Raw genomic sequence first — 62,771 nt, 5'->3', positions numbered from 1 at the left:
TCTTTGTTTCTTATTAGTATTTCAAACTATTGCTTTCTTGAACATTTTCAAATAAGTAAAATATATATATATATATATATATATATATATATATATAATGTGTTTATTAAAACTAGCATATAATGTGTTTATTGAAACTAGCTTATAAGCAATAATTAAGAGAGAAAAGGTTAAAAGTTAACGAACCTTTTTTTTTAAAGCGTTCGATGAGATTGGCCACTAAATATAAAAGAACGTAGTTAATTATTTGATTACATACATATATAAATTTTATAATTGGAGTTAATTGTCATAAAAATTGTGAGAAGCTATTCATGTCAATTACTACTACAAGAGAATTTGAAAAACAAACAATTCATTCAGAATTCGAATAAGGTTAAATACGTTTTGCTCGACTATAAACAAAAATAAATATATTACACGTGTTCCTTAAAAAAGTTATATTTTAGGTCTCTATTAATAATGATAATAAAACAATTTAATGTGGATGCCATTTTAAAGGTAGATGGTATATTGAAAGTCATTTTTGATTAAACGTATAATCGATATTAGATCTAAAAATCGTTATTCACACAAATTTTTCACTTATAAAATTATATGTTAGAAAGTTCTTATTGAAATTTTAGAAGCATGAAAATAATTTGAATTTTTTTTTAAAAAAAAATATTTATCATTTTAGTATATAGTATTGCACTAACACTCATTTCAAACCTCTATATTAGTTAAACTGCGAAATGAAAAAAAAATATAAATACAATATTGTAACTATACGGGTCAATTAAACTGAAATGTGAAATTTTATAATGATGTTTAATATAAAAAAAAACTGTAACAGTGAAGTTCATCGAATTATAAGATTGCGCTCATAATATTGATGTTATATGGTTCCTTCACATTATAATGTTGATGTATTTTTATAACATTCTTATACTTTTTACTCCTTATTTATTTTATTTTTCATTCTTTCAAATATTAATTTTCATTTTCCATCTTCTTATATTTCTTCCTACGCCCATTACGTGTTTGGGTCGGACTGGACAGAAAAAAAATAGTTAAATTTCACAGTGGATCAAATTTTGCAATCAACTTGGACTGAACTTGTGTTGGGCCAAACTGCCCCACTAACCAAGTTATCTAACCTAAAAAGTAAGGCAATTTTTTCATACACCATATCATTTTGTTGTATATGCACCCAACATAACATTTTAAACCCAATTTTGCCTTTGTCTTTTTTGTTTTGAAAAAAATTACAAAGGATTGAGTGCTTGGTGTGCGTTTAGCTGTAGAGGAGTTGGTGCTGGTGTAGTGGTTGTTGTGATGGTGGAGGGAAGCTTTCATTTTTACTCTCACTACTCTCCATGTAAATTGTTATGAGATAAGACAAAAAAAAAAACGTACGTGTCACTTTCTGGATGTCAACATTCGGAACCATCCATAACCCTTGCACTTACAGATTTTCACATCCAGAAAACCTACGATATCCATATCAGAGGCAAAAAATTAACTATAACGTTCCAGCTTCGGCTATGCAGATTCAGAATAGGAAAAACATTTATGGATATAGATATCCAAAAGTCACTAAATTTGAGAAAACTTACTGCACTCGCAATTTTCGCAACAACAGCTCTTCTCTTCTTCCGCGAACGACAACTGTTCTCCTCCTCCGTGAACGACGGTTCTTCTCCTCCTCTCTATCGTCGTGCCTTGCAAACGTGTGTTGGGTGTCGTCGTGCCTTAGGTAGTTGGGTGCATAAGGTTGGTGTAGGGAATGCATTGTTGTAGAAGGAACCTAGGTTTTATTTCATTAAGGATACAATAGACATTTCAGATAACTTATTAAGGACACACAAGACATTTCACATAGTATTGTTGGGTGTAAGTAAAAAATTATATGGTGCAGAGAGATTCTGCCAAAAAGTAAAGGACTTTATGGTTTACTATGCACATCCCCACGTCTTACTTAGCACCACCTTCTATCTTATAAATGAACTCAGTCTCTTCACCCAACTTTCTCTCTCTTGCTCTCTCATCACTCATTCATTTCGATTATCAATCTCTACCAGAATCCTAACCGGAATGACAAATACACTCATATTCGTGGATAATATGTGAACTACTCTTAATGTTGATGAGAAATAGCAAGATTATAAGGCATGAGTATAAGTGGTTATAAACTTGCAAATTAATTCGTAAATTCTGTTTAAATTTACACTTTTGCTCTTTTTTTTTACAAGTTAATTCGAAAGTAAACTCGTTTTCGGATCAAACTTGGTAAACTCAATATCAACTTGTGAGTCTAAAACCGAGTTGGTCAGTTTAGAGGAGGTTTTGAAATTCAAAATGACATCATTTCCTCTGTGGCATTAAACAAATTCACTTGTTTCATTCTTTTCCTTGATTGTTGCTTGCATTAGGGTTTGTGTTCGTTCTTGGTCGTTGACTATTGGTTCATGTTTGTGTTTGTGGTCATCGTTAATCTTTTTGTTAGTTGTTGTCTTTGTTCATTACGTCGTCGTTGCATGGTGGTGCGTGATTTTCTCTGTTTGATTGTCGTCTTTGTGTTGTCGTTATGTGGTGATGCACGTTATATGTAGTTGTCATCTACCGTGTAGTGATTGTGCTTTGTCATGTGGAGATCATTTGATTTGGTTGTGCAATGCAAATGTATTTTTAAATTTTTTAATTTAAAATGAGAACTAGGGTATGCAGGCGATTGAATTAAGGTTTTTGAACATGTTTTTTTTTTCATTATAAAATATTCTATTTTTAAATTCATGTGTTTTTAAGGTATGTATAGGAGTGGACAAATTTCACTTAGGGTAATTCAATTGCATCCTCATTTATTAAAAGTAGAAGTAAAAATTTAGTTATTTTAGTATTGTGGACTTGTTTGTTTCAACTGCTTTGCTTAATTATATTATTTAAATATTGAATTAGTATGTTACTTGCATATATTATACCTTTTTTATATGAAGTAAACTCTTACAAGTTTACGAATTGAGTTTATGGAACTCCTATGAGTATGATAACCTTAAGTATAATCAATATTTGACTTTTTTAAATTGGGTATAAGGACAAAAGATGAGTATATAATTATCCACTTCATTCTCATCCACATACTCATCCGCTTTTAAATCGGTAAAATATCTTTAGTTTATTTGGTACTCTATTTTGAAATTTATGGAATTATAGTGTGTCCATTGGTACTCTATCTTGACAATAAAATGTTTTCATTGCTTTTGTTTTAATTTGATGCGAAAGAGATTATTTAATAAATATTTGAGTGAGTATAAGTACAAATATACTACTACCTCATCACAAATATATTATTACCTCATCGAGATTGGAATTAGACATTTTGTAGATATCACCTAATAGGAACATATGAGTTTTTACTTTGAGGATACGTATATTCCAGCTCACACATGCACCGTTGACATCCCTAATCCTTATCGCATAAGTTGCAGGCCCATAGCGAGGAACACAAAAACATGTTGGATTTGAAGAATAAAGTCAAATCTTAAAGAAGTTGTTTTGATTATGATGTTTGAAGAAAATGATGTTGTTATAACTTTTATTACATGTATTCATGAGTTTTCACACAAGATAATCACAAAAATTCCAATTTAGTACTATACAACCTAATCTTAACATTAACCTTAAGTTTGTTTTAAACGATTAAGATTTTATGTAATGAATTACTCTATTCTTGATATATTTTCAAAACAGGATAATTGATTATCAGTTTTGATAATGGATTAAAATAGAGGAAAAAAAAGGTTTTAACTAATATTTGAGAATAATCGATTAATATGGTCTAACATTTTTTCACAAGGAATGAAAAGCAAAATAATCAATTAACTAGTTAAGTAATCGATTAAAACAACAAGTATTTTTCACTTATATTCACCTTTTTCTAAGAATAATCGATTAAATATGTCAAAATTATTTTTTAATCCATGTTTCAAAAACTTTATGAAAAGAACCTTTGATTCACTCTACAATACAACTCATTATACTTTACAAAACACAATTAGAAAAGTTTAGAAAGTTCAATCTAAATTGTTTTCATTTACTTCAGGAGTACATCAAAAAAAATTTCTAGAATCCTTTCAACCCTCTCTTAATTTTGTCAAAGAATTATAAAGATTGTGTATTGATATCGAATTTCTCTTGTGACTGCTTATGTTGTGCATCTAATAACATCTTTTCATCATTGTGTTACTTGGTTAATCCAATTTGTTGCATTTTGATTGTTCAATAGTTAAATTGTTGCTCTATTACAATGTTATATGTTTGTTTTTTCCTCTTAGTCAGATCCCGAGTTGGACATATTCTTCTTAATTGTATTTAAGGGTTGATTTGTTTGTGTGTCATATCTTATACATGTTTCACATGTGTTGAGTACTTGTAATATATACATAAAAATAGTAAATTTCGACTTTTATAAGGTTGAATAACTAAAATTGAATGTAGGATCAATTGTAATATAGACTAGTGTATTTATGTAATATTTCTCGTTCTTTCTTTATCTTTTTCATATTATTGTTGTATTAATTTATGTGTGTGCAATCTTTATCAATCTTTATTTTATAATTAATTGATCATATTTTACTATTAAAAAGAAAATTATAAATATAATAAGTTACATGACAACTAAAAATAAACAATAGATACTAAGATGTATAACAATAAAGTTTTAATGTTAATAGTAAAAGTGTCCCTCTTCTTTGTTTGATGATTGTCTTTCATGAAAACTAAAGTTCTCTTGATCATTATTAAAGTTCAAACTCGATGTCTCGTGTAAATTTCAACGCATGTGATACGGCCAAAAGCTGTGAACGCTTACTCTAGCGGTGGAAAAGAAAAATTGAAATACTAGAAGAAAATAATGAAGTTCAAGAAGCCCGTTTTATTTTATGTCACCTTCTATTCTTTTTGAAATTGATTATATATTTCGTGAGATTTCAAATTGATCTTCAAGAAATTTGAAATTCAAACACTACCAACTACTGAAAAAAAATCTGCCAAAAGAAACTGAAAAGAAAAAAAGTATCTGTAATTAAACGAGGAAAAAAAAGGCACTTTTATTCTCTAAGCTAAACTTGTCAATTAACCAAATAATAAACACTTGTTGGATATAAAAGTACACATTTTACCGAACTAGGGTCTTTTCAAGTCTGCTAACTGAAACATAAATTCTCACCTAATATGTACAAAAATAGCTCTAGAAAATACTTATACCCTTTTGGAAGGCTTAAGCTATAATCCAAGAAAGGGATGAAAAAGGAAGGAAAGTAAATGCACTACTCCTTTTTGCTTTGGATTTAGGGTTTATACACTTTGTACTTTTTTCATTATAAAGTTAAGGGGAATCTTCTCACTGAACTTTCTCACCCTCAAACTCTTTTGGGGGATTAAAAAGGTAACAAAATGTTAACAAATAATGTTAACACTCCTGGAATCAGAAAATCATAGATGAAATTAGGGATGTTGAACTTTAATAAAAAGGTTAAGACATTAAATTCATGTCAAATTGTGATTTAATTTGAACTGAAAATTTACTTCTGAAAGGAAATTCCAAACACTCCTTCATTATCAGGGATGGCACTAAAAATTTGGTGAGTCATAATAAATTTCAACGAATAAGGAAAAAACGTGCTCAAGAATACAAGTTTCCCAAAAGGTTTGGATTAGAATAAACAACACATACCAACCAAAAATCATCTCCAAATGCGAAGTTCATGAAAGCGATATGTGGACATCTCAACCGTATCCAAGGCATTAATGATGAACATTATACCAAAATATATGAGAAAACAGAATCATCCATGGAGAAGAGAAGATAAACAAAAAGGAAGAGTTCTGATAATATAGGAAATCTTGACATATTTCTAACAGTTACAATTAAATATTGATACAAGCTTGTGATAAATTGTCAATATATATGTCCTTCAAAAGCATAAAAATTTAGATCTATGAATAATTTAGCCTCTACTTACTCTGGCTACTTGGTTTACAATTCATAATAACAACCAGCACTAAACACATTTAAAGTTCTTCAATGATATATAGTTTCCTCCAGAGATGGAAGAATTTCCTTACGGATATCACCAGCAATATCAATATTAAACCTCACAAAGTGCTGGCCCTTAGAAACGCAGCCAAAACTTTTCAGTGACGAAATCAAGGTTATAACTGTGATTTCCAAGCATCATGGTTAATGCTTCCACAGGAAAAAAAAACTCTACAGGAATTATAAGCTTATAAAATGATCAGCAGATTCCTAATTTCACACTGACGGAAAGCAAGTGGGAAAAACAAACCTTGATGCACATAATCATCCACCAAAAACCCAGAGTATAGAAATTCACTTTTCAGGATCCATGACTGATCATTTCTATTTACAAATTTGATGAGGCAATGACCCACAGCAGAAAACTCTTGACAACCCTGCTGCAATCTTACCATTTACCTGCAGTAATTTGTCAGATAGTCCACAAAAGGTATAAAAACTAGATGCCTAGACTAATCCAGAACTTCCTCTTAGCTAAACATCCACTGTCCAGTTAATGTTATTAGTGTTTCCTTCATGCGATTTTTGTAGCTGAGCGACTTTAGCATGGTATGCAGCTGCTGCCACAGCAGTCTTCACCCTCTGACCTTTAGGAAGCTCACAGGCTTCACTCATGGAAGCAAACCTTAGCTCAGATGGAGGAATGAAACAGTCCAAGGAGAGGCCAGGGACATTGAACGCAACCTCCTCAATTGTCCAAGCTTCTTCCATCCTGGTTTTAGTGTGGCTCATAGCAGTTTCCCCAAACCTGAAAAGCGTCACTACAGAACGACCCGAGTGAGCAATCATTATCCCCTCAACAGGCCTGTAATCATCGAGAAAGGAATTTATTGTGGTCTCCCAATATACTGCATCACCACCGTTATTCTGAATGCGGGTCAAATGGGAGTCCTCCAAGTGTACAAGAAGTCCCGTTTTCTGGCTAAAGTACCCAAACAAAACATGCCTTATGATCTCCGCTGGACCCTCACTCCTGGCTTTTAATGTTGAGGGGTCTGCACAGAGCTTGAGTATGAAACAGTCCTCTTCATTTATCTTCTTCTCCCCAATGCATCTTGCATTGATAAACATGCTTGCAGTCGTTCGTGGGTCAAGGCCCTGCACACACAAAAGTAGTCAGAAATGTAAATAACCCAGGTCCCGTTAAATAAATTTTTCCATAAACACTTGTACAATCAACTTATGCAGTTAAGTTTTTTGTACAAGTTAGATGAGAGAACTCCTATAAAATTAGGTCTATATATCATTTTAGCATACGGAAGAAACTCAATTCATTTTCCTTCCCATGTTCTTCTCCTACAAGTACCTAAATATAAATTTATCAAAGCAGTACCCTGATATAGCACAATTACAGCCTCACCTGAAGGGCGCGTCGCAAAGGCCGAACAGGCCCTTTGGCAGCGTGTGCACCGAGCCAGGGCGTGTGCCGCCACACTAGTCTCCCATTGCAACCGGCATGAACCTTGCTGCCACCAAGAGCAAGCTCAACATACCACATGTCCGGGTTCATCTGCCACAAGACAAACCCACCGGACTCGGCAGCCTTGGAGGAGTTCCGGCTGCGCGTGACCTTGTTCGCTGTCTCAAACTCAGAGGCTATCATCCTCACCTTCCCCATGGCATAAGCATTGTTAATCGAATTCTGCAGCTTCTGCCCCCCAGAAGCAGCAATGTACTGCTGCAATATGTACTGAGCAGACGATGTTTCCTGCAACAAAACCAACTTATCTAAGAAACCACCACAAGACAAGATCAACAGTTATGTTATCCTCCTTCACTTTATACACACATTTTCCATTCAATTTTCCAAATGTGACCCAACAGAATGCTTAACATGATACAACATTTACTGATCTTAGAATCCAGAACAAAAGAACCGACAAAAATTAAGGTTATGGAAACAAGTGATAAACCTAAGACTATTTGATCTGGGAATATAACAAAAAGAGAAAAGTTAAATTGAGTGAAAAGAGGAACTAACAATGGGGATGTCTTTGATGCTGAGGTGAGGGAAGGGGTCCGTGGTGCACACGTGCACGGGGGCGAGTGGAGCACCCAACACGCCAAGCAGCAACCTCAGATCGGACTTTTTGCACGAGGAAGAGGACGAGGAGGAGGAGGAAACAGAGGGTGCTCTCGCCAGTGGTCCTTTCATCCACTGGCCCCACCTTCCCTCCCCGCGCGTGGAGTCGTGCCCGTCGGTTCCGTCTGGTCCCTCCTTCAGCGGCGAGAGCGCCTCCGTGGGCCTCAGGCTGCCCGATCTCGCGATGAAGAGCTCCGGCGGCGGCGCGTGGTGCTTCCGTCTCCGCCGCAGCAGCGAGGACATCGGCGATGAGCTCCTGGCCGGGCTCTTGGCGCGTGACCGCGCCGGCGACAGGCCGCGAACCACCTCGTCTTTGAGCGCGGAGAAGAACCCTTGCTTCCGCTCCATTTTTACGACTTTGCCACGCAAGTGAAGTGAGTGTGTTTGTTTGCTCTGGAATGGTGAAGGGAGCGCACACTAAGCAAGTGATTAGAGTTTAGCAGAAGAATCGTTTGTTAAAATGCCAGAGAGAGAGAAAGAGAAAGAAAAAATGAGAGAGGTGTCTCATAAGCAACGGATTCGGACAATGTTGCCGCGAGACAAGTAAACTGTGGTCTACACACTGTTCAGCTAGATTGCTTCTCACAACACCACAATTTCACCTACTTCAACTCTCTCTCACCCTATTTTCTTTTCTTTTTAAAAAAATTAATTTAGCCCTTTTTAATTATATCTTATTCAATCTGGATAAACAATTAATACATTAACAAATATATTAAAGAAAAAAGAAAAAAAAAAGGTTGAGATGATTTGAAGTATTTGGATGATGAAATTGATTTTGAGAGGCCATGATCATTAATTAAAGGAGCTAAGTTAAGGAACATTTTAAGTTCTATTATAACTAATATATTATTACGTATTTTCCTTCATGATATGAGTTAATAGTTAGTAATGTAATAATACTCACTTAATAGAGAAGATAAACAAAATAAGGTAAGAGTTAGAGAACAAACTCAACACATTTTGAATATTATCAAAAGACAAACTCAAACTATGATATGTTATTCCAAAACATAAATAAAGTTTTTTTCTTTTAAATATATATTTTTCTACGAACATTTAACTTCAAGTGAATTTTTTTAAATTACATCATTAATTAACAGTACAAAACTTTGCAATAATGTATGCTTATTAGTTAATTTAGTGAGAAGTTGATTGAGTTTAATAATTGATGTAGCTGTATTGAATATAACAGTCTTCCCTGACATGAATAGAATTGTGTCCTTAAAACTTAAAAAATATGTATTGAATTAATTTATATTATATTAATTCACTTTAAATTTAACTTAATCTTTTAAAATTGTTTATATGGTAAAATTTTATATAATATTTTTGTCGATTTCAAATTTTTTTTTCTTGAAAATATAAAATAAATGAATTGGTATGCGTTTTCTGATTGTGTGATGGTGGTGAGGGATTGCAGTGAGCATGGGAAGAGGACAGCGACAAAACGACGAAAACTGAGTCAGTGGTCATCTTCATCCTCGCTTCACCAATCATACGGTGAATCGTTTCAGACAAATTTTTACATTTTTTTACATTTTTTTTTACAACTATGAAATGTAATAATTTTATTTAAAAAAAAATTATGATTTGATGGTCAAACATGGTGCAATGCGCCGTTAGCAATGGTCAAAGCTAAACGAAGGAAATTTTTTATTTGAGTCCATGAAGGAAAATAGAAGGAGCATAATCATTTTTTGAATACTTTAATGAATGCAGATCCATGATGAGATCAGAGACATCTTCAAAACATCACCAACCACGCCATGCGCTACAAAATGCCTCTACACAACATTGCATCTATCCATTAATATTTCTTTTATTTTATTCTTTTAAATATTATATATAACTTAAATACTAAAAATGGTATAGCAAAAATATATGGTAAGTGAACGAGAGTAAACATCAGTATTGTTTGTTTTTGGAATGAGTGCTCTATCAAAGTTTTGTCTTAAAAAAATACCTCAATAGATTAAGGAATGAGAGTATATAAATTATCATTGACCTCAACTTTTAAGCGATGTGAGACTATATTGACATACGGAACAACTCCTAAAACATTTAAGATAAAACACACTTATATGAGAGTTAACATGATTAAACGTTTTTTACTATAAATATTATATGTTTTTTACGTAACAATTATAATTTAGAACTAATCACAATTCTTCATCTTAACTATAAATTATAAAATAAATCAATTAGATAGATAATATGATGGAGATCTCAAATCGACTAAAGATGAGGACCTTTCATTGTATATAAGTGGGTGCAATCCTCACCTCATTGAGCCGGTTTTATGAGGTTGGGTTAGGCTTAAAGTCCACTTTATAACATAATACATAAAAAAAAAATATCTATAATTTATTGTCTTAAAATACTAGGTTAGACGGTATGATAAGATATATGATTTAAATATTTTTCATTACTTTTAACTCTCTCGTGTAAAAACATAATTTAAAGATGCTCCATTTTTGTCCATTGAAGGTTGATCGAAGTGAAATAAGCATGATTCACCAACTATTTGGGAATTTTATAGTTGATAGGTATAGGTAGGTGGTGGAGGTGTGGATAGAAAACTAAAATGGAAGTTAAGTTAAATTTCCTTATGAAACCTTTTTCTTTCAATCATAGTAACTGGGCATTGAAAACATAGGACCATTTCAGTATTTATAATTAGCAAGTTGCAATCACTGGAAAATGGAAATTAAATAATGAAGGAGGTAGCCTAGGTAGGTGCCAATTCTTATACGACAACAACTTCCTGTAAGGTCAATTCCATTTTTATCAATAAGAGATCAATTATTTTTATGGCATTAGATGTAGATAGATGCGTGAGTAAGAAAGAATATGGATACAATACTATGAGAAAGTTAATATTATTTTTATTTTAAATTATTTTTAATATAAAGGTCAAGAGATTGTTGACATAATAAAAATCAAATTAAAATAGATTGATAATAAAATAAGAAAACATGGTATAATCAAATTAAAATAGATTGATAATAGAATAAGAAAACATGGTATAAAAGTCCAATAAATATGTTCAAAATAATTGTAAGTTACGAAGAGTAAAAGTCCAATTAATTCAAAAACCTAATAAGTGAAGTAAAGTAATTTTATCTGATAATTAAACAAACTGATTATAATTTTATCATCGGAGTCTCTTGCAGGTACACATACTCACCCAAGAGTTTGTTCCTGAGTCCAAAAGTCGAGAGTTGAATACCAAACAATATATTCCGCAATCGAGAATCAGTCAAAACTCAAAACAGTAGACCTTGTAACCGAAAGCTCAAAAGAGTAGTGAGAGTCTCAGATACCGAGAAAAGGAGAAAAATACTAATGGTTTCTGAGATTTTGTAAATACACAAATATTTACCCTTATTTTATCTTTTCTTATTCTAGCATTTATTTTATTTTTTCTTATTTTAGTCTTTATTTTTACATTCTCATATTTTTTTGTTTATTTTTTCTAATAGAATATAGATGGATAATTTGAGGATTGAAAAATGAAATATGGTTGGGAGTAAGGTGGTGTGGGGTCATTGAGGAACCCTAGTTCTAGATGGAGTGACTTTTGTTTTGACCAACCAAATTTGCATCTTTCCAAAGAGACATGCACTTCACACCACCCACTACAACCATGTTTTTGCTTTTTCCCAAACACTACTTCTCTTAATCACGTCGCTCATCACGGAGATTCCTACTTCTACTATTATTTCCCATTGTCATTATCTAACAAAGAGGATTCTATATTACAACTACAACCTACTACTATGAATTCGATTTCATGTTTTGCTTCTCCTTTTCATACCATCATCTTTCTCTCTTGTATAATGACTCATTCATTTTTATTTTTATTTTTATTACTGATTTGATATCTGATTTATATAAAAGTGTATGTATATATTTATTACTCATTTCATATCTGATTTGATTTAAAAAGTCTAATATATATGGATACGAGTTCCTATAATTCTTGTATATATAATTTCATCATTTCTATACTAAATAAAAAAAAAATTATACTTTTGTTGCTTCTCTTTTTGTTTTTTAAACTCATTTTTTATTGACTCTTTTCTTCATTTCAGGAACCTTCATGTTGGAGCAAACCTCAACCTTATGAGCTGATTTTATGAGGTTGAGTTAGGCTTAAAATTCACTTCGTAATATGGTATCAGAGTCATTTCGAGTCTATCCTAACGAGTGTTTGTTGGGTTTATCAGGTCACCCACTATCGGACCGTTATCAGACCACCCATAACATATGTCTCCACGCACGAGTTGGTAGCCTCGGCGTGAGGGTGTGTTGGAAATCCCACATCGACTAGAGATTAGAGCCTTTAATTGTATATAAGTAAGTGCAAATCTCAACCCTATGAGCCGGTTTTATGAGGTTGAATTAAGCTTAAAGTTCACTTCGTAATACTCCACCACATCAACTTCCAACATTCTAGCTCCAGTTCCCTCTTCCTTTTAAATTGCTGTCCAAAGGTAAATTTTTAAATTTGTAAAGTGTTATTGAGTTGTTGGATTCAGTTTGTTTTTATTCATGAATATTCCTTTTTACGATTGTTGGTGTATGATTTGGTTTGGTTTAGAAAAATTTGTGAGAATTTATGTGAGTTACATGGTAATGAAGTTTGGTTTGGGGAATTAAGCTTCTGAATTAGTTTCTGAATACAAACTTTGTAACTAGTATCTAACGGATTAATATAGAGTAATTTAGAAAAAAATTAATTAATAATTAAAATTTTAATAATTAATAGTTAAATATCAATTTAAAAATAACTTTTATTTAATAACTTTTTTTAGTATTTACTTATACCATAATGTTTACTTATACTCTCATTCTTAAGAATGAGACTATGTGAATGAGAAAACTACTGCAAATGTTTTGAGTTAAGGCCTTGATATTAATGATTGATTACACAGTATATTGAGATTTGATAATTTGATAACTATAGTTTCCATTTTCATCATTAGAGCACGCACATCCTTTAGGTCATCGTCACCTTCATTAATCCAATAGTTTAGTTATTTAATGAAAAAAAATATTCATATCTTTTGTCAAACTCTTAATTGAAAAGAGCCTAAATGATATTGAGTCTTATACACACCTTTTTTTCTTTAATCTTCTCAACACACTTTTTTTCCCGAAATAATATTATATAGTTTAACAATGTTAACAAACCTTCAAATAGTATTTATTCTCCACACAAAAACACTATAGTAAAAGAATATTTTGAGAAATTCTAACCTAAAATGTTGAGTTGAAGAATGAGGGTTTACCTAACAATGAGTTAAAAACTAACCAAAGTTGTGTGGTGAATTCAATATGCAAAAAAGAAAATGATAGAATTGCATGATAAAGAATAATGAAAATTTGCATGATGTACATGGTTTGATTGATTTGACAGTCTGACAAAGATATAGTTTTCCATCTTTCTTCTTTTTGGATTCAGGACCTGTTCTTCCAACCCATTGCAGATGGACATGCTTCTTATGGAAGTAACCTCACCTCTAAAAAAAGGAATAAAACAAAATCTACTTCAATGATGAAGCTGCCAAATCACAAAAGGGATAAAAAAAAAACTTTGAATTAAGATATAGAAGAATTAGAGAGACTTGTGATGGTGTCTTTTGGATTCTCATCAAATATGGTTGGACATCCATGGTGGAAGCAACATATATTTGTTTTTATGTTAAAGAGAATGTGATTATGGGATATATGTAAATATCCCATGCTCAACCAAATAATTTAAGGAACATGTTTCACAAAAATATATTTCGAGATTTTGGTAAGTTAAAAAAAAAATGTATTTACAATTTAATGTATTAAGAAATATTAATAATTTTTTTAGTATTTAAAATAATATCTAATTTAATTAATATAATAACTAATTATTTTTATTTTTAAAAATAGTCTCTATTTAATATTTTTTTATTTTTGAATTATGTAAACTTTAGATTATAATAATGTTTAACTATTTTTTCTTATCATTCTATGGAAATCAATCAAATGACATACTAATTATTATATCATTCAACAACCTTATCTTAAAAGCAATCTTAATTTATTCAACATTTGAATTATAAATATATATATATATATATATATATATATATATATATTATGAATTGTGTGTATAGTATTTTGTAAAAGGAATAATAATGATAATAAAATGTTCGGATGATTTATATTTTGAAAATACATACTTATAAAATAATTTTGGATCAATGGCATAGTCTATATAAAATAAATTTTTAATTTAATTATGAATTTTGAAAATAAAATTTTGAATTAAAAGTTATTAAATAGTGTAAAATAGGCATGTACCATTTGATCTCTTCCGTACCGAAGTAATTATATATACATATATAATTTTATCATATGAGAAAATAGATAATCAAAAGATATTAAGTACATTGGGATTTTTCTTTCCTTTTTTCAGTGTAAGGATATAATTGCAGAATGTATTATAATCATTATTTTGGAATATTCATTTTAGAATACTCTGAAAAGTATTTTTGGAATATATATTTTCTTATAAAATATTCTTTCTGGATCTATTTTTTTTTCTTAACCATTTAAAATGCAAAAAAAAATAAACATAAATATGTTTCGGAATATACCTTTTAGAAAATAATACTTTTCAGAAAATATTTTTAATAACACATTTTTTCTTATAAATATTGCAATGGAGTGTCTTCTTTTTTCAAAAGGGGCTATAAAATGTTTTTATGTATAACATTTAAAAGGAGATAAAAAATTTGGGTCTCAAGTAACAAAAAAGAAAGTGCGTATAAAAAAAGGAAGTGTAAATAGCAACTAAGCTTTTAAGTTAGTCACAAAGTTATTGATCCAATAAATTTCATTCTGTAAGATCGATCAAGAAGGCCCAAGCCCACTCTATAAGATCTTTACTTGTTAATATGAAAGATTGGTGCATGTTATTCTCATTCTTTTTTTCGCTTTCCATTTTTTTTTATAAAATTAAATTTGAATCTTGGCTCTTTTTTTCAGTAAAAAACTTAATTAAACCGAAATAAATTTCCATATTGTTATTTTTATTGTAAAAACTAATATAACTAAAACTTGTTTTCGTTGAATTAAATTTGTATATACAAAACAAAAGTTTCAGTTATGTATTCATACATTTTATGCTTAGCAAAAAAATGCACTCATACAATCATCCTCGTAAACCAGTCTATGACATAAGTTAATATTGTAAAAAATATTTAGCATTATTTAAAATTTCTTCCTAATGTCCACCTTTCTAACTACTACTCTTTTTTTTATGTCTTTTCAAACAAGTAAAAAAAAAAAACAATACATCACTCAAAATAAGAAAACTAGTCAATCTGATTTTACCTCTTATTTACGATTAAGTTTTTAGTTGTCCGTCTTATAATTTATCTCACATATGTTATAATGTAAATGAATAAATTTATTTAAAGATATAGTGCAATTTGTTTTATTAACTATTAAAATGATTTTATTTTAGAAAACCTAAAGTAAATTGTGTGTTTATTTACAACTATGGTTTCTATTATTTTTCAAATTAACTGAAGTTACATTATGTAATAAGATTTTATTTTTAAAATGGCATGACATTTTATCACAATGATATATTTAATCAATTTTTCACTCACACCAAACTTTCGAGCAACTTGTACTAGGTTGTAATTAAGATCTAATCTTAACTATTTTTGTATTTAGCATCATTCAATGACATCCATCCAACTCACGTTATGTTTATGATATTCAACATTCAACATTCAAATTTGGATACAAGGAAAAAGGATATTAAGACTAAGTCAAGGACACATGCAATTTAATCACACAGATTTGATTGCCATGATCATAACATAAGAAAAAAAACTAATTATACATATGTTTATTCAAATTATTTACTAAGATACTCTTTTGCTTATCTCCATGTACACATATGAGATACTGATATTTGGAGTATATTTCAATTGTTTAAAATATTGAAGCTAAATCCACGAGCTCAACACTCAAAGTCTCATCGACCCAAAAACAATATTTAAGTATTTATTAGTCTAATAGCATAAAGAATGCAATTTGTCTTACCATGCTTGAGATCAAGTCATCCGATGTTGTGAATTCGAGCTGAGCAAGTAGTCAATTTCTTCCTCAACGGATTCTCAAACTTTAATAGTAAAAAACGAGTAGATATTCACTTAAAAAAAAACTTTTTGACGTTTAAGCTAGTAAGAATATAAGAAAATATAAATGAAATAATAATAATCCTAGAGATTGTATTTATATATTTACATTTTACTATAAGTAACGGTCGTTTCAGTATTAATTATAAGATCGAACTTCATGGATACGTGGAGGTGGTTACTTTCTCTGTATAAGCAAGATTTACGAATAGCTGCATGTTATTAGTGAATAATAATATCTCCGTATTTATAAGATCGAATAGTGTATGATTAAATATATTTTTTTTTATGTTGTTTAGCTTTATTCATGAGGTCAAAGAGTTTATAAATTAGATTTTTTTCACTATTATTTTTTTAAAATTTTTATTTACGTAAGTGTTGGATAGTCTTTTACAAATATATTTTTTGAAAATTATCCTTCTTTCACTAAGAAAATGAGATAAACATACTTTATATGCTCATTTAATATTTTAAAATTTATTAAAATTCTAAATCCATGAGTTAAGATAAGTTAACATTTACATATTTATTTCACAATACCCGTAGTGTAAGTTTTACCAAATAAGGTTTTTTTACCAAGATGAGTTTTTTTTTTTTTTTTTTTTTACTAAAATGGGGTCCGTTTAAAAAAAATTACAAATTTAGGCAAGTCGTGCCAATTCGGCACGACTTCATATGCAGAAATCGTTTCAATTAGGCACGACTTCTGCCGTGTCATACTAAAGTCGTGCCAACTTGGCACAACTTCTGCCCCGTCATATTGAAGTCGTGCCAAGTTGACACAACTTCTGCCACGTCATATATATATATATATATATATATATATATATTTAATTTTATTATTTATATATTGGATAGTAAGTTATGTAATGTTAAAAATTAATTTGATACATAATTTTCTAAGAGTGTTAGTTTTAAGGAACAAAAAATTGGATAATAATGTATGGATCATGTTTGACGGTAATGTAATACAATAACTTGATTATTTGATTAATTAAAAAATGAAGAAAATTGTTATTGAATTTGGAAATAAATAGATAAATGAAAAATTATTATATTTGGAAAATAAATAGAGAATTATTGTTGTGAATTTGCAAAATAAATAGCTTGAGAAGTAATGATTTTACAGAACACGTAATGATGAGAAAAAAATTAATTTTTAACATTATATAACTTACTACCCAATATATAAACAATAAAATTAAAAATAAAATTAAAAATTATGACGTAGCAGAAGTCGTGCCAAGTTGACACAACTTCAGTATGACAGGGCAGAAATCGTACCAAGTTGGCACGACTTTAGTATGACATGGCAGAAGTCGTGCGTAAAGAAGTCGTCCCAATTAGGCACGACTTGCCTAAATTTGTAATTTTTTTTAAACGGACCCATTTTAGTAAAAAAAAAAAAAATAACCCCATCATTGTAAAAAAACACCAAATAAACAACAAAAATATCTTATGCATGACAAAGATTGAGTAGTTTAAGTACGGTATTTAAGGCAGAGATTGAACTTAGGAACCACCAAATATTTAATGAAGGAAAGCAAACAAAAGTTGCTTTATTTTCTGTTATATATGTTTTTTGAAAAGAACAGAAAGGAAGAGTCCAATTCATAAGTGGTGGTGAACTAAAACTAGAACTACAGAGAGAAAGAGAGAGACATTGAAGTGACAAATTTTGTACTAAATACTCTAATAATGAAGAAGGTGGTTTTGGTGATGGAGGCATATGAGAAGGTAAAATGAATTGGACAATTGGCACCGACACATCATGTGAAGCATCTTATTTAATACCAAACACACTGTTCAAGCAAAGCAACCATCGTATCCTTTGGTGGATCCATCCTCTCTTTTGCAGATCTAGAGACTTCACAAACACCAAAATTGTACCCATGCCATTCCATGTCCCACCACTTTCGCTATTTCTAGTTATTATTGAATGCGGTAATTGATCCTATCGATGTTATCTTTCAGATTTGAGGTTAGAATAGTAACGTTATTTGTTGAAAAAACTTTTCAGTTAGGGAGAATCCACTCCTCTTAGACCTCTATTAGAGCTTGTTCTAGTATGTCAATATAGTCTCACATCGTTTAGGAGTCGAAACTAAGAGTAATTTATATACTTCTTCTTCCTCGAACTCATCAAGGTGCCTTTTAAGAAAAAAAAATTGTGACAAAACACTGACCAAAGCGGTCAATACGCTAGCAATGCTATATAAACCTCTAGTTTGTCTCATCAACCAATACAATTAACTAGACTAAGAAATCACTATTACTAGTTTAATACTATTACAATCACAAAAATTATGTATATAGAATGATACAACTAAGTTCAATAATTTTTTTTTTATCTTTTAAATTGGTTTTATAAAATTGAATTAGGTTGAAATTTTTTTAATTATAAAATCTAAAATATAAAATTAGAGAATTTATCAAATAATCAATTGATGATAAATAGGCTAGTTGACAATTGAAAAAAAAAGTTTGATCCAATGATTTGTTTTTATCATGCCAACAAAATATTTGTGAGTATAAAAGTTATCTTTGTTAACAATTATAAAGAGAAATATTAGAAAAATGTTTATTAATAGGTGAGAGACTAATAATATAAAAAAAGTTGATGTTATCTTCAACTTAAAAATCTCAATTAACATATGTATATGGAATTTTTGTGTGTATATATTGTTTAACTTGCTAATTTCTATACATAAGATGAAACTTAAACTTATATTTGAAATTATAACCATTTTTGCATTAAGCATATGGATATCATTTTTCAGAATTGTTAAAGTTATATAGTTTGAATTGGAATTTCATATTGTATAAAAATAATAAATTGAATAATATTGTTTTGAGGTTTCGAGTTAAAGTTGTCTGAAATTCTCTTCTGTTGTTAAATTATAATTTATTAGTTTGTTAGTGAATATTTTTCTAGTGTTTCTTCCCCAAATTCTCCACTTAAATGGTCCAATTAATCTCATGATCTCAATTTTAAATTATGTATTGAATTTTATTTTATTTTTGCTTGCCAATGACTTGATAACATGTTAGGTTGGTTTGAGACATGAAATTTTATAGGTTGACCATCAATATAATACGGGTGCGGGTTAAATTGGTGGGCCAATTAAGATATTTGGTGGTTCATAAGACAATTCTAATACGATTTTTTTTGTTTACTTATATAGTGTATAAAATAAGATATTTACATTTACAAAATATGATATATGCATTTACAGAAGTATTTTACTTATTTTTTTAATTATAATTTTAACTTCTGTTTATTAGTAAGCTACCCTCTTTAATAACGTTGTGGTATTGTTGATTTTAGACATAAATTTAATTAATCTTGAATAAAAACCATTTGTATATGTAACATGAGGGAAAAACTAAAGTGTGTGCCCTACATTGAGAAAGGAGATTTTAGGGTAAGAACAAAAAGTGAATAGAGATCTACTGTGAATCTTAACTAGATATACTTTAGAGAAAATTGTTATGTGAATACATTATGAATTTATCTATTAAAAGAGAATCACTAATATTATTTTAGAAAAAAATAGTTTTTATTATTAATATATAGTTTTAAATTGGTATCTATTTAGTTAGAAGATTTTAACTATCAATTTGAATATTTTTTAGGATATTTTTTAGGTATCTAAAATCTTGATAACTAATTAGACAGTAGAGATTATTTATTAATAATAAAAACTAATTTAAGATATATATCAATAATTTTTTTAGTTTTTAAAATAGTATTTAATTTAATTAATATAGTAATTAATTATTATTTTTTTCTAAAATTAGTTTTTATTTAATATTTTTTAGTGTATAATATATACTATTTTTTTATAATTTATTAATTAATGTGTAGTTTTAATTTTTTATAGTAAATAAAAGTAATAAAAATAATTTGTTGTTGGATTATTTTTGTTTAATTACTATTTATTGAATTCAAACTTTATATATGAAAAATGCATTAAATATTTGGAAAATCTGTTTTATGTTTATTAAAATTAGTAAAATTGGTATTACTCAATATTCAAATACATATTGAACTCTTTAATTTGATGTCAATAAAAGAACTATATTGATTTGGTCTCATTCAATGAACTGGACGAGCTAGTAAGATACAAGCTTTAAAGCTACTCATCTTACCTGCTTTTTTTTATGAAATATATCTAAATTTATGTAAAATAAAAATTACTCAATCATGTGATATTTGAACATAATTATTGTCTTTTATGAAAAGGATTGAGTGTAAAAATTAAAGTAATAAAAATATTAAAACGCCTAAAATCAACGAGTTAATCTTTCTTTTGATCAATGGGTGGAAAGTGATGAATAGGAAAAAAAAGGTGAAAAATATATTATTTGAATGAAAAGGAAATCATTAGAAAAAAATCAGTGAAGAGTCTGTGTGCAGTGTGATCAAGAAGAATCATTGCCTCGAAAAAAAGAATATTTACACGTAAATTTAACCACTTATCAGTAAGAAAAAATATAAAAGAAAAATCTACCAATCAAGTTGACTTTCCCATTAAATATAAGAGTTTAAGTGTGAAAAGTTTGGCAACTGAAATCCACAAACTTTTCATATAAATTAACCAATGCAAAATGATCTCTTCTCCTTATACAACACTGCACCATTTGATAAAAAAAAGAAGAGACTTAAAATAGAGGCATTTGGCAGTAGGACACTGATATTTTTACACACCAAAACATTATACTTTGTTTGTTTTCGTGATCTTTTATCTTGGGAAAGATAATACATGATCGCAGATTCTGTTTTGTTTACCATACTTTTTATATCCACGTTACATTTAATTACACTTTTCGGCTTTTTCTCTGTAATACAATATCATATTTGTGTATTTGTTAATTTTGTTATCTTTCTCCAATTTACATGACAAACATAAATTTTATAAAATTGAATTAGAACATAGTATGAAAATTATTTAAAATTTATTATAATAAAAATTTGTTAAACTTATGAAAGTTATCATACCGCTATCAAATGATTTATAAATATATGTTGAAGATACAAACCTTATTTTATAAAATTAAATTAAAGTCCAATTCTTAAAAAATATCAATCACTCATTATCCTAAAATTATTTAACCAAAAAGGAGTAGTGTAACATTGTCATTACTATGTCCTTTATCCATTAGTCAATGATGATTAACTGAATCCAAAGAGTATTTAGATTAGAGAAAAGATTTGAGTAACTGAATTTGGAGTGATTTGAGAGAAAAATAAAATTATTCGAATTGAAGTATGTTAGAGTAAATTTGTAAAAAAGTTTATTGAAATTTGTGAGTTGTTGTGTAAATTTTTTTAATTTTTTAAAAAGTTTACAAATTCACTTTGTCTATAGAAATATTTGAATAATAAAAAATAATTAATTAATTTATATATTTATTTTTTATATTTAATAATAATAATATTATATAAATAACTATATTTATTTTTATTAATAATATTATTAAATATTTTATACAAATAAAATTAAGGATTATTTAAATTTTTAATAATATTATGTAAATTTTTAATAATTATAAAATGTACATTTAACTATAGTTTTCTCATAATTTTTTTGCATATTTACAAATAAAGAAGAATCAAGCTTTTCCACTTTATTTTCTGGATTTTAATAATATTTTATTTTTTGAATTTTCACTTTCTATGCTCGCAAAAAGTTGATGAACAGAAACAAACAAGCGGCTACTGATCAGGAGAAAAGAAGTGGTTTTGAAATTTGATTGTTAGAGAGATTTTTGTAGATGAAGTGTTCGAAGCTCTTGCATCACTCAGTGCCAGAATCTGACATTTAAAAAGCCCCACCTAATGTTATGACCTTAAAGATTTTTGCAACAAGAGAGAGAGAGAGAGAAAGTAGGGTGGAGGGACCAAAGTGTAGCCACGTAAAGAAAGGCATGGTGGTGTTTCTTGGAAGAGAAAACAGCTCATAGAATGCAATGAATGTGGAAAATTTTGCAATCTCAACATGCAATGCTACGTCCATGTCCATCACACATATATAGGGGACAAGTAACCATTTCAATGTTTGAGGTTAATAAAGCCAAAGGGTACGCAGAAACCAAAACCAGTAGCCAGCTGTGTGTTTTTGAATCCTAGTGATTCAACTGGATCAGGGTAATAAATTGTTCTTGTCATACTTTTCACCTACCCTTTTGCCTTTCTTCCTATAAATAGCCCCACTCTTTGCCTCACTCTTCCATAGGTTTCAGATCAGAGTTTGTAGTGTGTGCCACTCTAATCAATTATTACGTACCTTCTTCAACTACACACAGTTCTTCTTCTCCCTCTCCTTATTCCACACTGTGAAACCAAGATGAAGCTGTCATTTGCTGCTATGCTACTTCTTTGCCTTCTCCTCAGCTCCTCCTTGTTCCAAGCTTCATCTGCTGGTTCTGGTATGCCTTAAGCTCAGTTACTTCTACTCTTATTACACAATTATAATACCTAATTATTTTTTAAGTTTTTGACAAATCTTATTTTATAAGTGGATTGATTATTTTTAAATCGATTTAGTTTATTTTATGAGATTAAATTATGTTTAAAATTCACTTTTTAAATCGACTTATATAGTTGAATTATGTTTAGAAATTACTTCTTACTATTGTTGTAAATGATAGGTTTAATTGTTATGCATTGACATTTGCAGTGCAAGTTCTTGTGTTAGATTTATTATTTGGAGGAGGTTGACATGATCTTCACTGACAAGGATTTTTATGCAAGTAATCTGATTCTCTAATTATAAATGATGAATTTTGTTTCCTTAAAATATATCTTATTGCTATATTTTGAAACAAAAATAAATAAATTGAATTTCGTTTAAATCTCTAAAATTAACTTCTGTTTTGTTCCTAAACATAGGTTATTATCATCCTTTAACTCTCTCGACTAAAGATAAACAATTTAAAACTCAGATAGAATCTTAAAATTTATTATAGTATTTTGTATCAATAGTTAATTACTAGTATTTTAGATTGTTTTAACGAAAGACTCAAACTCTCTAACTGCTCTCTCCTCCCACTTTTACTATAACCTAAAAAAATTGAGATATTTGAGTTAGACTGATGCACTTTTGATACAAATTAAAGACTCATCAAAAATTTATTTGTAAAGTGAGATTTATAATCAGTTAAATTATATAATGTTTTATTCATTATTAAAAAATTATTATAAAAAGTAACAGATGTTGATGAAAGATTAAATAAGAGTTATAGTGAAAGCTAATTGTATTTTGATGTTGACTTAACCTTGGAATCAGGTTTCTGTGCCTCCAAGTGCGCGCAGAGGTGCTCTAAGGCAGGGATGAAGGACAGGTGCTTGAAGTTCTGCGGAATCTGCTGCAGCAAGTGCAAGTGTGTCCCATCTGGCACTTATGGCAACAAGCACGAGTGCCCTTGTTACAGGGACATGAAGAACTCCAAGGGCAAGGGAAAGTGCCCTTAATTCTTTTTTTACCTTCCACACCATCTGCATGTAACTCCATCTTCAGAGATATTACTACACCATGGACCCTTCTTAGTTCATTAGGTTTTGCTTCTTTCTGTGTTTATGTATTATATATATATATAGAGAGAGAGAAATTTGGTCACTGAAGTTGTATCTGGTGTTTGTGCATGACCAGAGTGGGAATAACTGGGTCCTCGTTCTCTTTTTTATGTGAACTTTGTCTGGTTTCTGTACACTAATTAATAAAAGTCAATTCTCGTAATTGTATTTCTTTGCAAATTTTGAAAATTTACCTTATAATTTGCCAGGAATGAATCGAGTAAATAAAAAAATGAGAAAATTCGGCATCAAAGAACCTATAAATCTATCTATTGTATTAAAATTTTATCTATGTTAAATTTTGGATTGAAAGTGATTTTTTTTATCACGAACCTCTTAATATCAAAATGGTATCGTTTTGGTGATCGAGATAGGAATTTGAAAACAGTTTCCCTAACTCGACCAGTGTATTTTATTTTTCAACATAGAACTTTTTATTGTTCACATATGAGAATTTGATTTTTGCAGAGTCAAATTCTATTATGCTTTTACGAATATGGGTCAAATTTTGGGAGTATTTTTTATTTTTCGTAATGGAGTAAAAGAAATAAGGGTTTTTTTTGTGGGTGATTGAAATTTGGTCTTTAAGGACTCGAATTGTCACTCATCTTCTGTGTTTTCAGGAAAAAAAAATCCTGAAATTTGGTTTATGACGACAACTTGTAAGTACTTAATTCTTTTTTATTGTCTATGTTGGAGTGGAGCTGAGTGTATCAGTGTGTAATAAATTATCATAATATTGAAGTTATTTTCTAATTTTGACATCAAAAACTTTATCCAAGATTCTATTATGGACGATTTTTGGGAGGGGGTTTTGATTTTTTTTTAGCGGTTGAGAGTGGAACAATAAAATAAAATTTTAAAAAATTATAGGTAAAATATGTTTTCAAAAATTTGGTTAAAAAAATTAAATGTGAGAAAAATAATTATTTAATTATGTAAGGTTGAATGTAATTTTGTTGGGTAGAGAATTAAATTATTTTAAAAATTTGAAAATAAAATTAAATATAAATTAGAAGTTAAAAATTAAAAATAATAAAAATTTGAAATGATTTTATAAAATGCAGTTGGAAATATTAAAAAATATAAGTAAGTGTAATTTGTAAGTAAAAATTGTATTAAAAATGTAATAACAAACATAAAATGAATAAACATAAATGTAATACAATTTGTATGTATAAAAATGGAAGAATTAAAAGGGAAAAAATTGTGGTAAAAAGTGTAACTGCAAATTTAATTAAAATTTGGTGGGTTGGACTTGAAATGGTATTGGGTTTAATTTGTATAAGAGAGAAAAAAAAATCAAGTGAGTGTAGAAGAGGATCTCATACACTCCTATGTTCTTGTTTTCTATATCTCCTCCAATAGAAGCACCGAAAAAATCTAAGATTTATGCGCATGTTCTGTTTTTTCGTTTTGCACACTCTGTTTTTTTTTTTTTTTTTCTTGAGTGACCAACAAATATGTAGGACATTGAAGAAAACAATAAAAAACAATGGAATAAAAGTAATAAGAGAAAACAAATTGAAAGAACATAATAAAATATTAATTATGTTAATAACACCGAATAATAATAAATTTGATGTTAACAATTATAATGTTCATATAACCTATAAGATGTTGTGAAATGTATAAGAACTCTATTGAAAATACCAATATAAACACACTATTTGACAACAACAAAATATGTCAAAAGTAGGAGGAGCTCAATGTGAGGAAGCATTTCTTTGAAGAATGTCGTGGTGAATGGAAAAAACGAATATAAAGGTTATAGGTGGTGTGCACTCTCAAGCATAGGGTCTTAAAAGTTTATATTAACTAATACAATAATCCATTTGTACATAAAACATTCAATAATAATGTTTCACAAATTAAGTCACAACCAGATCAAAACTTATATTATGCATAGTTTTTGTAAGTCACGTAAACTTTTAACAACTCAAAAAATTAATATTTTAATTATATTTATGTTATTTTTTATTTTAAATATTATATTATTATAAAGAGTTGTGAAATGTGTTAGTGTGTTTTTAGTGTCAAAGATGTTTTTCTCATTTTCTTAATTTTAATTATTTAATAAGTATTTCCTTTAATACGTGGATAGAATTTGTCCATAACACGCCAATTAGTTTTCTACGGATGACATTAGTAAAACCTACGAATTAATTTATTCAAACATATATTCCTCGTGACGCCAACATTTTCAAGTGATTATTTTTACTATTATTTTGTTAAAAAATAATTTATGTTTTTCTATGAATACATTAGCTGGTTGTACAAAAATTCATATATATCAAAATTTGTAAATAAATATTTGTATGTAAATATATAACTTCTCGTAATGTTTATATAATTTATATTGTTTTAAATTTTTATTACTTGACAAGTGTGAAACAGTGTACTATGACAACGATAGTCTCACATTTTGGTCTATAATGTTTTTTTAGTAGCTAAACTTAATGTAGTATTATCTAATTAAGTAATTTATAATTGCTTCATAGGAAAAAATATAAGTGGATGTTTTAAATTTTTAATTATTATTTTTGTTAGATATGAGACCTAGATAACTATTAAAATCTTTGTATTCTTTTTTACTTTTGACAGGTTGTTAGGGTTTCGTTTGATCCTTTTCACCTTCGTGCTACTCCTTCGACTACCTACATAAGACACTTTGACGCTCAAGTCAATAAAGAGGGTGTTTGAGACAATAATAATGACGTACCTTGTTCATTGGAATGCATGTTATTTATATTATTTTAATGGACTTACTTCAATGGGTTTGATTAGTGAAATGTATAACACTTATGATTGCATTACCTAATTCGTAATGTTAGTTTATCTTCACTAACCTTGATTTGAACGTTAATGGTTATATGTGTCGGTCTAGACGTGCGTGATGTCTCGATCAGTTCAGTAAAGGTGTCCAAGACATGTCAGCATGTACAATTAACAACTTCGATAATTGGCTTAAATTTGTAATTAACTACTAAACATTAGGACGAATTGTTTTTAAGAATTGTAATTTGTTTTTTTAAACAACTAGTTGCATTGTAATTTTTTCCTAAGAAAGTTAAATGGGCTAAAATCAAGCTGAAATGTCTTAAAGAAATATATAAATGAAAATTCAAATATAAAAGCTTTTACAAAATATTTATTTGGACACATAATATTGTTATTCCTATAAAACTAGTATTATTAACACCAGGGAAACATACTTTTTTTTAGTTCTGTATATCACGTTTTTATTACATTAAAATAATAATTTTATAAAAAATTGTTTAAAAAATGGAAATACTTTTATTTGCTAGAATGTAAAATTATTTAGTTAAGGAAATATCATCAATGTTTAATCTAATATAAAACATAAATTCAGAAATTTGGTTAAATCTTGAAGTGTTATTCCTCAAAATTTCCAAAGAAAAAGGGGGAAAAAACGTTTTGCTCTGCTTTCTCTCTCAATTAAACCTCTAATGGCGTCTTCCTCAGAGAACAGAAGCAACACGACGCGTCCCCAGCGCGAGGCGAAGAAGAGAGCCGCAGCTGCCATATGCGAACAGCTCGGAAATGCGAAGAAGAAGCGCGTCGTTTTGGGAGACCTCACGAATGTTCCAAACGCCGTTTCCGTTTCGGATATTCCGAAACGGAAAAGAGGTAAACTGAAGAATATCGATGAAAGAAGCGACTCTCAACTCTGTGGGCCATACGGTTCTGATATATACGAGTACCTTTGCGGATTGGAGGTAATGCTAGGGTTTTTCATGGTTGGTTTTTGTGATAGTTAAAACTGTGTCGTTTTGGGAATGATGTGAGGGTTTCTTTTTCTGGCTCAGGTTGTTCCTAATTTGAGACCGATGCCGGATTATGTTCAGAAGGTTCAGAATGACGTGGATGATAACATGCGCGGTCTTCTGGTGGATTGGTTGGTTGAGGTTGCAGAAGAGTATGAACTGGTTTCAGATACGTTGTACTTTTGTGTGGCTTATATAGATAGGTTTTTATCGTTGAATGTATTGTCCAGAGAGAGATTGCAGTTGCTTGGGGTTGCTGCAATGCTCATTGCTTCGTGAGTTTTTCTAATACATGAAATCTGGATGTGAGTTTTGTGTTGTTGTGATTGATCATTTTTTAAGTAATTTGTTGTTTTTGCAAATAGGAAATATGAAGAGGTTAAGCCACCCGAGGTGGAGGACTTTTGTTACATTACGGATAATACATACTCCAAGGAAGAGGTGGTTCTTGTGTTTCATTTATTGTTGGTGTTACTGATTTCTCTGGCTCTGGGTTTTGCTGATTTTTACAATTTTTTGGTGAAGGTTGTGAATATGGAAGCCGATGTATTGATGGCTTTGAAGTTTGAATTGGGTGCTCCTACAGTGAGGACGTTCTTGAGGTGTGTTTCTTTGTTGATTCTATGGGCTTGTAGCGTTGATTTGTCTTGTTTTAGTTGTTTTCTCCTGGCTTGTTGGTTCACTCTGTATGCTTTGCGGTGGTGCAGGAGATTCTGTGGAGTTGGTCAAGTGGGTGTTGATGTAAGTTAGCTATTGTTTTGACCCATTTGTTAAGCTTATTCACGGGCTTAAAAGTGATTTTATTAGCAGCAACTAACTCTATATTTGGTTAATTTCCAAGAAAAGAATTTTGTTCAGTTGCTCAATTCAAAAGAATTTGGAAATAATTTTCTTAGATTTCATATCTAATGTACGCAGTGGGTGTTGTGGTTGCAGAACGTGTTCTTCATTCTCTTGTCATTTTATAGCAAGCCTTTGACCAATTATACTTAGTATTATGCTTATTTTACGATTTTAAATTTTTTGTATACAACCTATTCTTTTACAATATAATTGTATATATTCATGATTTAAATTTGTACACATATATAACTCGGCTGTCAATCAAGATTCATATGATAATTAGAATATTAAATCACTTTGTATCTTGCAATATGTAAATGGAATTGTATTATTGATACAGATTATACACTATTCAACAATTTGATTTTTTTTTATCATTTTTTACTTCTGTTTCATCAATTCTCATGTAGAAGTTTGAAAAGTTGTATAAACTTAATTTGTTAAACGGAAAAGATTTGAAAAACCAATTTTGAACATGTCTTATTTGATTGGATTATTCTGCTACTATAGTTTTTTATCAGAATAAATATTCCTTGACATCACTATTAAAAAAATATATCACCTTATATTTGTTTTTTAATAAAATAATTTTTTTTGAGTTGTAGGGTGAATGTAAAAAGGAGAAAAGAGTCTGAATGTATAATTACTCTTCTTACCAATTACCAACTCATTCATGCATTCATTCTATTTGGATATTTTATTGGTTCATTTTTATTTGAAATTTATCGCATTAAATGCTATATATAATCTATATGACTAGTTGTATTATGTAGTTGATACAGTAAAAAATGATCAACCGGTAGAATTGGTTAGTTTACTTTGGTCTGCTCGTATTTTACTCTGATAAACAGCCTACTGAACTTAGGCCTGTGTCAACCTGACAGCTGCCGCTACTCTTTTAATTTATATAATTTGATTTTGTTAAAACTGTAACTTTTCATTTTAATTTGTTTTGTTAAGTCATTAAACCTGCACTGCAGTCTCAGAAGTTGAAATTTTTTTCTCAACTTATACAACTTTGTGAAAATGAGTATATAACATATTATATATGTGTATCTTTAAAATAAATATAAAATTTATGAAGTTAATATTTTTTGGTTTATAGTTCAATCAATGACTTACCGGATCACCTATTAACCTAGTACCTTGACTAACACTGTTTGGTTTGGTTTTGATAACCGTGCTTTCATCAGTTGGTTTATAAGCTTATCCCACTATGCAGACTTCTGATCTCCAGTTTGAGTTCCTTAGCTGCTACCTTGCAGAGCTCAGTTTGTTGGATTATTACTGTGTAAAGTTCTTACCATCTTTGGTGGCAGCATCTGTTGTGTTCTTAGCAAGATTTATGTTAAGCACAAGGACACATCCTTGGGTAATAATTTTGTTTTAAGTGTATATTTGAAATCCATGTGGATTGTGGAGGATGTTGCTAAATTAATTTTTTACAGAATTCGGCCCTCCACCAACTCACTAAATATAAACCCGCTGACTTGAAGGAATGTATTCTAAACATACATGACTTGTACCTCAGAAGGAGGGGGCCTTCTTTGGAAGCTGTGAGAGAGAAGTACAAACAGCATAAGGTAATGTTTTACACTTTTCCAGCTACCATATATTTATTTAAAGGATGTAATATTTTTTAAGTCACTTCTTTTAACACTATTAATTTTCATTCCCTTTGTCACATTGGAGAAATATGCTGATTCTAGTTGTATTGGATGTTTTTGGTACAGTTCAAATGTGTGGCAACAACACCATCTCCTCCGGAGATACCCCTTTCTTTTTTTGAATTTTCAAGGGTATCTTAGACAATTGTGATTTGGAAGAAGCATATTTCCTAACACTAACACTAACGACAAGAGTTTCACTATTTCAGTGGCACTTGCTTATGTTTAGGGAGCTTGCTTTTTGTTATCGAGCTTGTATAAAAATGTGGTAAACCCCATATGTTGGGACTTAGGGTTTTAGGCAATTAGAAGTTCTTTGTAAGATTCCTTGAAGTATATGCAATTTCTATGTACAGGGAAGTTCTATGTGTGTTCACTGTAGTTCCATTCTAAGATAGACAATCCATGACGTTCAGAAATCAATTTTTCCATCAGTAAACAAATGTTGGATCTGTACTGTAGTTCCTTGTCTGTGCTGTCTGAACCTAATATCTGTAATAGAATATAACCGGTCATTTGTGCTTAACCCTCTGTCTATGTTAATAGCACGCTATAGCAGTGGGGTTGGTGAAACTGAGGCTCCCACTATCCCGAGGTGGTTGTGTTCTAGATAAAGGTTTGGCCATGGTGTCCACAAATTTGTTACTCGTACTGGGTGATTCCCTCAATTGCACAACCAGTAAAGATTCCATTATAACAAATGCTGTATGTTAAAAGAGTCTTTTCTGAGTTAGTCATCTCTAGAATGCCTTGGGGGAATTAGAGACACCACCCCCGTAGAGTAATGTTGTGGCACTCAGTTCTGCAGTACAGTGATCATAAAAAAATCTGTGGCTTTGACATGAAGTTTCATTTTAGGATATATTACAGTTTGGAACAGGGTAATTTTGGAAGATGATGTGCCTCCAAGTTGTGTGAACACCATTGATTTGCATTGGAGCATAATCCTTTTTCATAACTCAAGGCATGCTTCATTTCTGAACAAGAGTTACAGACTTCAAGTAATGGTATGGTATTCGTGAATGACTTGCCGACTCTTGGTACATTTGACTATGATATATTTTCTTTTAACTAATTTTAAAAAACAATTACTATTCTTTTTAATTATGAGAAACTTATGAAAAATAAATGATTACTTTTTACATTTAAACATTGTCATGTAACTTGAAATGCTCATCTTGTAAACATATCATAGTGAGGACAAATTCTTCCTGCACTTCCATGTTTTCATCCTGCACCCCGTGGGATGGTGAAAATACCCTTTTTCCTTTAATGAAAAAATAAATAAAAGCCTTTCTTCTTCTCTTCCACACTTCTCTCCTATCTTCGGCAAAGGGGCTCGGAAGTGCTCAAGAAACGAACCACGAGCAAGAGAGGGTGGTGCTCCTGCAACAGTGAAGATGGAAGAAGTGTGGGAGAGAATAAGAAAGTTTTTTTTTTTTTATTAAGGGTAAAGGGGTATATTCATGTTGGATGAAAACATGGGGTCTAAGAAGAATTTGTCCATGGTGAGGTGTTGGAGGTATGTGGAGTATATCTGGTTGTGGTAAAAGGTTCTTAGTATTTAAAGTAATGATGGACCAAAAAAAAACTATATCTTAAAAAGTGTTGATCCAGTTAGAGGCAGGCAAAAGAAATGGCCCCTACGGTATATAGTAAAATTTCAGAACCACATACTGAAATTCATTATACGAATTGTAAAATGATTATTAGGTCTTTAATGGTTTTCAAAGGGCAAAAACATGTAATTTTAGGTTGTTGATGGGTGTCACTTTTCAAATGTAGTCTATCAATGAAGTCGAACTCCATCGTTGGATCAAGCTTTGGATAGGTTTAAAACATTCCAACACCAAGAAGATTATATCATTCTTCAATTCAAAGAAATCAAAAAGAAAAAAAAATATGCATGTCTCTTAATTAGTAGGTTGCAGAGGAGGTTTAAGTATTCTTCATAATAAAATTAAATAAAAAAAATAACTAATAGTGTCTGAGTAGACTACCTATTGTTTTAAATAGTAATTTTTCAAATAATAAAAGTATTTAATTAAGTAATAATTAAAAATAAACTAAACTATAAATACACTAATATATAACCACTTAATTTGTTAACTCACTTGCTTTGAATGAAATTCAAATAACCAATTGCATCTATATCTATGAATTTTTATGAAGGTTTATGAAGGCGATACGCATCTAATAAAGTGTTAAACAGAAAAAGCATAAAAATGCAAGGGCTAAAAAACCATGAGTTTCAAAAGCAAAAGATGTAGGCATCACAAATATGCAAGTAACAACATGTGAAATGTTACGAGACCAGAAGAGTATAAACAAGTGCTAGATATTTTAATAAATAAATAAATTATTTTTATTTCTAAAAAAATAAAATTGTCCAATTATATGACAAAAAAAATACAAATATTGTATTCTTTTACACAGTAGTATAGATAAAGAGTATGTACTTCTCTTTAAAAAGATTATTTGTGTCAATATAGTGAATTTTTCCTTGTCCTATGTTTCTCTGAACTAGTTGTCATCTCTTATGTAAAGGTAGGTCTCCTTCCTACCAATCCTTCATACAATATATTTAATACAAAAAATATAATCAAATAAATTAACAAAATGCATTTAAATATAATAATAATTATCATCTAATAAAGTATTCCGTGCATGTCTTTACAACTTAATTATGTTTTTAAGTAAATGATGAAATATCATTTTTTTTTTCATCTCTAATAAAACTTTTCTAACTTTTTTTGTGCCTGATACTTTTTTGTTTTCACTTTTTTTCTCAAAAGGACCAAATAAACAGCACATTCTAAACCACTTTTGATATTGTAAACAAGTACCACTACCAATGAAAAACAGTAAAGATGAAAATCAAAATTTGATAATTTATTGAGAACCAAAAAATATGTAAATTTATTATAGCTTAAGTTCTCTTAATATATAATATAAACGGAACTTGCTAAATTATTATTTCTAAAAGTGATTAAATGACAGTCAATAACATTTTTTTACAGGTAAAGATTTTATTATCACTCATAAATGACTAGCCTAAGATCACAAACATAGAATCATTCATACATTACAAATAAATATATATTTAACCGAGGTTACTTTTCTATATTTTCAACATCCATATATCGTGGGTAATTAACACGATAGCTAATATACACTACAACTCATCGATGCAACTTTAAACATTCAGCTTGCACACACAGTACTGGGACAAGATCAACCACAAAAAAATTGACAAAAGTAAGTATTAGCGTGGAAATATACACATCAGGTAAAACAGTTCCTTAGTTTTTAATCATCCTAAAATCTTAAAAAATGTTGTTGCTGTATAACTTCTCTCATGAACTCTTTATGATAGACTAACTACTGATCAAAGAATAGAAATAGAAATGTCTATCAACTCATTATACACATTAAAACAGTAAAAATAAACTGATAGTGTCCAATGCTTAAGAAAATTTACATGTAGCATTTCAATTATTTTATCTAAAGAAATACATAGCATTCCAATCCAACCATCACAAGTTGGGAAAAGCTAAACTCTATAACAACAGGCACTAATTTCATTCAAGGGAGTCACAATCCCTAAGAAGTATCGAAACTACAATAATAACATTTCAACCCTAACTACAAGAAACAACAATAACCTTGTCGGAGTTCATCTATAAGAAAAAAAATTGTATGTAAGAAGATGATAAGAAGAACGAAGTTTTCATTCTCTTACATCACTCCGTGAATAGGAGATATATACAAGTGTAGAGAGACTTTCTCTCTCCAAATTAGGTAGAAATCTACCTAATCATGATATTGTATCATTATTAAATTAATTGCGTACAATATCATACAATAATTACATATAATTTGATAATTATTATTTCTTTAATATCATCGTCAAGCTCATACCAATTTCAGTGAATTATTTTATTGTCTTCGTAAAAATATCTGTGAGCTAATACCGTGTCGGTACATATGAAAGACTAATTATCATGCCTTGTAATTTTTCTCACACAATGTGGCAGTCTATCTATCTCAATGTGTTTTGTGCGTTCATGAAATACTGAGTTTGCTGCTATATATAATGCCGCTTGATTGTCACAAAAAAGTTGAGCTGGCAAGTTACATGACACCTTTAAATCCTGCAACAGATATCACAACCAAACTATCTCCAAACAAGTATTGGTCATCGCGCGGTATTTTGATAAAAGAAAGACAACAAGTTCTTTTTTCTTTTTTATTACTTTCTTTGTGTATGTATAAGATTGAATCCTTTCTATTTTGAATTTTCAAAAGGATTACTAATTCTTAACTTTTCAAGGAATCCTTCATTAGTGGTTGTGAATGATTTATTTTTCTCAATCTCTATGACTTGTTCTTACGAATCGAGATTGGAAACATTAAGAATAAGAAATAGAACTATTTGATTTGATTTGATTCGTTCTCAATAGTCATAAGATGTTTCTTTTTTTTAACATATGCTTCTATTATACCCGTAGTTTTTGAACGATGAGAACCAACTATGTAGCATCTACATTGAGAAATCAAATATTGAATACAAGTAATATTTGATTTTTTAAATTGGGTACGGGGATACATATGTTATTATACTCATCTCAATACTCATTATTGTGTTTGTACTCGTTTCCATTTTAAATTACTAGAACATTTTTAATTTAATATACAACTTAAAAAAACTTATATTAACTTTTCTTTGATATTTTATTTTTTAACTTATTTTAAGGTCATAGAGCATTTTTAATTTAATATACAACTTAAAAAACTTATATTAACTTTTCTTTGATCTTTTATTTTTTAACTTATTTCAAGGTCATACTTTAACATTGGAGAAGAGAAAATGTGTATCATTTTAACATTAAATACTTATAATATCATGTTTCATTTGTTATAATTTTAATTTTGTATAAAAAATATTTAATTAATATTTTGGAGCACTAATTCATAGTCTCTTAGGAATAGAAATAAGACAAATTATTCATATCCATTAGGTATAATGCCAATAAAAAAATTTACTTCGAAAATGAGATGTAATAGTCAAACACACACCATTCCAACTTATTGCCATTCTTACACTTGAGTCCTTAAGGTGTAGAGAAAACATGCAAACAAAGATAAAGAAAAACCCACACCATTCCAACTTATTGTTATTTATACACTCGAGTCCTTATCCTTAAGGTGTAGAGAAAACATGCAATCAAAGAAAAAGAAAATACATTGCAAGTCTAAAATTTGTTTATACCCTCTTCACAAAACCTTTTGACATTATAAGAAAATATATATTTATGGAATGAGGATTTTAAAATGCATTCTTTCATATTGTTGAATTCATTGTCCAAAATAAATATTATTATAAGAATTTTAGAATAAACAATTTAAAAAATTAAAAAGTAATTCCTTATTGTCTATTTTGAAATGGAATTTAAAACACTAATTTCGGAATGATAAAAAACAAAATTCAGATCCCATGCTTTGGAATTAGTTTTATTACTTCTCGGAATGGGTATTTTTGATACTTTTCATTTTAGAACTACATTCTTTATTCTTTATAACTTATGTTGTATAGCATAGACAAACTTTGTGTACTTGGCTTTAAGAGACATTGTACACTTAGTACTTAATCTTAAGGGGATATTTGCATATGGTTTGAAAAGATTGTGTGTACTTGAAAGATGTTTTGTACTCAAATAATTAGGAGTGACTTTTGTGTACTCGTGTATGTTATAAGTGATCGTGATAATACTTGTAATCTTGTTAATTAGTGGAACCGTTTATACTTTGCAAAGTAATATTCAACATAGCCTAAGTTTGCACTCTCCCACTGTAGAAATAGATTTACCATTATTATCTTCTATTACATGTTGTATTTACTTTTATTTTTTTCCTTTAAAAATACTTTTATAAAAGTTTGTGAATATGTTTTCAAAAACCATATAACAATCCTCATATAATGTCTGATAGACTATCTTACTAAAAGTTTTCCAAGTGTTTTTATAACTCTATTCATATCCTGCCTTTTTAAAACTAACATGTTATTTTAGTTAGTATCATAACTAACTTCTTAGGGTTAGTTCTTTGCAAAACTAAAAGTAGTAGATAGTAAGCACAATGAAAGAAAAATGGCAAGTCATGAACAAACATTTTTAAGAAAAGAACTTTAACTAATGGAAGCAACATATGACCTTCTTTGAACCTTGTCGTATAGACATGATGGACGTCATAGACAACAATAATTATATACCAATAAACGATGATAATTAAACCATATCAAGATCCACTTGAACATAATTATAATACCATAAGTAAAATTTTTACGAAACTCTGAAGTTCACAATGATCCTATAGCCATGTTTCAGAAATAATTTTTTTGACTGTCACTGCCTTCAAATGAGTTAAGGAAATGTGAGACACTCTATCTATGAAAACTCCACTAAGATAAAAAAAAATAAAAAATTCAAACTTGACTTACTTATCAATATGAAAACATACAAATTATGTATACTAAAAGAGCTCAAATCTTTGAATAAATCTAATAGTACATATTATCATATTGATAAAGTTTAAAAGGTATTCCTAGTGAGTGGAAATTGTATCTAACAACCTTAAGGACTTTAAGAAGCCTGAACACCATATCCATAAAAGAATTTGTTAGAATTCTAAAAGAACACGAACAAAAGTTGCAAAATAATAGAATCATCAATAATGAAAAACTTATTGTCTTTGAGGTAGAATAACATTCAAATGAGCCATCAAATAATGAAGATTACGAGGATACAATAACATATCTCTCATCCCAAAAGACTTTACCATGTATGGAGAGAGAGAAGCTTCTAAAATTATAAGATATACTCAAAAAGGAAAGCTTGCAACAAAAAGCAAGCCCTTTGGCAACTTAGGAAGATCATGACTACTTAAAGTTAGAAGCTACCAACTTCTACCTTATGAAAAATAAGTCATCTGACAAAGTTAGAAATTTTTTACTTGCACTCTGTCATTGAAGTTTATCATGTGATTGTTTCCAACTCTTCTATATTCTTTAAAGCTTATCCAAAAAAAAAAAAAAAGGATTCAATTTTTTTTTGTCTAAAATAATTACAAAAATTAAAAGTTGAATTTGTAGACTCATTTTCAAAAGAAAATTTGTCAAAAAAAACAAACAACTAAACAATGGGCTTAATAGCTTGATAGAGAAATTTAAAATTATCAATTCATATTTTAGGAGAAAGAAAAAGAAATCAACTTTCTTGTTTTCAATATAAAAACTTTAAGTGTACAAAATTTTGGAAGACAATCATTCTCGAATAAATGATCTAATCTTAGAAAATTAAATTCTTGGAAAAGTGTTATCCTCAATTGCAAAAGGTGACAATAGATTAAATTTTCAGATTATATAAGGATCTAAGTTCATTTAAATACCCAAAAAGATATTTTGAATTCTAAGAAAAAGTACAAAAGATTGACATGAAAAATGGGTACATACCAAGCACAAGAGAAAGAAGGTTTATGTGCCAAGACTTAAAGAGAAAGAGAAAGAGTCAAAAAAAAGCCTAAAGGAAAACCAAAATTTAAAGAAAACATGCATTGGATTATTGGATGGATAGGTAGGTAATCAATCCAATATATTGAGTTTTCCTTATTTGTTTTTAGAGAATATGAGGATGCTCAAATCCTAATTTTCTTTAAGAATCATGCTTTGAAAATTCAATATTCTTAAAATTATTGTGAATAATCTCTTTAAGACAACTAAACATGGAAGGATTAACCTTTTAGGATTAAATAACCATGGGGTTGATAAGAAATTATCAAATAAAAAAACTTGTCGTCCTTTTTATAGATTGTCAAGGCAAGACGAGTGGAGAAACTTTATGGATGAGATGTCTGATGAAAAACATTGAGAAATGTAGGGGTGTTTAACTATAATGAAGTAGAAAATAAGATTATTTATCATGATATAATATTAGGTTGTCATGTAAAAAAGATAACAACAAAATACATATACTAATGAAAAAATACACAATAAACCGCATAATTGATACAAACCAAATTGAAAAAGTTGGTTTGGTTTGAACTTTTTTATGTCCAAATTGAACCACATATAGTAAATCTCGTTTTTTTTTTTTTTGCAATGATATTATTATACTAGGCAGATTCTTTATATTCTTTATATATATATCCCTTTGCATTTGGACTCATTAAAGTTTGTATTTTTATTTACATTAGTGTCTTATGACTAGTTGTGTATGCAAGGTATGTATTTTTCTCTTATAACTCGTATACATTTTCTTTACTTACATATATCTTAGTTAGTATATTTAGTTTTGTTTGTATGAACATACTTTCCATATTATCCGTCGTAACTTTCGTACAATTTTCCAAATAATTTAATTCATATGCTCTTATTTTCTAATATAGCTTTAACTATGATCCTGATATGTTTCTGGAATCTTGTAGCTTCCAATTCTGTTTCTGGAATCTTGTAGCTTTTATTTTCTCTTTCTTCTCCTCAGAATATTTTTTCTGTTTTGGTTCAAGAAGCAACTTGGACTTTTGCATATTTGGCCCATTCCCAAAGGTAGATGCTTCCTTGGGATAATTTACTCTAAAAACACAAAATTAACAAAGATAATAGTTAAGGCCCGAATAAACCCAATTATATGAATATTAATTAAAACAATGGATTTATTTATTATTATAGTCCAATAATCTATGAATAAGGCTAGTGAGTGTGAATAAATATATGCTCATAAGATATCTTGAACTCTTATCTATTTGTTCTTTATTTTATAAGTATATGATTTATATTTAATTTGCATTTTTTTTAATGCCTTCAAGTTACTCAACATACGATGTGTTTAATGTACACGTTCCTTTGTTTATAAACAAAACTAACATTAATTGTCATAATAAAGGAATATTGTTAAGTCATAAACGAGTCTAATCATGATAAGATATAAGTCTTAGTCTTATAGTCATTCCAATGACACCCATATTTGGATGATAACAAACACGATACTTTTGGTTCATCTAACATAATTGCGTAGTTTGAAACATGTATGAAATGAAAACTTAAAAAATGATATACGATATATCTTGAACAAGGAACATAAAACTTATAGGATGTATGAGTGGCAACACACGCTTATATCATTAGACACAAGATGCAATTGATTTCACACACACATAGGCATCATACACCAAGCTAGATGTAGTCTCACTTGCTTCATACAAAGATCAAATCACCAATTGCATTTATGAATTATGATGTAGACAAGACACATCTAGCAAAATGTCAAGCAAAAAGATCACATGATATAAGCACTACAAATACTAGACGAGTCTCGAAAGCACAAGATGCAAGCATGACAAGTATGTAAGTAACATCACACAAATTGTTAGAAGACCAAAGACATTAAGACGAAAATCAAGTTCTAAAAGTTGATGAAGATCTAGACACAATTAATGTAAATTAGACACAACTTTCAAGTGCTAACCCGAGCACATCTTTAGGATGTAATATCGTTTAATGATTATAATGTTCACAAAGAATGCTTATTGATGAGCATATATTTATTCACACACAATAGCCTTAATCATAGATTATTGGACTATAATAATAAATAAATCTATTGTTTTAATTAATATTCATATAATTGGGTTTATTCGGGCCTTAACTATTATCTTTGTTAATTTTGTGTTTTTAGAGTAAATTATCCTGAGGAAGCATCTACCTTTGTGAATGAGCCAAATATGCAAAAGTCCAAGTTGCTTCTTGAACCAAAACAGAAAAAATATTTTGAGGAGAAGAAAGAGAAAATAAAAGCTACAAGATTCCAGAAACAGAATTGGAAGCAAATCTTCTGCAAAATAAAAAGAATTATGGAAAGTGGAAACTGTTTACAAAATCTAAACTGCAATATTTTCCCAAAATCCTTAGAGCAAAAAAGCCTATAAAAGGACACAAGCATCAATATCATAGAGTAGCATTGCAAAACATATATCACAAACATTAGTGTTAAACATATCAGGATCATAGTTAAAGCTATATTAGAAAATAAGAGCATATGAATTAAATTATTTGGAAAATTGTACGAAAGTTACAAAGGATAATATGAAAAGTATGTTCATACAAACAAAACTAAATATACTAACTAAGATATATGTAAGTAAAGAAAATGTATACGAGTTATAAGAGAAAAATACATACCTTGCATACGCAACTAGTCATAAGGCACTAATATTTAGGATATCTCTTACCTTTATTTTATTTTGATTTGTTTTTATTTTCTTTCTATATATCTTTTATCTTTATTTTGTTTTGATTTGTTTTATTTTCTTTCTTTATATCTTTTATCTTTATTTTTTGTTTTTATTTGTTTTTATTTTATCTCCTACATCTTTTATCTTTATTTTTTGTTTTTATTTGTTTTTATTTTATACCTTTATATCTTTTATCTTTATCTTATTTTGCCTTTATTTTATATCTTTTATGTTTTTAGTTATTTCTTTTATTTTGTTTTGTAATCTTTATTTCTTTCTATTTTTGTTTTTGCTTACAGTTTTTATTTTCTATATTTTATTTATTTATTTATTTATTTTAACATAATTTTTTTTCTCTAACTATTTTTTTAAGCATTAAGTGTAGCATTTGCATTAGTTTTTTTTTAGGATCTTGCATTTAGGTTAGACACTTCAGTTGCTACTCTTTGATTTTTTTTTTAAACTGAAAGCAATTCAGGGAAGACTTTGGCTAGGAAAGACTTGGTTTTTAAGTTTGTCCGCTTGTGACTCACCTCTCTTTCCTGGGAGTTTACCTGATTTGCTTTTCAATTAAAAAAAAAAAAGTTTGCCCTGAGGCGTCTAATAGGTATTGGTGTCTGTTACATATCCCTGTTTTCAATTCCAAAATGAAAGAGAAATTAGCTAAAGAAATTTACAATTATGATAGTCATTATGAGCCATATTTGCAGCAATCTTCACAGTTTTATAAGCAGCCTTTGCAGCAATGTGAACCCTACTTTCAACCGCCTCAACATTGTAATTCATATTATCAACAGTATGAACAGCCTCTGCAGCAATGTGAACCTCACTTTCAGCAGCCTCAACGTTATAATCCATATTGTCAACAATCTTATGAGCAACCTCAACAAAAACCATATTATCAGCAAAACTATTTTGATGAAAGGCAACCATCTTTTCAACCATTTGTGCAAACTGATAATACTCCTCGTAATCTTGAACAACCAACTTTAGAGGAGTTGATGAGGAAAATGACGGACATTAACACAAAATTTCAAGAATGGGCGGCTGACAAATATCCAATTCAAAAGGAAGAACCAAGGAAAATGAACGAGATCAACATGAAATATGATCAAGAATGGGCGGCTAACAAAATTGAAATTCAAAAGGAAGAACCAACTTTAGAGGAGTTGGTGAGGCGGATGGAGGAGATGAACATGAAATATGATCAAGAATGGGAGGCTAAAAAAATTCTAATGCAAAAGGAGGCTGATGTTATAGCAAGAAGAGAGAAAATTGATCAAATGATTGGAGAGATTGCAGATTATGTTCAAGAGATGAAATCACCTCATGATCCAGATATAACTCTTGATCCAGGCACTGATGGAATGTCTAACCTTGAAGCACCTACCTCTACCATAGACACTCTCGAAAAGAAGTGGGGCATATCAACTGTTTTTAAAGTTAATCCGAATGATTTGCATGAAGCTGAGCTTGTTGAACCTAAGATTGCTACACCATTGAATGTTACTGTCCAACCTCTACTGATGGAGGAGAAATCATTGCTAAATCATGAGGGATTAAAAGTTGTGACATGTGAAGATCATTTAATGCATCATATAAACACTAAGGATGAAAATGTGCTTGAGTTTCTAGGAGATTGAGTTTCTAGGAGATTTTAACTTCTCCAATCCAATTAAATGTACAGATGATGAGATAGATGAGTTCTTAGAACGCACTAACTCTTGTGATGCAGGTCTTGATGGAGAAGTTGTTGATGCTGTATTACTTGCTGAATCTACTGAACTAGATTGTGCACTAGCAGATGGCTCTAACATAGTTTTGGAGGTAATACAAGAAGAGGAAGAGCAGATGTTACCCGTCTTTCAAGTAAACACGGCTAGTGGAGAAGAAGATGACATTATTCTTCCATACTTAAAGCTTCACAGAGTACAACCTCCACTATTTAACACCTGTTTTCTGTGTATATGGTTCTGTACAGATTTGGTCATGATCTCTCTTCAAAGCTGTGCAAAGCAAAGGGAATTTGTCTCCATCAAACAGGGGGAGATTGTTGAAGCTGGAGGAAGCTTCTTCCCTACCAAGGCTTGATGTGTGTTTGATGAAGAAAATGGCTTGAGTGCTTTGAAGATTGTAATAGGTTTTTAGATTCATTTGTAATTAGGCTTGTAAGTGTGTATGATTGCCTTTTGCTGTGTAACCTATCCTAGATGCCTAACCAAGTCTAGATCAAGCACATGATGTGGTTAAATGGTTTTTGAAAAGTCTTTTGAAATGTTTTTAACAGTTTTAAAACAGTACACAAATAAATCTGTTTTATGGAGAAAGAATCTGTTTATTTCTTCTCTGTTAAAAAGGCTTTCGTTTAATGGTTTTTGAAAAGCTTTTTAAAATGGTTTTAACAGTTTTAAAACAGTACACAAATAAATCTGTTTTATGGAGAAAGAATCTGTTTATTTCTTCTCTGTTAAAAGGCTTTTCTAAATTTCTGTTAAGGCACCAAGGGAAAGCTCAGTTCGTTATTTCAGTTAAGCTGAGCTGGCCTGTGCGTTATACTTTAATCTGTTTCACTGAGAAAGAACAGGTTTATTCCTTGGTGAGTTGAAAGGTTTTTTCACAAGTTAGTTAGGGCTCCAAAGGTACCACTCAGACAGTTATTTCTGTTAAGCTGAGTTGGCAGTTTTTACAAAATAAATCTGTTAAGTTCAAAACTGAATCTGTTGTTTTCTTAACTGCTTTTCAACTGTTTTTTGAAAAGAAGTTAGAAACTGTTTTCTATATAAAGAAAAGTCATTCTCACATGAAAAAGTGCTGAGGAATTACGCTTTTAACAGAGATCAAACAATTTCCATGTGAGAAGAAGGATTAAAAAGAGTTTTTGAAAGGTTTCCAAAGAGATTTTCAAGTGTGCTTGTTCTAGGAAACCTTGAATCTTGGTGAAGGTGCTAGTGCAGTTTCTGCAGCAAATTGAACTACTGGTTTTGAGTTCTTGCATCTTCTTTTCAGGTGTAATCTTTCCTTTATTCTGTTTTGTAAAGGTGTAAGTGTTAGTCACTCCTTGATAGGGTTTCTTGGAGTGCAAGGTGTGCTGAAATAGGGTTTTTCAGCATTGTGTGTGGTGTTCTTGTAGTGTTCAAGAACTGCTGGTTTTGTAAGTGATTGACACTGTTTTTTAGTGAATTCCACCTTGGGGTAAGGTGAGACTGGATGTAGCTCTGTATGAGTGAACCAGTATAAAAACGTGTGTATCTTGCATTCTCATCCCTGCACTTTTTTCTGTTTTTGCTTAATTCTGTCAAGAACTAAATCTGTTCTTTTTAAATTGAATCTGTTAATTCTGGGTTAAGTGAAAATTGTTCTTCCTGTCTTGTTAAAGTTTTCTGATCATAAACAAGGTTGCTGCATATAATGGCTTAAGTGAATTGTGAACAAACTGACCATTCATTAAAACCTGTGAAAGGATCATTTTTCTTGAAATCTTGTGTTGTGTAATTTTGGTTGATCTCTAAGCATAGCTATATCCTTTATCCTCACAATATTAAGCTGATCTGGTTCTGTTCTGATTCTCTGTTGATCACAATTTTACAGTGAACAAAATTCAAATTGTGCCAATACTGCTCTGAAAAATCAATTTGTTTCATATAAAAACAATCTGTTCTTTTTGCCTCTGGAATACTGAAAAATCGTGTGTTCTTGCGAAAATTTTATAAGCTCAATTCACCCCTCCCCTCTTGAACTTAGACACTAATAGACCCAACAATTGGTATCAAGAGCTAGGGCTTGTATTTTGCTCAAGTGTGTGTATGATGTCTGAGTTTAAAATGCCTTTTGCTGAAGGTGCATCTATTAATAGACCTCCTATGTTTGGTGGTGTTAACTATGCTTTATGGAAAATCAGGATGAAGATCTTTATGGAATCTATTGACATGGGAATCTGGGATGCAGTGGTCAGTGGACCTTTTATACCTATGCAGGTTGTCAAAGATGAAACAATAAAGAAGCCTTGGTCTGAATGGAGTGAAACTGAGAAGAAGAAGGCCCAATATGATTCTTTAGCCAAGAATATCATCACCTCTGCACTGAATATGGATGAGTTCTTTAGAGTCTCTCAATGTAACTCAACAAAGGAGATGTGGGATGTACTAGAGGTGACTCATGAAGGAACTGATGATGTGAAACGGGCAAGGAAGCACTCACTCATTCAGGAGTATGAGCTATTCAGAATGCAATCTGAAGAAAGTATTGCAGATGTGCAGAAACGATTTACACATATTGTAAATCACCTCATTGGCCTTGGTAAAGTCTTTGATAAGGAAGAGCTCAACATAAAGGTATTAAAATGTCTTGATAGGAGCTGGCAGCCTAAGGTAACAACAATCTCAGAATCCAGAGATTTATCCAAGATCTCCACTGCTGCACTTTTTGGAAAGCTGATAGAACATGAAATTGAGCTGAAAAGATTGAAAGAACAAGAAACAGTGGAAAAGAAGGCCAAAGGAATTGCTCTGAAAACTACCATAGAACATGATGCAAGTGAGGAAGAAGGTGATCCAGAACATGATGAGACTGTGAGTCTGCTCACCAGGAAATTCAGCAGATTTCTTAGAAAGAAAAACCGTGACAGAACTCAGCAGAGAAAGAGGTATTCCAAACAACCTATTGATTCAAATTCTTCCAATTACACGTGTTTTGGATGTGGTAAACCAGGTCATATAAAAGCTGATTGTCCAAACAATCAAAGTAAAGAAAAAACAGCAAGCAAGAGAAGTGACAAAGGGAAAGGTAGAAGAGCATATATCTCATGGGAAGAAAATGATGTATCCTCATCTAGTGATTCTTCAACTGAAAGTGAAAAAGCAAATCTTTGCTTCATGGTGAATGATGAGGGATCCAACTCTGACTCAGTAAGTAATTTCTCCACTGATTCTGAAAACTATGATCAACTGCTATTAGCCTTTAAGGAAACACATGATGAAGCAAACAGGTTGGCTGTAATGTGCAACAGATTGAATAAAGTAAATAAGGTACTTGAACCAAAGGTCAAAGCTCTTGAAGAAGAACTGCACAAAGCTAAAACTGAATTAATTAGTCTTGAATTGACATGTTTGCATGCATCAATTAAAACTTGTGATAATTGCAAAAAGCTGGAAAAACAGGTTGAGTATTTGTTAAAAACACTTTCAAATTTCACTAAGGGAAGAGAAAATCTTGAAACATTATTAGGTTCACAGAATGCTGTTTTCAATAAAAATGGTTTAGGATATAATCCTGGAATGAAAGGTAATGTGAAAAAGCTGTCCAGTTTCTTTGTTCCTTCCAAAACAGGTTTTTCCTCTTTCAGTAATTCAAAAACAATGCATACTGCAACATGTTTTTATTGTATGAAATCTGGTCATGTATCTAGAACATGTAAGGCTAGGAAATATTTTGTTCCTAAAGGTTTAGCCAAATGGCTTCCTAAGGAAAGGTGTTAATCATGCTGGACCCTAGACTAAAAGGGTACCATATGTGCTAAATCTGTTTTGTTGCAGAAAAACAGCAGGAGAAACCAGTGGTATCTAGACAGTGGCTGCTCAAAGCACATGACTGGTGATGTGACTCAGTTTATAAATCTGAAACTCAAAGCTGAAGGGCATGTCACATATGGAGATAACAATAGAGGAAAAATTCTTGGAAGAGGAGATGTTGGTACTAAAGACTCAACTACAATTGAGAATGTTCTATATGTTGAAGGGCTAAAACATAGTCTTCTAAGCATTAGCCAGCTGTGTGACAAGGGATACAAGGTCAATTTCGAAGCAAATACTTGTACAATTTCAAATGAAAATTCTGGTAAGGTGCTGTTCACTGGAAAAAGGGTAAACAACATTTATCTCCTAGACATTATTAAGAGCTGTTATGAAAATGAGTGTTTGCTATCTAAAAATGATGAGTCATGGCTGTGGCATAGGAGACTAGCTCACATTCACACAAATCACTTGAATAAGCTAAAATCTAAGGAACTTGTTTCTGGCTTACCAAACATAAAGTTTCAAAATAACAGGTTGTGTGATGCTTGTGTAAAGGGAAAACAGATTAGAACTTCCTTTAAGTCAAAAGATATGGTTTCCTCAAATAAAGCTTTGGATGTTTTGCATATGGATTTGTTTGGACCATCTAGGACTGCTAGCTTAGCTGGAAATTACTATGCTTTGGTGATTGTTGATGACTTTTCAAGATATACATGGACTTTGTTTCTTGCTTCTAAAAATGATGCATATAAAGCCTTTAAGAAACTTGCTAAGGTTCTGCATAATGAGAATGAAAATAGGATAAAACAGATTCGTAGTGATCATGGGGGAGAATTTCAAAATGCAAAGTTTGATAAATATTGTGAAAAACATGGGATCATACATAGTTATTCTGCTCCTAGGACACCCCAACAGAATGGTGTTGTTGAAAGAAAGAATAGATCACTAGAAGAGTTAGCTAGGACTATGCTAAATGAATCTGGTTTACCTAAATATTTTTGGGCTGATGCTGTATATACTGCTTCTTATGTGCTTAACAGAACATTGATTAGACCAATTCTTAAGAAAACTCCCTATGAATTGTATAAAGGTAGGAAGCCTAACATTAGTCATCTTAGGGTGTTTGGCTGCAAATGTTTTGTTTTAAATAATGGTAAGGACAATCTAGGGAAGTTTGATCCTAAATCAGATGAAGGAATACATATTGGTTATGCTATAAGTGGTCATGCTTATAGAGTATATAACAAAAGATTGCTTGCTGTTGAAGAATCTATATATGTTGTGTTTGATGAAACAGATTTTTCTGTGCCCAAATCTGTTGTGGATGAACCTGGTATGGATGATTTAAGAACAATTATGCAACAGAATCAATCCAGTGAGCTTGATGCTACTAATCCAAATTTTGTCAAAGAATCTACTGTGAATGCAGGACTGCCTAAAGAATGGAAGACTCCAAGGGATCTCACTCTTGACAATGTGATTGGTAAAATTGAGAAAGGAGTCTCAACAAGGAATTCACTCAATAACTTCTGCAGAACAGTAGCTTTTGTGTCTCAGATTGAACCTAAAAGCCTGGAAGAAGCACTGCAAGACAACAATTGGATAACAGCAATGCAGGAAGAGCTGAACCAGTTTGAATACAATGAAGTGTGGACTTTGGTTCCAAGGAAGCATGAGATGAACATAATAGGAACCAAGTGGGTGTACAGGAACAAGATGGATGAACATGGAGCTATCACTAGAAATAAAGCAAGACTGGTTGCTAAAGGGTATAACCAAGAAGAAGGTATTGATTTTGGTGAAACCTATGCACCAGTAGCACGTCTTGAAGCTGTCAGACTTCTTCTAGCATTTTCCAGCATACAAGGCTTCAAGCTATTTCAAATGGATGTCAAGAGTGCATTTCTAAATGGCTACATCAATGAAGAGGTGTTTGTATCTCAGCTTCCAGGGTTTGAAGATCACAAGAATCCAGAACATGTGTTCAGGCTTAAGAAAGCCTTATATGGATTAAAGCAAGCACCTAGGCAATGGTATGAAAGGCTAAGTGAATTTCTGTTGTCTCAAGGATATAGCCGTGGCAATTCAGATAAAACTCTCTTTCTAAAGAAGAAAAGTGAAGATATCATACTTGTGCAAGTCTATGTAAATGATATTATCTTTGGATCCACAAATGAAGAGATGTGTGAAGACTTTGTGAAAACCATGAAAAGTGAGTTTGAAATGTCAATGCTAGGAGAAATGAATTTCTTCCTTGGACTACAAGTTAAGCAACTCAAGGATGGGGTTTTCATAAGTCAAGAAAAATACTGCAAGGAACTGCTCAAGAAGTTTGATATGGACCAATGCAAAGCAATCAGCACTCTTATTTCAACAAATTGTCAGCTGGATCAAGATTCTGCAGGAAAATCAGTGGATCAAACAAAGTATAGGGGTTTAATTGGTTCCCTATTATATCTAACTGCCAGCAGGCCTGACATTATGTTTGCTGTATGTCTATGTGCTAGATATCAATCTGATCCAAAGGAATCACACTACAATGCAGCAAAGAGAATTCTGAAATATTTGCAAGGATCTAAGGATGTTGGATTGTGGTATCCTAACAAGGTATCTTTGAATTTGATTGGTTTTTCAGATTCTGATTTTGCAGGTTGCAAAGTTGATAGGAAGAGCACAAGTGGGACTTGTCACATGCTTGGATCAAGTCTAATCTCTTGGCATTGCAAGAAGCAAGCTTGTGTTGCCCTCTCCACAGCAGAAGCAGAATACATAGCTGTTGGAAGTTGTTGTGCTCAAACCTTATGGCTAAGGCAGCAGCTAAGTGATTTTGGTATTCTGTTAAATAACATACCTATAAAGTGTGATAATACAAGTGCCATAAATTTGTCTAGGAATCCTGTCATGCATTCTAGAACTAAACATATTGAAATTAGACATCACTTTTTAAGAGAACATATAGCTAATGGAACATGTGATATACAATTCATTGGTACTGAGTTTCAATTAGCTGATCTATTCACTAAACCACTTGCTAAAGACAGGTTTCACTTTCTTTTAAATGAATTGGGTATTATTAGCTTGAATTGTCCTCTGCAGTGAAAATTTCAATCTGTTGTTTTATGTTTTAACATGTTTCATTGCCTGTTTCAGAAATCACAACTGTGACTAGGAAAGAGAAAGATTTATTTTTCTCTCTCTCACTTTATTATTGACTGCTTTTACGGTTATTGACCAGCAGATCCATGCAAATTAATGTGTGGGTATCCTAACTAATTGGATTTTGTGTAGATGCAACAGATTTGATGTACCAAAATCAGGTTCCAAGATATTCCTACGTGAATCCACACCTGAACCTGCTGCACCATTGGAATAAAATCTGCAGCATATCTGTGGGATTTGATTTTTCTTCAAAATTCATTATTTCCAAAATCTGATTACATTGCCCTGGATTAAAATTTGTGCTTTTCAATTTTGGTTTAATAATTCTATATAAACCCTGCTCAAATCAGTTCTTTCTCACACTTTCTCATTTGTGCTATAAGCTGTCCAGATTCACACTTGCTTCACCACAGGTTTCGTTTCTGTTCTGAGTAATAATCTGTGCTGTTTTTTTTCTCTAGAATTGTATGTTAATAAACTGATGCAGGAAAACACAGATTAAGCATGGCATCCTCATCACACAGAAGGAAGAAATCCAAAGAGCAATCCAGCAGCAACCAAGGCATTCTGGAGAAATGGTTTGCTGGAGATTCTGAAGCAATGACAAGGTACATCCATGAGACAAGCAGGAAGCAAGTCAATGCACCCAAAGTGTTGGAATTTTCCTGGCTGAGAGAAGAAAATCTGACTGAAGCAAAGACCTTGCTCAAGCATCAAAAGCTGAAGAACTTTCTAGAGATGACTGGAAATGTATATCCAGATTTGGTGAAAGTTTTCTACAGCAACTTGGTTCAAGATGGCAAAAATCTGGTCTCCCATGTGAAAGGTGTGAAGCTGAAGATTACAAGGGAAATATGGAGCAATGTGGGAGGAATCAAATATTCTGGAATGAAGGTAAGCAAAGGGAACACTGCTGGAATCCAGGGATTCAACAAGATGCAGTTTTACAGAAGTTGTGTGAGGAATCCTGCTGAACCAGTGGCTAGATTTCATGCTGGAAATCTCACAATTATTCCAAGACTCCTTGCCTACATCATTGCTTGGCAGCTTACTCCAAGAGGAAGTAATCATGCAACTCTCCATGAAGAGGACTTGATTTTACTATACTGCATCATGAATCAACTCAAGGTAAATTGGGTAAGTACTATGGTGGAGCATATGCTCAAATCAACAAGGTTACCAGACTATCGCTTTCCATATGCAATTTTTGTGTCAAAGCTAATTGATTACTTTGAAGTTGACACTACAAATGAAAGAAATGACACAATTAAGGCAGCAAGTGAGATAGACAACTCCACTCTCCTCAATATGGGATTTCAAAAGGAAGATGATAGCTGGATATTCAGAAGGAATGCTGCAAACAGAGCTGAAAATGAAGCTGCTGATCCAGAAAATGAAGAAGAAAATGCTGATGGAGTGCAGAACATGGATGCATCACCAGTACACTCTGCTGGACATGAGGATATTGCTGCTACAAGCCAAAATGCAATGGTTGCATATGAGGCACCTGAATACAGAGGTGAACCTCTGTCTATATTTGAAAGACAAGTGCTAAGCAGGCTGGACACACTCACATATGAGCAGAAAGCACACTATGAAATGACCTACGCCAGGTTTCAACACTTGGATGACCAACTTGAAGGAGTTCAAGTGCAGCTAGCTGAGCTTTATTACAACAACAAGTGATCCTATTTCTAAGTCTTTATCTTTTATATGTTGTTGAGCAATTTGGAATTAATATGTACTGTTTCGTTTCTGCACTGGTCTTTAGTTGTTTTGTGATTTGTAATGAACCTCTATGGTTTATTGGTTTTATTTGAACTGTTATGTATGGCTATTATTGTTTCTGTGGTATTTTGTGCTCCCATTCTGTTTGATGAATCCAAAGGGGGAGAAGAATAGCCTAGAGAACAGCCTAAGAATAGCCTGGTACAGATTCTGCAGATGATATTCACAGTGGTTGCTGATATGATTCAGATGTTAAATCTGCAGGTATATCATTTCTAAATCTGTTGTTCTGCTTTAACACCTGTTTTCTGTGTATATGGTTCTGTACAGATTTGGTCATGATCTCTCTTCAAAGCTGTGTAAAGCAAAGGGAATTTGTCTCCATCAAACAGGGGGAGATTGTTGAAGCTGGAGGAAGCTTCTTCCCTACCAAGGCTTGATGTGTGTTTGATGAAGAAAATGGCTTGAGTGCTTTGAAGATTGTAATAGGTTTTTAGATTCATTTGTAATTAGGCTTGTAAGTGTGTATGATTGCCTTTTGCTGTGTAACCTATCCTAGATGCCTAACCAAGTCTAGATCAAGCACATGATGTGGTTAAATGGTTTTTGAAAAGTCTTTTGAAATGTTTTTAACAGTTTTAAAACAATACACAAATAAATCTGTTTTATGGAGAAAGAATCTGTTTATTTCTTCTCTGTTAAAAAGGCTTTCGTTTAATGGTTTTTGAAAAGCTTTTTAAAATGGTTTTAACAGTTTTAAAACAGTACACAAATAAATATGTTTTATGGAGAAAGAATCTGTTTATTTCTTCTCTGTTAAAAGGCTTTTCTAAATTTCTGTTAAGGCACCAAGGGAAAGCTCAGTTCGTTATTTCAGTTAAGCTGAGCTGGCCTGTGCGTTATACTTTAATCTGTTTCACTGAGAAAGAACAGGTTTATTCCTTGGTGAGTTGAAAGGTTTTTTCACAAGTTAGTTAGGGCTCCAAAGGTACCACTCAGACAGTTATTTCTGTTAAGCTGAGTTGGCAGTTTTTACAAAATAAATCTGTTAAGTTCAAAACTGAATCTGTTGTTTTCTTAACTGCTTTTCAACTGTTTTTTGAAAAGAAGTTAGAAACTGTTTTCTATATAAAGAAAAGTCATTCTCACATGAATAAGTGCTGAGGAATTACGCTTTTAACAGAGATCAAACAATTTCCATGTGAGAAGAAGGATTAAAAAGAGTTTTTGAAAGGTTTCCAAAGAGATTTTCAAGTGTGCTTGTTCTAGGAAACCTTGAATCTTGGTGAAGGTGCTGGTGCAGTTTCTGCAGCAAATTGAACTACTGGTTTTGAGTTCTTGCATCTTCTTTTCAGGTGTAATCTTTCCTTTATTCAGTTTTGTAAAGGTGTAAGTGTTAGTCACTCCTTGATAGGGTTTCTTGGAGTGCAAGGTGTGCTGAAATAGGGTTTTTCAGCATTGTGTGTGGTGTTCTTGTAGTGTTCAAGAACTGCTGGTTTTGTAAGTGATTGGCACTGTTTTTTAGTGAATTCCACCTTGGGGTAAGGTGAGACTGGATGTAGCTCTGTATGAGTGAACCAGTATAAAAACGTGTGTATCTTGAATTCTCATCCCTGCACTCTTTTCTGTTTTTGCTTAATTCTGTCAAGAACTAAATCTGTTCTTTTTAAATTGAATCTGTTAATTCTGGGTTAAGTGAAAACTGTTCTTCCTGTCTTGTTAAAGTTTTCTGATCATAAACAAGGTTGCTGCATATAATGGCTTAAGTGAATTGTGAACAAACTGACCATTCATTAAAACCTGTGAAAGGATCATTTTTCTTGAAATCTTGTGTTGTGTAATTTTGGTTGATCTCTAAGCATAGCTATATCCTTTATCCTCACAATATTAAGCTGATCTGGTTCTGTTCTGATTCTCTGTTGATCACAATTTTACAGTGAACAAAATTCAAATTGTGCCAATACTGCTATGAAAAATCAATCTGTTTCATATAAAAACAATCTGTTCTTTTTGCCTCTGGAATACTGAAAAATCGTGTGTTCTTGCGAAAATTTTATAAGCTCAATTCACCCCTCCCCTCTTGAACTTAGACACTAATAGACCCAACATTATGATGTAGACAAGACACATCTAACAAAATGTCAAGCAAAAAGATCACATGATATAAGCACTACAAATACTAGACGAGTCTCGAAAGCACAAGATGCAAGCATGACAAGTATGTAAGTAACATCACACAAATTGTTAGAAGACCAAAGACATTAAGACGAAAATCTAGTTCTAAAAGTTGATGAAGATCTAGACACAATTAATATAAATTAGGCATAACTTTCAAGTGCTAACCCGAGACACATCTTTAGGATGTAATATCGTTTAATGATTATAATGTTCACAAAGAATGCTTATGAAGGAAGATTCTCACTTAAGTACAATTAATCAATGTGTTTTTTCTCAATACAAGTTTGGTAGGAGGAACACAAGCATGACAAGACAAAGATAATGACTTACACATCTCTTTGTACCACAATAAAAAAAATGTTAGCATAAAGTCGTGGACTTTGATAAATTTGTGACACAATATCCCCTTAAGCATGAAAGCTACAATAGTCCACTTTGGATATCTATAAAAGGAAGCTTTCTAGAAAAACAACAAAAACTTACATTTACAATAACTTACCCTTACATGAATAGTAAAAATGCTTCACTTTCCTAGATTATAGTGCTTCTCCTAAATGAATTAGAAAGGGAGAATGATTAATATTTTCGTGAAGTTTAATTTTCAGAATAAATAATGCATATTTCATACATTCATTATTTATAGCGAACATTGTATTTAAAACAACTTTTTTGTACATAACATGAAATAACTTTTAGTATTTAGCCTAACGAGACATTGTATACTTTGTATGAAGAGATAATGTGTCTTTGGATTGATGTACTCGTTGTAAGTTTGAAATGACCAATGACCATGAAAACACTTGTAATGTTGTTTGTCAATAGACCCCTTCGCAGTTTGTAAAGGATAATTTGACATAAACTACAAATTTGGAGTGAACCAATATAAATAATGAGTTATTGTTGTTATCTTTTATTCCTTACAAATTTGAAGCAAACCAATATAAATATTGAGTTATTGTTGTTATCTTTTATTCCTTGTGACTATTTTTTTTAACAAGACTTTTATACAAATTTGTGAATGTGTTTCAACACCATATACTATATAATAGGGTATTACAAAAAGCTTTTCAAGTATTTATAAAACTCCATTCAAAACCCACATTTCTATAAGTAACATTTTCCCTCACACCTTTACTAGAGACTTATCTCCCTTGTTTTTAATAAAATGATATCAAGATTATATGTAATTTTGAAATTGACACTCATCCCATTTATTTTTTATTAAATGAAATTCATCGATCTTATATTTTTTAATTAAATGAGACTCCATTTCTTTGTTTTATTTATTGAAAATAAACTTGTCACATAAAATCATTAAATAGAAATCACTTTTAAAGATAAATAATAATAATTTATTATATTGACTAAATTAGATATTATTTTAGAGATTACAAAATTATTGATATATAGAGTAGTTACAGATAATTTTTAAATTGATATTTAATTAGCTATCAACTACTTTACAATCTAAAGTTGATAGCTAAAACATTGGTGGTTAATTAGGTAACAATTTAGAAACTATATATTAGTAATATAAACTATGTTAGATATGAATAATTTTTTTAAAAATCATATATAATTTAATCAATATACTAATTAACTATTTTTTTTCTTTAAAATTAGTTTCTATTTAATAATTTTTTAGTATTGTTTATAAAAAATATTCAACTTTTCTATTTAAAAAATTTAACTTTTAATTTTCACAATTTTATTTAAATGTTAGTTGATATGATAGTTTGAAATGAAATAAAAAAGTGAGTGTTATCTTATTAGAAATATGAAAAAGATAAGCATCATTTATTAAAAATATTAGAAAGATAAATATATATTTGAATATTAGAATGGATGTAAATTTTTTTTTATTAATAAAATAAAAAAAGTCATCTATTTAAAAAAGATGTGAATATAGTTTAGTATAAGAAATAATTGTAATTTCACCTATGTAGAAAACTGCTTAATAAATGTGGTATTAGAATTTCCATTAATAGTTACACAAACACAATTAAGATGGAAAAAAAAAACTTACAATTGTTCCCCATAAATAAAGTTATAATAAAAATACTAAAATGATGGTTTTTACAGCATTTAAAAGGTAAAAAATAATTATGAAATTTAGTAGAGAAATTGAAACATAGAAATTAATATTTTAAAATATTTTTAAATCCTTAAATGGATTCAAATAAACTTATTTACTTAATTATATTATAATAAAATATTATTTTTACTACATAGACCGATAGTACTTGAAAACACAAGATAATTATTTTCTCTCCAAAATATCACTAATTAAATCAGTTAATAAAATTATTTGATTTTATAAACTATAATAATCAAATTACTAATTTTTATAGAATAGTTTCTATAAATAATACACTACTATGTATAACAAATATTGATTCATATATCTATATATAATTCAAAAATAATAAATCTCTCTATTTTTTAATTTAATAATAAAGTTTGAAATCTTCAATTCTTATATTTGATTTTGTTTCTTACACAAAAGAAATGTACATCCTAGAACTTCCTAGAACACTCATTCTAGAAGGAAGATAATGAATGTAGATATTTATTCAATTAAAAAACTGTTAAACTCTTGATTTAATTCTTATTATTCATGTTTCCTACACATAAATTAAGTTGGACAATATTTGAAATCACTTATTTGTAAATAAAAATTTAAATTGATTGTTGTTCATAATGTTTTAGTTTAAAAAAATAAATTGGTTGATAACTTTGTTTCTTAAACATGTAAAGAGTTCATATCTTGGACAAGTACACAATAATCAATTATAATAATGAAAAATAAAACTTTTAGTAATAATTTATAAACATAAATGGTAGTCTGAATTTCATAACTCTGATTAATATTTGAATTTTGATTAAATCTTTTACAACTTTAAAATATTCCAACAAACTATTAAAAAAATATTCAATGGTTGATTTTATGTCTTATTTTATTTTATTCCAAACATACCTATAAATAACACAGATAAGGAAATATTAAATTATTGTTTTTTCTTATTTTATTTATGAATTTAAGAGTCACCATTCATCATCAACGGTACTAATATTGAAGTTTTAATTAGATCACGAGCACATTAAATAGCTGATTTTCTAACCTTATTATTATTATTTATTTATTTTTTAATATTTTACCAGTGACAGCGGTAATAAATTTGAAATTTGGTTAAATATTTAACCGCATGAAACAGCCCGCGTGTTGAAAGTTGAAAAAGTGTGAGAGAGAGTAAAAAAAAGAAAAAAAAGGAAAAAAATAAAAGAAAAAGAGAAAATGCTGTGAAAATAATTAATATTTGAAAAGGAGAGTGAAGAAAGAGAGAAAGAGAATCCAAGAAGCAGAGTTGGAGAATGAAAAAGTGCGCAATGTAGCAATTGCGCACGGTTTCTGAAAAAAATCCCAAAATGCACAGCGGGAACAAAACCTACTGCAAAAATTTCAAACTAACCCAACGCCAATTGCAATAACACCGTTAATTTCACTTCGCTCTCTTTCTCTTCTTCTTCTTGTTAAAAAGCCCTCTTCATTCTCCTTCTTCCTTGTTCTCTTCTCATTCTAATCTCCAATGGCAACAGCCTCAGAGAACAACACCAACGCCACGCGCCCCCAACGCGAGGCCAAGAAGAGAGCCGCAGCTGCCATATGCCAACTGCACGGGAATGCCAAGAAGAAGCGCGTCGTTTTGGGAGACCTAACCAATGTCACTCACGCAGTTGCCGTTTCAGATATTCAAAAACGGAAAAAAATCAAACTCCAGAAACCGGTGGTGGCGGTTGCAACGCCGGAGAATGTCCACGAGAGAAGCGACCCGCAACTGTGCGGGCCTTATGTTTCTGATATATACGAGTACCTTTGCGGAATGGAGGTATTGTATTAGGGTTTTGGTTTTCTTTTCCGGTGGTTAAAACTGTGTCGTTTTGGGAATGGTGTGAGAGTTTTTTTTTTGTTTGTGAATCTGGTTCAGGTTCTTCCTAGTAAGAGACCTTTACCTGATTATATCCAGAAAGTTCAGAAGGACGTGAATGCTAATATGCGCGGGGTTCTGGTGGATTGGTTGGTTGAGGTTGCGGAAGAGTATAAACTGGTGTCTGATACGTTGTATTTTTGTGTGGCGTATATAGATAGATTTTTATCGTTGAATGTATTGTCCAGACAGAGATTGCAGTTGCTTGGGGTTGCTGCAATGCTTATCGCTTCGTGAGTTTTCATCTTTTTTTTTTCCTTCTTCTGACACAAGAGATTATGTTTTTTGTTTCACTGTCTTGTCTGTTGTTTGTTTAGTTAATTTTGTTTCTACTGTTTTTGTAAATAGGAAATATGAAGAGATTAAGCCACCTGAGGTGGAGGACTTTTGTTACATTACGGATAATACATACTCTAAGGAAGAGGTGGTTGTTGTGATTCTTTTGTTGCTGGTATTTGTGAATATTTTGGCTTTGGATTGTACTGATTTTTTTTTTACAATTTTATGGTGAAGGTTGTGAATATGGAAGCCGATATATTGAAGGCTTTGAAATTTGAATTGGGTGGTCCAACAGTGAAGACATTCTTGAGGTGTGTTTTTCTTTGCTGATCTATGACCTTGTTGTCTTAGTTTATCTTGTTTTAGTTGTCTCATCCTGGCTTTCTGGTTCCCTCTTTGTGCTTTGTTGTGGTTGCAGGAGGTTCTGTCGAGTTGGTCAAGAGGGCATTGATGTAAGTTAACTCTTCTTTTGATCCATTTGTTGAAGCTTTTTCTTAAACTTGGAAGTGGTTTTATTAGAAGCAAATAACTCTGTATTAGGCTAATTGCCAAGAAAAGATTCAGTTACTCAATTCAGTAGAATTTTTAAATCATATCCTTAAATTTTATCTCTAATCTAACCTTTAGTAATGTTAGATAGCTGCTACAGTGGGCAATAAGTGCTGTTTGTTTTGGTAATTTTTTTGGATTTCTGGTAATGACTCTGTCCGCTACTGCAGTCTCAATGTGTGTTGTAGTTGCAGAACAAATTGCCATTCCCTTGTCATTTCCAGAGTCTTTGGCCAGTTAAACATTTTAGTTAATACTGTGTCTATTTTATGCATTTTATTTTTATTTGCAGTTTAACCACCTATAAAGATTCATATAAGAAGAATACCAAATGACTCTGCATCTTGCAATATGCGAATTAATCAATGCAATTCTCTATTATTGTTACAGTGCAGCACTAGTCAACAATTTGCAAAATTTATTTTGACTCTTTTATACATTTGTTTCATCAATTCTCATGGAGAAGTTATATCAACTTAAATTGTTAAATGGAAAAGATTTGAAAAAACACTTGTGAACATATCTCACTTTATTTTATTATTCTGTTATTGTATTTGAAGTATTTTTCACTGTTTTCTTGCGTTTTGTGATGTAACACGAATTATTGATTCAAAAGTTAGCTTTACTATTCATTGTTTGCATCTTTATTTGGTAAAGTGATTTTAAGCTGCCATGCATGACTTATGATATTTACCTGTGATACTCCCGTATAATATTGCAAATTATTGCTATCCACCATTTGCTGCAACCTGCAATTGATAACACTGACACATACTAATTTTTTGAGTGATAAATGTGAACTTTCATTAGTGTTATTAAAACTGATTTTAACTATCTTGCTATAATTTTGGATTGTTTATAAAGTTGCTAGGTTAAAAGCATATTAATCCGGTCTTTAACTGGTAAAATTGGTTATTTCACTATTTTACAACAGCAACAAACCTTTTCTGCACTGATTCCATTGTGGAACATCTCTTGCTAGGCACCTGTGTTGTATTGACTCTCGATTTTTGCTGTACTTAAGAGCCTACTAACTTAGGCTTGGTTCAATGAGCACATAAAAATGAACAGTATTGTTTCTGCATCGTCATAACTGCTTTCTCATATTAGAACTTCAAAATTTTTCTCAACTAATACAACTCTCTCAAAATGAGCACATATTATATATATGTGTATGTATATACCATTATATAGAAAAGATATTCCTTTGATGTCATCTTTTAATTGGATAATTTTACCCTTTAATAAATAAAAAATAATTTATTTATTTGTTTAATAAAATAAATAATTGAATAACTTTCTATATTTCATCATAATACTAAATAACTTCTAATTTAAAAATTCATGGTTGTATAATTTTAATACTATTTTAAAAAAATTATATATATATATATTTAAAATTGTATTTTTTTAATTGATTATTCATAAAAATAATGAAACTAGTAATAAAATTATAAAATTGTATATATTTTAATCTAATAAAAATGTGAATATACATGTGGTAGAGCACTTATTTTAGCTAGTAGCTTTAATATAAATATAAAATTTATAAATTTTGCATTTATTGTTTATGCAGTTCAATCCATGACTTACTAGATCAGCATTGACCTAGTACCTTGACTAACTGTATGACCAGTTTGGTTCTAATAACACTGCTTTCATCATTTGGCTAATAAACTTGCCCCATTGTGCAGGCTTCTGATCTCCAGTTTGATTTCCTTAGCTGCTATCTTGCCGAGCTCAGTTTGTTGGATTATAATTGTGTAAAGTTTGTGCCTTCTTTGGTGGCAGCTTCTGTTGTATTCTTAACAAGATTTATGTTAAGCACAAAGACACATCCTTGGGTAATCTTTTTTTAAATGTGTATTTCAAATTCAATGTTGATTGTGGAGGATGTTGCTAAAATATGTTTTTTACAGAATTCGGCACTCCATCAACTCACTAGATATAAACCTGCCGACTTCAAGGAATGTGTTCTAAACATACATGATTTATACCTCAGTAGGAAGGGGCCTTCTTTGCAAGCTGTGAGAGAGAAATACAAACAGCATAAGGTAATGTTTAACACTATTTTCCCTGCCATTTATTTAAGATGTAATATTTTCTTGGTAACTATTTTTTAACTTGAGATATCAATTTCATTCTACTTGTCACCTTGGATAAATACGCTGATTCCAGTTGCATTGGGTGTTTTTGTACAGTTCAAATGTGTGGCAACAACACCATCTCCTCCCGAGATACCCCTTTCTTTTTTTGAATTGTCAGGATCAGATTCTTAGGCATTTGAGACTTGGTTATTCTTGCTTCGACTTTGGTTTCAACTGTTGTCAGAAAGGTGTTTCTTAAAACTGAAGACTAAAGTTTCACCCTTTCTGTTGCAATTGCTGATGCTTAGGGAGGTGCTTTTCGTAAATGCAGTGACAATGTATCTATGCTGGCCTCACTGACTCTGATCGAGATTGTGTGAAAATGTGATAACCCAACCCATTAGTTCAGAATTAGGTTCTTTTTTGGCAATTAAAATTCTTTGTAAGAGGTCATTGAAAGATTTGCAGTTTCTATGTATAGGAAATTTCTATACGTTTCATTGTAGTTCCATTCTAAGATGTGCAATTCATGATGTTCGGAAATCAATCTTCATCAGTACTTCATATCCCATTTTCTCTTATTGTCTGTGCTGGCTGAACCAAATATCTAATTTGTGCTTAACCTTCTGTCTTTTAGTCTCTGTTAGTTGCCCGCTGTAGCAGCGTGGTCAGTGAAACCTAGGCTCTCTCCTTTTGAAGGTAGTTGTGTTCTAGATAAAGGTGTGGCCATGGTGGCCACAATTTTGTTACTCGTACTGGTTGATTGCCTCAATTCCACAACCAGAAAAGATTCCATTTTAACAAATGTTTCATCTTATAATTTTGTGAGAAAGTTTAAGAAAAATAAGTGATTACTTTTTACATTTTGTCAAACACGCCCTTAGTCTATTGTTCATGATGAAACTGATTGCTGAAACCTTCGTTTGAAGATTCTTAGTTTGTTGGGAAGTTAGTAAGTCTCTGCCTCTCTGATTTTTAATTCTTATATCTTAAAATTGGTTTTAGTCTTTGGTTCTTTACCTTGCTTTTCATTTCGACTTGATCAGGAATGAAATCAATCGCTTAGAAAATGTAATGATCAATTAAAACATATTTTATTCTATTTTTTTTACCTGCAGCCTTGACAAATTATGAAATTCTGATGTCCACATGCAAACAAAGGGGACAAATTGTGACCATATTACAGGGGGTCGTTTTTGAAATGGAATGGGCCAATTATCTTGAACTGGATCATATGATCAACGCTTTGGATAAGTTTAAAATGGTGAGAAATTAAAAGAAAAGGGTATCAAGAAGTCAAGAGTTTGATTCAGACCTTTGTGTACTAAAAATTATTGAACTTGCTCCCTAACAGGGAGAGAGAAGAGTATTTAAATAAATTAAAAAGGTGAAAGAAGAAAATGCAATTACCCCCAATGATTGAGTTCTAATTATTTTGTTGGCCCACATGTGCCTCTGATTACTTTGACTTCTCAGGTTAATTATTATAGTCATCAGACATTCAAGATTGGAAGTTATGTTTTCCATAGTATTCTTGGAAAATGGTGCATCTCAAAAATGGCTTTTAGCCAAGTTTTCCATGATATTTCTTTTTGCACCTCATAAACTTCTCTAGAGTCATTACCTTATATTAATAAAATACCAAATAAATATGTTTTTAATGATTATAATTGTAGCAATAAATTTTATTTTGTTTTTTTTTTTTAAATTTAGTATCTGTAATTTAAAAATTATAGCAAAATTGGATAACTTTTATCCTATCTCACCGTAAAAATTACTATTTGACTGTGTATGCTGTGAAATTGTGGCCACAATCAACTAACTTGAAACAGTTGTGTAGTTTTCTTGGTCTTACAGGCCTATTATCAGATATTTGTTAAATGATATGAAAAATAACAACTCCATTAACTCATATGTTTATGAAAGATGCTTTTCAATGGACGAAAATTACTATGATATCTTTACACAATTGAAGGAAGAAGCCCTTACTAATAAATCTTGTTTGAGAAAAATAAATCTAACATTAAATAATTAATGATATTGTAATAAGACTTTAGGAAAATGGAATATGGGCATAAGTAGGTGCAGGGCTCATAGGGCAAGGGTAGGCTATAAAAAGACAGATCGAGGGTTTAATTAAATGACATTATAATAGATTTTTTTACTATGTCAGTGAATTATTAAGGTCAAACCTTGACTCAATGGTAAAGATCAAATTTGAAGGAATAAAAGAAGGTGGATATAAAGGCTTACCAACTTTTCAAAGGTTATGTGTGTTAAAAAGCCTGTAAAGATAGTTTTTCTAGGTGTAAACCCAAAGGGAATATGGGGAGATTTTTTTTTCTGTAATGGGGAAGAACCCTAATGAGCATGTTTCCTATTGCATGTGTTGTTGTGGAGGGTGAAAACAGGATTTCATTGAGTTGATTTTTTTAAATTATTAATTGAAGATCTTATAGGTGTCACTAATATGATTTGTATATATTTTATCTTTAATAAACAAAAAGGTATATCATTATGCATAATAATTTAAATATGTTGTATTTAATGTTATTTGAATCATGATTTGATACTATTAATTTGTTGCAGAGTTTGTTGGCAACAATATATGAACTTTTGCTTAATGTTAATTAATGATTGTATTAGACACCTGTATAGTAATTTTGAGAAGAAATTCCCATGAAAAAGTTTAAAAAAAAAAATATGTTATAGATGTCATAGACGTCTCACATATAGTCACAAACATTTAATATAAATTATTCTCGAGTATGTAT

The 62,771-nt window shown here is 30.6% G+C and overlaps 4 protein-coding genes across 5 annotated transcripts; 3 read left to right on the top strand and 1 right to left on the bottom strand.

Moving 5' to 3' along the window:
* Positions 1-5,846: 5,846 nt before the first annotated feature.
* On the bottom strand, positions 5,847-8,773 carry LOC137816536 (uncharacterized). The gene is made up of 3 exons (XM_068619715.1): positions 8,058-8,773; positions 7,437-7,784; positions 5,847-7,174 (listed from the first exon to the last, which is right to left on the bottom strand). Exons 1-3 carry the CDS (start codon positions 8,505-8,507, stop codon positions 6,551-6,553), a joined length of 1,422 nt encoding a protein of 473 aa, XP_068475816.1. The 5' UTR covers positions 8,508-8,773; the 3' UTR covers positions 5,847-6,550.
* Positions 8,774-22,584: 13,811 nt separating this feature from the next.
* LOC137816535 (peamaclein) lies at positions 22,585-24,099 on the top strand. The gene is made up of 2 exons (XM_068619714.2): positions 22,585-22,789; positions 23,650-24,099. The coding sequence occupies exons 1-2, from the start codon at positions 22,708-22,710 to the stop codon at positions 23,832-23,834; spliced, it is 267 nt and encodes an 88-aa protein (XP_068475815.1). The 5' UTR covers positions 22,585-22,707; the 3' UTR covers positions 23,835-24,099.
* A 3,190-nt stretch (positions 24,100-27,289) lies between these two features.
* Positions 27,290-30,695, top strand: LOC137816534 (putative cyclin-A3-1). The gene is given in 9 exon segments (XM_090298103.1): positions 27,290-27,676; positions 27,767-27,999; positions 28,090-28,165; positions 28,250-28,326; positions 28,432-28,465; positions 29,790-29,939; positions 30,016-30,150; positions 30,260-30,289; positions 30,291-30,695. Coding segments are annotated over 9 exon segments (1,071 nt in total). The 5' UTR covers positions 27,290-27,406; the 3' UTR covers positions 30,357-30,695.
* A 25,714-nt stretch (positions 30,696-56,409) lies between these two features.
* On the top strand, positions 56,410-60,553 carry LOC137816533 (putative cyclin-A3-1). 2 transcript variants are annotated; one of them, XM_068619710.2, is made up of 8 exons: positions 56,410-56,983; positions 57,083-57,315; positions 57,431-57,506; positions 57,596-57,672; positions 57,780-57,813; positions 59,605-59,754; positions 59,830-59,964; positions 60,112-60,553. In XM_068619710.2, exons 1-8 carry the CDS (start codon positions 56,684-56,686, stop codon positions 60,187-60,189), a joined length of 1,083 nt encoding a protein of 360 aa, XP_068475811.1. In that variant the 5' UTR covers positions 56,410-56,683; the 3' UTR covers positions 60,190-60,553. The 2 variants fall into 2 exon arrangements, with proteins under 2 accessions (XP_068475811.1, XP_090154227.1); XM_090298101.1 differs by having other exon boundaries at positions 56,446-56,983; positions 60,072-60,314.
* The last annotated feature ends 2,218 nt before the right edge of the window (positions 60,554-62,771 follow it).

Source organism: Phaseolus vulgaris, chromosome 1, assembly GCF_051622355.1.
Source record: "Phaseolus vulgaris cultivar YP4 chromosome 1, ASM5162235v1, whole genome shotgun sequence".
NCBI lineage: Eukaryota > Viridiplantae > Streptophyta > Magnoliopsida > Fabales > Fabaceae > Phaseolus > Phaseolus vulgaris.
Note: the sequence above shows the minus strand (reverse complement) of the source record. Positions and strands in the feature narration are given on the sequence as shown.

Excerpts from the sequence above, each read along its gene's own strand:
- LOC137816535 (XM_068619714.2), top strand. The coding sequence starts at position 22,708 with ATGAAGCTGTCATTTGCTGCTATGCTACTTCTTTGCCTTCTCCTCAGC. Across the intron at positions 22,790-23,649 it reads AGCTTCATCTGCTGGTTCTG|GTTTCTGTGCCTCCAAGTGC; the intron begins GTATGCCTTAAG and ends CCTTGGAATCAG.
- LOC137816536 (XM_068619715.1), bottom strand. The coding sequence starts at position 8,507 with ATGGAGCGGAAGCAAGGGTTCTTCTCCGCGCTCAAAGACGAGGTGGTT. Across the intron at positions 7,785-8,057 it reads GCATCAAAGACATCCCCATT|GAAACATCGTCTGCTCAGTA; the intron begins GTTAGTTCCTCT and ends GTTTTGTTGCAG. Across the intron at positions 7,175-7,436 it reads CTTTGCGACGCGCCCTTCAG|GGCCTTGACCCACGAACGAC; the intron begins GTGAGGCTGTAA and ends TTGTGTGTGCAG.
- LOC137816533 (XM_090298101.1), top strand. The coding sequence starts at position 56,684 with ATGGCAACAGCCTCAGAGAACAACACCAACGCCACGCGCCCCCAACGC. Across the intron at positions 57,814-59,604 it reads TTGGTCAAGAGGGCATTGAT|GCTTCTGATCTCCAGTTTGA; the intron begins GTAAGTTAACTC and ends CCCATTGTGCAG. Across the intron at positions 59,755-59,829 it reads GCACAAAGACACATCCTTGG|AATTCGGCACTCCATCAACT; the intron begins GTAATCTTTTTT and ends TGTTTTTTACAG.